Source organism: Microchirus variegatus (assembly GCF_963457635.1).
Source record: "Microchirus variegatus genome assembly, chromosome: 13".
NCBI classification, from domain to species: Eukaryota; Metazoa; Chordata; class Actinopteri; order Pleuronectiformes; family Soleidae; genus Microchirus; species Microchirus variegatus.
Window position 1 is genome coordinate 23,728,523 of NC_139814.1, and position 69,793 is coordinate 23,798,315.

General features: G+C 41.5%; 6 protein-coding genes across 10 annotated transcripts; 5 read left to right on the forward strand and 1 right to left on the reverse strand.

Annotated features, from left to right (window-relative positions):
• Window positions 1-825: 825 nt before the first annotated feature.
• On the forward strand, window positions 826-3,479 carry mrps18b (mitochondrial ribosomal protein S18B). The gene is made up of 7 exons (XM_083899921.1): window positions 826-916; window positions 1,825-1,993; window positions 2,083-2,180; window positions 2,258-2,326; window positions 2,483-2,549; window positions 2,620-2,679; window positions 3,223-3,479. The coding sequence occupies exons 1-7, from the start codon at window positions 836-838 to the stop codon at window positions 3,420-3,422; spliced, it is 744 nt and encodes a 247-aa protein (XP_083756047.1). The 5' UTR covers window positions 826-835; the 3' UTR covers window positions 3,423-3,479.
• A 10-nt stretch (window positions 3,480-3,489) lies between these two features.
• On the reverse strand, window positions 3,490-11,823 carry abcf1 (ATP-binding cassette, sub-family F (GCN20), member 1). Of its 2 annotated transcripts, none has more exons than XM_083899919.1 (25): window positions 11,619-11,823; window positions 10,867-10,916; window positions 10,692-10,766; window positions 10,032-10,149; window positions 9,895-9,929; window positions 9,721-9,804; window positions 9,578-9,616; window positions 9,399-9,467; window positions 9,227-9,322; window positions 8,932-9,054; window positions 8,705-8,805; window positions 7,838-7,923; window positions 7,597-7,736; window positions 7,320-7,468; window positions 7,144-7,227; window positions 6,867-6,991; window positions 6,077-6,189; window positions 5,795-5,966; window positions 5,623-5,697; window positions 5,382-5,452; window positions 5,230-5,262; window positions 4,742-4,910; window positions 4,113-4,177; window positions 3,955-4,027; window positions 3,490-3,879 (listed from the first exon to the last, which is right to left on the reverse strand). In XM_083899919.1, exons 1-25 carry the CDS (start codon window positions 11,680-11,682, stop codon window positions 3,713-3,715), a joined length of 2,376 nt encoding a protein of 791 aa, XP_083756045.1. In that variant the 5' UTR covers window positions 11,683-11,823; the 3' UTR covers window positions 3,490-3,712. The 2 variants fall into 2 exon arrangements, with proteins under 2 accessions (XP_083756045.1, XP_083756046.1); XM_083899920.1 differs by having other exon boundaries at window positions 9,399-9,463; window positions 9,574-9,616.
• Window positions 11,824-12,690: 867 nt separating this feature from the next.
• Window positions 12,691-19,640, forward strand: cUnh6orf136 (chromosome Un C6orf136 homolog). Of its 3 annotated transcripts, XM_083900137.1 has the most exons (8): window positions 12,718-12,854; window positions 14,213-14,483; window positions 15,340-15,987; window positions 16,863-16,951; window positions 17,073-17,273; window positions 17,779-17,848; window positions 18,285-18,473; window positions 19,336-19,640. In XM_083900137.1, the coding sequence occupies exons 2-7, from the start codon at window positions 14,385-14,387 to the stop codon at window positions 18,426-18,428; spliced, it is 1,251 nt and encodes a 416-aa protein (XP_083756263.1). In that variant the 5' UTR covers window positions 12,718-12,854; window positions 14,213-14,384; the 3' UTR covers window positions 18,429-18,473; window positions 19,336-19,640. The 3 variants fall into 3 exon arrangements, with proteins under 3 accessions (XP_083756262.1, XP_083756263.1, XP_083756261.1); XM_083900136.1 differs by lacking the exon at window positions 19,336-19,640 and having other exon boundaries at window positions 12,691-12,719; window positions 18,285-18,847; XM_083900135.1 differs by lacking the exon at window positions 19,336-19,640 and having other exon boundaries at window positions 18,285-18,847.
• An 827-nt stretch (window positions 19,641-20,467) lies between these two features.
• Window positions 20,468-25,411, forward strand: gtf2h4 (general transcription factor IIH, polypeptide 4). The gene is made up of 14 exons (XM_083899270.1): window positions 20,468-20,528; window positions 21,025-21,143; window positions 21,232-21,336; window positions 21,892-22,023; window positions 22,122-22,307; window positions 22,396-22,504; window positions 22,606-22,674; window positions 22,764-22,847; window positions 23,337-23,514; window positions 23,614-23,744; window positions 24,047-24,094; window positions 24,175-24,253; window positions 24,823-24,884; window positions 25,088-25,411. The coding sequence occupies exons 2-14, from the start codon at window positions 21,025-21,027 to the stop codon at window positions 25,196-25,198; spliced, it is 1,413 nt and encodes a 470-aa protein (XP_083755396.1). The 5' UTR covers window positions 20,468-20,528; the 3' UTR covers window positions 25,199-25,411.
• Window positions 25,412-26,455: 1,044 nt separating this feature from the next.
• sh3bp5lb (SH3-binding domain protein 5-like, b) lies at window positions 26,456-31,329 on the forward strand. Of its 2 annotated transcripts, XM_083899695.1 has the most exons (6): window positions 26,456-26,891; window positions 27,821-27,883; window positions 27,965-28,093; window positions 28,235-28,396; window positions 30,243-30,416; window positions 30,493-31,329. In XM_083899695.1, exons 1-6 carry the CDS (start codon window positions 26,649-26,651, stop codon window positions 31,114-31,116), a joined length of 1,395 nt encoding a protein of 464 aa, XP_083755821.1. In that variant the 5' UTR covers window positions 26,456-26,648; the 3' UTR covers window positions 31,117-31,329. The 2 variants fall into 2 exon arrangements, with proteins under 2 accessions (XP_083755821.1, XP_083755820.1); XM_083899694.1 differs by having other exon boundaries at window positions 27,821-28,093.
• Window positions 31,330-37,001: 5,672 nt separating this feature from the next.
• Window positions 37,002-69,676, forward strand: gabbr1b (gamma-aminobutyric acid (GABA) B receptor, 1b; the record flags this gene model as incomplete). The annotated part of the gene is made up of 18 exons (XM_083899845.1): window positions 37,002-37,154; window positions 40,779-40,913; window positions 41,564-41,734; window positions 42,659-42,760; window positions 44,151-44,216; window positions 45,924-46,115; window positions 48,821-49,066; window positions 49,195-49,258; window positions 51,342-51,419; window positions 56,250-56,400; window positions 58,317-58,449; window positions 59,859-59,975; window positions 65,779-65,886; window positions 66,012-66,105; window positions 66,492-66,619; window positions 67,874-68,002; window positions 69,168-69,311; window positions 69,386-69,676. Exons 1-18 carry the CDS (start codon window positions 37,029-37,031, stop codon window positions 69,674-69,676), a joined length of 2,475 nt encoding a protein of 824 aa, XP_083755971.1. The 5' UTR covers window positions 37,002-37,028.
• Between the last annotated feature and the right edge of the window lie 117 nt (window positions 69,677-69,793).

The window sequence follows — 69,793 nt, forward strand, 5'->3', positions numbered from 1 at the left end:
AATCAAATGTCCATTACTTGAAGAAAAAACATGAATTTGAGTTGAGTTGTTCAAAGTCCTCGACGGTTCAGTCTTCGGCAAACAAAGTCATACCTGTAAAACACATAAAAAACATGACATTTAATTTCGATTCTGACAAACTTAGTCCTTTGGTGGCTAACTGCTAAGTAAAGCTGTATGGATTTCGCATTAAAATCGAACAAAACGTTGAAGAGAAGCCGTAATGCCTTTATGACTTGACTTACCTCTGACCAAATCCAGGAATGAGCTCTGGGGGAGGGACAAAGCCTTTATACACGGTGACGCTTTTTACGTCACGGACAGCGTTTTTTCCTCGTACGTCACTAAAACAAAATGGCGTTCAACTGACCTTCATGGTACGACCAAGGACGTAATGGCGTCCACTGCGTGTTCGGTGTAGCATTTCAACAGTACACACTGGGCTTACCTTAAAAGTGGCACCTCTTGGTATTATCGACGAGATATTAACGATACGCGTCGTGTTTTGGCGACGTTGCTGGGTTTTGATGTGTATTTCACGTCTAAATTTAGTTCACAACATTTATTGAAAATGGCGACTGGTTTGTCAGCCAGGGCTGGTCACGTGAGCGTGTCAAAAAAGGAGAACGCTGTATTTCAGCAACAGTGAATAAAACGTTAAAAACAGACTGCGAGTGGTTCCGTTTTGCGTAAAAAAATCAACCACTGCGGCTTTTCCCATAATGTACGATAGCCGGCGATGTTTAAACTTTGATACAAAGAAAGTACCGTGATCGCTGCGTTTTTGCGTCACGTACCCTTTCACCTTCGCCCTCCAACCCCGTCTGACAGCAAAATGGCGGCCCCCGTGCGACACATCGCGAAGGTTCTATTCCGGCTATCGCCATCAGTTTTTCACCATCTGCGACAAAATGAGGTACTAAATTAAACTGTGTTTATATTTAACATTTAGTCGTACACTTGTTTTGACTTTCTTCTTGAGGAAATGGCTTAATATGTTAATATAAATATGTGTCATGGGCAAATTCGTCTGCCCTCTCGCTAGGAACTATTATTTTAACTCGGAGTGGCAGCGTGTTGTTTTGTTTCTTTATTATTCACACCGTGTGTTAACTTGGTACTAGCTTGACAATCCGTTGATAGTAATGCACACGACGTGGGGCTAATAATGGAGATATTACATCGCCAAATACCGAGTATGACCACCAGTAAAATGAAATGTGGTAGTGATGCACGATGTTGATTTTTTTTTTTGCCGATATGTTGATATATCGGGAGTGCTTGGGCGATACCGATATATATATAGTCTCTTCTGTAGTGAAATTGACATAATATTATAATCGCAGCCTATTTGACCTACCTTGTTGTCGTCATAAGTCTGCAGATCTTGGTGTGTTTGCCGTTATCCGATAATACACCTTTAAAGTCGATATGTGCCGATACTGATATCGTCAGTATACAACTACAGCTTGTTTAAAACACCCACAGCTGATGTGAAGACTTTGATAATAACGTACAATTGGAGGCTACAGCACTGAAACTTCATTGAAACCTCAGAGTGATTGAGATGCTAATTAACCTGATGGTGAATGATAACATTCCTTACAAAACAGTCAAGGGCTTCCACAGAATCTTGCCTTCCCCCGACCGAAACTAGCAGTGGAAAATAATCACATGGTACCTCACGATACCAATTATATCACGATGATGTTCGAAAAGAAAAAAAACAACCTAAATGTACACACGTTTTCATAAAGTCAACAAACTGCACACAGATTATGTTTTGCTGGTGTGTTGTTTAATGTTATTCTTTTATGCTTTCAGTCCTTCTTACAGAGGATACCTGGAAGACCATGCCTGGGCTCCTCCCCGTTCATAACTCCACATCACCTTTTCTGTAACGCTGCATCAGCGCAGACTAAGGACCCTTCTAAGGCTTTGGAGGCTCTCTCCCGCTACAAGGAAAGACCCTGGGATTACATGGAGAGTGAAGGTACGCTAAGGGAAAATCAACACTCTTTATTTTATTTTTTTAGGTCCCTTTTTATATTGTTTATACTGTGAATCTCTTTCCCCTGGCAGAGTACATCGACAGGTATGGGACCAATCCGGTATGGGCAGGCTACAGGAGGAACCACAAAGGAGGCATTCCCCCGCAGAAGACTCGCAAGACCTGCATCGTAAGTGTTTGTTCGTGACACGTGTCGCGTAATTGAACGTGTGTCGTTTTAATAACATGAACTCTTGTTTTCTGCAGCGAGGAGACACGATCTGTGGAAACCCCTGTCCAATTTGTCGGGATCCAAATGTTATCGTCCACCCTCAGGTCGGTTATCGCTTCAGTCATTGTTCATGGTGTTGCAACACTAAACATACACGTACTGTTGAGTTACAGTAGTATATCAGCATTATATATCTATTGATATATATATATATATATATTTCTCATGGTACATTGACTCAAATTAACCTTCTTTTGTAGAACGTGAAACTATTGCAGCAGTTCGTTAGTCCCCAGACTGGAATGGTGTACGATCCCACTCGAACCGGTAAGCACTGTTGTTGTTGTGGTGCATCTCTTTCTACTGGATACCAAGCTGTTGGTTCTTCTGTCTCCAGGCGTGTGTATGAAACAGCAAAAGCGAATCACCGAGGCCATCAACGTAGCACAAGATCAAGGTGTGTAATGCAAAATTAAACGACTAGTTGATGTTCGTGAGTGGCTTAATTTTTTTGTTTATATTTAAATGGCTGTCATAGCATCTCAAGGCAGCAAAATAAAAGATAGAAAGACAAACTACTACTGAATATTGAGGTTTTTGAAGTTCTGCCTGGCTTTTAACTGACTGAAAATGTTTCATAGTTAATGAGCAATGCTAAAGTGAGACTTAAGGGTTCAGTATCAGTTATCATGCCTGGTCTAGCCAGTGAAAACCAGGAGTGGAGCTCTCTCTTATATCGGTAAACCCTTTGTTGACAATCATGGAAATGCTAGCACGGTATTAACCCTGGTCCTGTCAATTAACTGCTTGAGATTATCACTTTTCGGAGTGCAACCACAGTGAAATATTGTCCCAGAATGATTAAAATCTTAGTCTGCCCATCCAGATTAAAAGGCTGCTGCAGTTTTCAAACTAAACTGTAGATGGCAGCATTTGTAACAAAAAAAGTAAAAAAAAGTAGTGTATTTTAAATACATTAACACTTCATGTTCTCTCTCAGGTTTACTTCCCTTCCAGATTCCACATGTGGACTTTTCAGGAGAAGACTTCTCAAACGCCCACGACGCTGTGGGTAAAACGCCACCTCCCCCGTCCTTACGCTCCGGTGACAGCTGGTTCAAATGGTACGGTGAAATAACACCCGATGAGACGGAAGTGGCTAAAGTCAAGAAGTTATACAGGCCCTACTTAAAGAAATGAAGCCTTACGGAGCTGTAACTGATCATCCCCACTGGTGTGTACATAGACAAAATAAACCACGTGATTAAAATGTTGCTTTATTGTTTGGCTTCAGTACATCTTGACCACGGGTTGACACTTTTCCTGTTTATATTTTTTAAACATTATTAGATTAACACCAGCGTGTATACATTCCCGTGTACACACGCTCCCAGCAAATCCATTTTAAGTGCGTTACTTAGAAAGACACGACGACCGCTCTCGACGTAGGAAGCGTAGGTGTAGCAGAACAGCAGGCTTGTCCTCTCCGCTCACGGGTTGACCTTGTTGACCATGGTCTCTCCCAGAGACTCCAGCACCTCGCGCTTGTATTCCTCAAAGTCTCCGTCGATCTGGCTGATGGAGCGGTCCTCCACCACCCACATGTGACACTGGGTCTCCGTGATGAGCCGAGCGTCGTGACTCACGATAATCACCGCTGTGGACAAGGAGACGGTGTTAAAACCCCCAACACTGCACTGATGTTTAAGGGTGTTCTGATGGGACGACTTACCTCCTTTGTATTCATTGATGGCCTCTGATAAGGCATCGATTGACTCGATGTCCAGATTGTTAGTGGGTTCATCCTATGTGACGAAAAGAGCATTAAGTTTGTTACAGAAAATCCATGTTGTACTATTATGAATAAAAACACTCAGGGACCGATCTTACCAAGATTAGCACATCAGGCTGACGACACGACAGTTCCGCAAACACGACTCTGGCTTTCTGACCGCCTGGAGGAGATCGAAACACAGATGGCATCAGAAAACACACACCTCCCTCTCTCTGAACAGTGATAGTACATTAAACCCCAATTTATACTTCTACGTAAAGTGCTCAACGTAGGTTACGGAGACCCCTCTACGTCTCCGTCTGCACAAAATATTTTTTAAGCGTCCGTCACTCCGTCAAGGGACAACAGAGATGCCAAGGGCTGCGATTGGTCTTCAGGACAGGCCGAGCTAACGCTGCTCTGTGCCGGCCACAGTGCGCACAGAGCGTCCAGAGGCGGAGCCGATCACAGCCGACAACGTCGCTGACAAACTATAAATACGTCGTATCTTAATACACACAGCATATGTTTCGACTCTAAATGGCTAATCTCTCGCCTCAATTATCTTAAAACTGTGTTCCAGGACACAGTAAATATTTATTTCAGGTGAGAAACAGCCACTGTTTCAATGTTATTCAGCTGCAACAACAACAGTCTTTCTCTCTCCGTGGTTACGCAGTGGGATAACACATTCGGAGTCGGAGAAGTATAATGTGTCAAGTATCTGACAGATGATATTTCGTACCAGACAGTTTGGAGATCTGAATGGTGTGGGCGTGGCTCTCCAGGCCAAAGCGTCCCAGACACTTCCTGCTGTCCTGATAGGGGAGGTTGAAGTTCCTCATCAAATACTCGGTGGCGGCCTCCTCCATGTTCAGCTGGTCGGCGTACTGCTGGTTGAAGAAGCCCACTTTCTGCAGGCAGACACAAAGTTAGTGTTAGGTTAGTAATTAATATTGTTAACACGTACGAATAAACTGTTCTAAAATGTTTATAATGTTAGCAAAAAGGCAACTTATTAAGAATCAAATGATGTCGACAGATCAAAAGTAAAGTATGCTCACGTTATGGTACAGATACATGAAGGCTCACTATTTGGCAAGATAAAAAAAAGAAAGAATCTTAATCTACTGTGTTATAATGATATCTAGTGATTTATAAATCCTTTATCAGGTAGTATGAATGTAAAGTGGTACAGATCATTTACTACAGTGTGAATTTAAAGTTACTCACCAGACGATGATTCCTCCTCATCTCACCTTTGGTCTGAGGAACAAAGAAAATAAAAAAAAGAGGTCAAATTATTGGGAGTTGTATACAGTTTGTTACCACTGTTGCGTCCAGTTATCTAATTTTTAAGAAAAGTTAAAACAACGCTCACTTACAGGGTTTAATTTCCCAGTGAGCAGCAACAGGAGGGTACTCTTCCCAACACCATTGGGTCCTACTATACAAACTAGAGGAGGGAGGACAGAGAGGAGAAGATAAATAAACAGTGTGAAGAGTGTATTTTGGATGTGAACTATAAGCTTATCTGCAGATTAAAACACAACACGTCATCTCCAAACTAAGGCGACAACATGACCCCCCGTTTTCTCTGAGAAGTTTGAGAAGAAGAACACTTACTCCTGGAGTCCATGTCGATACCAAAGTCAACGTTCTTGAATAAAGGCTTATTTACGTCATAGGCAAAGTCAACGGCTGTGAAGAGAAATGAAAATCACTTCATTAAAAAGGCACAAACACTTAAGACAAAGTGACTTGTTTGCGTTAAATAAGCATCATGTGCTGTTCTTACTGTGTAATCCCAGGATGGGAGGTGAGAGAGGAGGTGGGTTAGGGAAAGTGAACTTGACGGTGTACTCTTTAGGCCTCTTCAGCAGCTCCGTGGCCTCCTTGCTTTCCTCCTCTTGACCCTTCTTCTTGCCCTTCTGTTGCTTTCTGGTCAGGGCTTCTTTAGTCTGCTTCTCCTGAGGAAACAACGAGACGATGAGTGATTAGTGGAGTTTCTACAGCGTTACCGTGAAAGGGCTCTGATGAGAAACAAAAACACTTATTTAAAAAGGTTCTCGGTACTCACAGCCTGTTTGGTGGACTTGCCGCCAGCCTTCAGCTCTTTGAGCCTCTTCTCCTGCTTGTCGTACTGTTTCTGCAGCTCCTTCTGCTTCTGCACGTACATCTTCTTGAAGGTCACTTAAGGGAAAAGGAAGGCACAAAACATGAAGATAGATCTGCTACTGCCATCTACTAATTATAATTCAGCTCCGTAATTGCTCTGAGGCCATGAGCTAATTACAATAGACAATAGTTTCCTACTTGGATGAAATCAACTGCCAGAAAAACCAAATCCAATTAAATGAATTAGGAGAATTGAATGTAGTGTCACTTCACATTTAGATTCTCATCACAAAGTAAAACAAACCTTAATCATACTCTGCCACTTATGATAATTGTCCCAGACGAAACTGAACGAGTCGTGGAATGTTTTCATTACGCTCCTGTGAGAGGTTTCAGGCATCCAGGTGTAACCGCACACCTTCTACTCAATCTCAAGCTAGTTTATGTTGCATCATCCTGATCAGAACTCAGTCGGCTTGTTTTATTTATGCTAGTTTTGGACTGTTTTGATAAAGCTGTTGATATAATGGATTTTTAATGAAAGGACACACCGTCTTCATTCATTTAGGTTTACATTTTGGTCAGAAACTAAATGTTTTTGGGGTTTTCTTTCCATTACGGACAGTATATAATTCTCGGTGAACATTTTTGACTGAAAATGAATGCAGACCATCGTAAATCACAAAGTCTGGAGAGCATGTTCACGTTCACCAATCCCAGCTTCACTTTTAGTGAAGTACATGTATACTCACAGTAGTTCCCTCTGTAATAGTAGAGTTTCTGGTAGTCTAAGTGCATGATGTCTGTACACACTTCGTCGAGGAAACTCTGGTCGTGGGAAACGATTAGGAGAGTCTTCTTCCAGCCTTGAAGGTAGCTATAAGCACAAGAAAACTATTTTAAACGACCAGCTCAGACCCGTCCTGTAAATATAAATCAAACCACATCAATTCACGTCTCTTGTGAACATTTCTGAAGCACTTTAGGTTTGAGGGAAATACATTTGATTAAAAAAAAAGGCCTTCATACTTGTTGAGCCAGATGACAGCGTTCAGGTCCAGGTGGTTTGTGGGTTCATCCAGCATCAGGAGCGTGGGTTCCATGAACAGAGCTCTGCGAGAGCAGAAGGTCGGATAGAGTGAGTTAATTACAGGGTCATGTTGGAATGGTTCCATCCATGTGAGTTTGTATTGGGTGTGGCGTACCTGGCCAGGGAGACTCTCATCCTCCAGCCACCAGAGAATCTCTTTGTGGGTCTGTTCTGCATTTCCGATGTGAAACCCAAACCGGCCAGGATTCTCCTGGCTTTGGCCTCAGCGGCTGCAGCTCCAATCACCCTGAGCTCTTCGTAGACCTGTTGTGGCGTAAGAATAGAGACAGTCGCGTGCTTAGAAACGGTGTAATGCACAAGGGTAATTTACTCTTTCAGGCAACATCACAATCACAATCAAAATAAACGATCGTCTGTAATTCGGCCCTGACCTTCTCCAGCCTCTCCGCCACACAGTCCTCGCCCTTCTCCAGACGAGCCTGCAGCCGCTTCTCCTCTTCCAGGAGCTTCAGGCGGCGAGTGTCTGCCTTCAGCACCGCCTGCACTGCCGGCGTGTCGTCAGCTATCACCTCTGATGATATAAAAAACACGGGGGACATCGCAGAGGAGTCAGGAGCGAGAACATGTGATGAAATGATGACGAGGGCAAACTGTGGCAGACGGGTCACTTACCCTGTTCACACAGAAGCACGTCGATGTTGGGGGGAATACTCAGAGCTCTGTTGGCTATGTGTTTGAGTAACGTGGTCTTTCCTTTGCTGGAACACAAGACAACGACACAGCACTTAATCATCTATTATTATTGTTCAGTTGAACATTGGCACCTTTATAACAAGATGGAGGACTAAACCTCCAACATGCTGCTGTTAACGCAGGCCAGACAGTAGGGATGTGAATCTTTGGGTGGCTCATGATTCGATTAGATTCTGATTCTTAGGGTCACGATTCGATTCAAAATCGATTCTCGATTCAAAAATAGATACAATGCATAGTGTGTTAAGGCAAATTATGGCATCAAAACAATACAGTTTGTATAAGATAATGTGATCACACAAAGGCAAACTTAAGACAAAAGTTAACATTTATTCATTCAAAACAAATAAAAAATTACTTACTGTACAAAAAAATTACTTTCATAAATAAAAGCTCAGGCTAGCTGCCTTTTTTCTCCCAGAAGTTATAAAAATAAACTGTACACAAATAACACAAACGGGTGTTGTGTGTGTTTTTTCAAAATAGAAACTTTAAAAAAAAAATAATAATAATAAAAAATAAAAACATTTATTTTTGAAGAATTGTGGATGATTAGAATCACGATTACTTCCTGATTTCCCCCCCACCCCTACCAGATAGCATCTAAACCCACCCATGTTTATGAGTATATCACTTTATTTTCACGTATAATGCTCAGTTTCCATTAATGTGATATTTTGGTCCTTCAGTCTCATCCTGACGAATGTAACGAGGTCATGAAAACAGAAAAATATAACTCAATAGAATCTGAAAACATAAATAAAGTAAATTGAAAATTTAAATTACCCATTTGGTCCAACTAAACCGTATCTTCTTCCTGCGACAATCAGAAGATCTGCGTTGACAAAAAGCTCCTTTCCATGAGCGGAAATGCTGAACCTCTCCAGCTAAAAAAAAGAAAGGAAATAAGGTAAAAAATTCAGTATCAGTATATGCTACTAAAACAGTAATTATACTTAACATTTCAGGACATATTTCTATACGACACAGCACCACTGGAGCGAGTTTGTAACCTTAATATCGGAGGCGTTCTCCAGCATGGCCTGTCTGGACGACATCTCCGCCTGAGAGATGGAGAAATCTCCCTCCAACTCATTCTGAGCCCGAACACTGGCCACCTGACGCTCGTACTCCAGCTGTAACGAGAGAAAACACAAACGTGTGCAATAACAACAAAGCGAGGGTGCAGCAAGACCAGTCGGTTACACCCATTTAACCAGCTTGTCATGCCAGATAAGGGGGGTAACAAGACTTGAAGTCACCATCTGTATTAATCCTTTTACATAATTAAATCAACACATTCATTACCAGTTTCTTTTTCTTCTTCTTCTCCTTTTTGCTGAGATTAGCGTACGGGTCGTCCGTCTCCTGTGTGGCCTGTGCCGCGATGACGTCCTCGGCACACTGGATTGAGACAGATGTGTTAAAAAAGACTGTTCTGAGGAATAAGAGGAAGAAAGCTTCAGTCAGGCGAACGCACCATCATCGTTTCACATCCGTCACTCTCTTCGTCTTCATCCTCACTGCGCGGAGGCTCAGGTTTTCCTTTCTACGCAGACAGACGGACAGATCTTGTCACATGAACCGGCAAGACGCTGAGAAAACGATCAAACAGATGCAGTAACAGCAAAAATCACAGATCGGTAATTTGGTACTCGCCTTCTGTTGCTCTTTCTTCCCCCTCTTTGGCTTTTCGTCCTGATTTGCGGGTGACAGGATAAGAGTTTTCCCATAATTAGTCAACGCTTCGTCTAAACCCAGTTCAAAGCGTCAAAGAGACGATATTAAATACAGTACTGTACCGTTTTTTCTGGGTTATCCTCATCGTCGTCATCATTATCATCATCACTCTGGGCCTGGCCGAGAGCAGCAAAGGCGTTTCCACCCTGAAAGACGTTAGAGATGCTTTACACAGTCAGCATGGAAAGAGTCAGTGGGTTAAAGGTGAAGCCATTAAAAAAAGCAATCTTATTTACCTTTTTATTCTTGTTTCCTTTGCTGGGGACACTGACTGTGAAAAGAAGAGTCAAAACAACAGAATGAAATATGATATAAAAAATGAAAACACATGTAAGAATTTGAGTCTTTAAAACGTGACAGTTTAACAACATGCCTGGCTCGTCGTCCTCGTCCTCATCACTCGCTTGTACTGAAAGCTTTTTCAGCTTCAGCGTGACATCCTCATCACCCTCATCTGCAGCCTTCCCTTTCCGTCTATCTTTCTTCTTTTTCTAGAGTAAATGTTTTTTTATTAAATGAATGAATGAGCAACTCGAGCATGCAATAGGCTACGTGCACAACGGAACTACCGCCTTCCGCTTCCGATGGGTCATGTTGTCGTTGTGATTTCCCGGAGACGCTAGTAAAGTGCTAGGCCGTAGAGTCGGTTTTATTCGTAATAATTAGCGGATTTCGGATACAAGAGAGACGGTTATCGTATCAAAAAGTCAGAACGCCAGCCCCACATTGTTGTGTACCCCTTTGTACAAATATGTCTCGGTACAATAGTACGATAAAAGTTTTTAAACTGCTGTTTTTAAAAGTCGTACCGCTATATAAGTAATTAATAAGCGCAAGTCACAAGTATAAAGAGCAGGAACGGCACTAGCATCTCCGGGAACTCGCAACGACAACACGACCTACCGGAAGCAGCCCAGTGTACCGGACGCCGCGGTTGCTAGGCAGACGTTCCATTGAGCACGTAGCCTATTACTTTGGTAAGAATTGAAACTCTTAAACACACTGTGACCTCAAATATCAGAATGAAGCTTACCTGTTTCCCATATGGCTCTTTCACAACCTCTTCTTCCTTCTCAGGTTTGGTATCTGTGGCGAGTTCCTCGAAGAACTGGAGGAAAAACATTCACACAACAAATCCAATAAGACACAAAGCTCAGGCGTCAGGTGTGTGTGGTATCTAGATCCTTCAAAACGTATTTAATACTCACACTTTTCTTGCCCTTTTTGTCTTTCTTCCCCTTTTTCACTGTTTTTTCAGCTGGAAGATGAGAGATTTTGTTTAACAACGGACAAGACATACGACATTGTGTTGTTGCTTTTCAAATAGGGGCCACAGGGACCCCCCAAAGACAGCATCTTTCGTCGGGCCCCTACAAAGCTAGAAGCAGCCCTGGCATGGCCAGTGAGTCAAGGCTAGCGTTAGCATAACTGTGCTTTGTTGAAGTCATTGTGGAAAAACGACGCATTTTTCCCTTTTCAACGTTTGAAAGTGCACTCGACATTGTGTTGGGTTATGCTGACGCTGACACTGCATTTGTGGAGCAGATGGAGACCAGTGTTTGTGTCCTGTCTCTACACCTAACGAGCTGCAATTAACCGTAATGTCAATAGCTATTGATTGTCACTCACATTAACTCATACATATATTTATTTAACAGAGTACTAATATCCGGGAGAAACTTCTTCATGACACTTGGTAGGTTAGCAAGTAACTGACATGAATGAATGCACGTTTTAGCATGGAGCCCCTACACAACTAAATTAAACATTATGACACTCAAAGTTGAATGAACGAAGTAGTTTATGTTTAGTCGACAACGACAACAGTGCGTAATGTAGGACAGGACATTATAAACGGAGACTTTTTTTGGTTGAGCTACACTTGCACTAGTGCTAGATTCATGTTAGCTATAATGCTACACGGCTAGCTGCTAGCTCCTGAACATTGATGTTCTCTCACCAGGTGCAGCCGCGACGACTTCATCGCCCACCCACTCCGGTTCCTCTTTCGCTTTCTTGGGCATTTTCTTGCTTTTGCTGCGACTTTATGAAGACAGCGGAGCTAACTATAAAGTCCTTTTTTCCTCCTCTTCTATGCGGCTCTGTGTCTCGGCCACACACACATGTCATGCGGCCCAGCGCCGTGATGATGATGTAGCTCAGCGATGCCGGGTCACCAACAAACTTTCTTCTTCGTGGTCTCCTGGCGCGGGGGTCCGCTCTTCTTCTTCCTTCCTTTGGTACAAGAGCGGGTTACGCCGTGCAGTGCACAGCGCCACCTTTCGTTGCGGAGTGTGTTGTAGTAGTTTTGTGTATGATACAGATATATGGAGGACGAAACCTGACATAATAATAAATGAATACAGGAATAAATAAATAAATAAATTTCTGAATGAATGAATAAATAAATACATGTATGAATAAATAAATAAACAAATGCTTTACCTTTATTTCTACATTTCTTTTCACCAACATTTATGTATTTATTTATTCCTGTATGTATTTATTTATTTATTTATTATAGTATTTATTTACTTAACATGTAATCTCCAAGTTTGACTATCTATAATTAGCATTACAGATACTCCAAGATCAGGGTCACGAAAATCTCAGGGTTTGAAATCACTATTACAGTGCCATAAGGAGCCTATATTAAATTAAATATTTTAAAAAATTAATCACATGCACACAAGTCACACAACTTATTATGTGTGTACTACTTATTCTCACTGTAGTAGTAGTATTATTATTGTGTTATTTTTCTCAAACTTTATTGTCCATTTCTGCTGTCATGACATAGACAGGAATCGAAATAACATGTCCCTCCTCTATCCATCTATCTTATAAAACGTTTGCTTTTGTGAAGAATTTGACCACAACCGCTTTTTATAAGTACTGTTGTATATATTTTACACAATTATAACTAAACATAACTTGTCCAGTTGGGTCAGGGTCGTTTTTTTTTCCCACGGTCGTGAACGCAGCACCATCGCGGGCAGTCAGTGACGACGAGTGTTTGGCCGGGCGGGCAAGGACACACACGGGACTGTAATGACATTGTGTAAGTTGGCGTAAGTTACGCGTATTTACTTGTCACTGCAGTCGTTGACACACGGGGGACCGCTGTACGGGAGCCGTGCTAACGGGAGTGTTGTGTTTAGACGGTCGTCGGTGTGGGTGTTTCGCCTGGGAAAAGGTAAACCTGACGCGGTGGTGTTTCCGACAAGCCGGTGGTTAGCTTACTGCTAGCAGTTATAGTTAGCGAGCAGCGCTAGCATGTTTGGCAGGCAGTGTAGCTAAGCACATGGACTGTAGCTGTCAGTCTAAGACGTCTGTAAAACCCACATATGTCCCGGCTATTAATGGGCCAAGTCCTGACTCCGGGTGTTGATCGATAGCAGCTGTCGTTTCAATTCCTACCGACATGTATGTGAATAACCGGATCAATGTGATGAGCGGTGGCGGTGCAGTTCATTAACAACACAACAGTAGTTAGTGTGTTTTGGATTCTCATCCTAATTATTTATTTTCCCAAAAATCAGGGAATATTCAGTGGTGTCGTCTGCAGGGCTGCACAGATTAACCGATTATGAATTGAATCGGTTTTAGTGTTTTCTGGCGTGTTCGTTTCATTTTCTGGGTTCTTTGCTCCACATAAACAAACAGAACACCCTTAAAACTGTGGGCAAATATAGACATTTGAGAATGTCATCTTTTCCAGGTTTGGTAAACACCAATCAACCTTTTCTGTTATTTCACGGACAAAACAAGCACATGATTAATCGAGAAAGTAATCAACAGTTTAATGGATTGTGAAAATAATCGCTAGTTGCAGCCTTAGACTCATATGTTGTTGTTGTTGTTGTTGTTCTCAGCAATGGGACAAATAGTTGTCATGTTATTAATATGGGTAAAGTTAGTTTGAAAGACATTAAAGGAAAACATGTTCATGTTTTACCACCTGAAGATGTTCACTGAGGAGAGAATCTTCACTTGTGCTTCCTGTTGTAAGATTACAGTTTGCTGCTGCTGGGACATTATTTATTTCGTTTTTTTAGTAAGTTTGTTTCTGGTGAGTTCAGTAACCACTGTCACCATGGAGCCTGATTATTAACGTGTGGTCTGCTGCAGGTCATGTGCTCCTGGCATCAGCTTTGACAGCCTCAGTGGAACCACCGAGGTCCACCAGTGCCTTCGTTTTATTCATGATTGATACCATTGAATATCCAGTTGTTATTTCCCTGCTTTAACGCTACACATCATTATTTAACATGCATTCAATGCATGTTACTTTAAATATAAACAAATGTCAAAATCTGTTCGCGCAACGTTGCTTAATTCCATCAAATAAACACAACATTCTCGGCGTTTCTCAGTGTAGATGTGTTTAGCTCTTGGGTCGCCATGCAACATTCCTGTGTGCAGCTTGACTGTTCTAAAAACCACCAGCAATGACTGTATTATTGCTTGTTGTCCCCGCGCGCCCTGCTCTGCTGCTATACATGCACATTTTCCTGCTCCCTCTCATCGCTTCTTTATTCTCCCCCTCTGTAGTCTCAGGTTCCTCGGAACAGGGGAAACGCCTGCTGCTGTAGTTGGGGAAATCCTCCAGGCTGGTCAAATCTAAAGGAAGGAAAACAGTCCTCGTGTGTCCTTGCAGCGCTCTCTCCGTGCCGTGGGTGATGCTCTGCTGCTAACTGGGGTTGCCTCGGGGCCCCTGTAGTGAATGGCTGTGAGCAGAGGGGGTGTCGCCTTCTGGGTGGGTTGTGTCCGCAGCCGTAGCAGAAGGCAGCCCATAAAGAAGCAGAGCTGGGCTCTTGGCCAGGTAATGCGCTTGAATTTTAAACTCTTTATGTTCGCTTAACAAATGGCCACGACCGTGTGGTTAAATATGGACACGTCGGCCAGCACTGCCTGCAGCGCCGTGTTCACCCTCTGCACCAAGTAATATTTTAAGCAGAGAATGCTTGCACTCAGTGTAAAGCAGGGACACGGTGTTAACCATTAGATCTGCCATGAGACGGCCTTTGCTAAATAGAGACTGAGGTTTGTAAATTGACCAAAGTCCACTGAGGAAATGTGTTTTATCCGGCTTGCTTGGATAAATGCACTGCGTGTCTACTGCTGCCTTAGGTAAATCTGACTGAAGAAATTACACATTTGAACTTGCTGGAGGCAGCAATGGATCCTCATCTACTGTGTGTGCCTTGATGTTTGCTGATTTTTCTCTGTGGACTTGCGTGAGGTGTGAGAGTAGTTTACAAAAGCAGCACAGAACCAGTTTCCTCTCATACAATGCTGTCAAACATATTCTCAGGAAATCCTAGACTTGTGCAGGGGTAGATTTATAAGGTCAGATTAGTGTTTTACAGCCATGGAGGCATGTGTTCCTGTTCCTGCTAATGTAATCACACTTCCAAAAACCCCATTTAAAGGTGAGAACAGGATTTTGGAGGCCAACTTTATTAATACACAAAATATAACATCTCTTTTTCTCACTCTCTCCTTCAAAAACATGATTAAAAACAACCACAGAAGTATTTTACGGCACAGAAATGATCAGCGTTACCTTTGCAATTTACGAAAAGTGTACAGTTTGCTCTCCAGTGGCACAGAGCGTTGTTCTCAGTGTGGTATGTTGAAGATTACTTTACTGGCTTTCTTTTTATTTGCTCCTCCAGGCAGTGGACTTGTGGTGGATCCGTCACACGCGCCCCCTGAGCAGTGCATCATGGGCCCTGGCGCCGCCCAACAGCCTGAGGTATCAGAGCGTCAAGCAGCCGGTGCTCTCCCACCCGTTCAACAACGCCGGCCCGTGTCACAGAGCAGGCTCCTATGATGACGTCTGGGACGAGTCTCTGGGCGTGTGCGTGCTGGTGCGGCGGGGCGAGACGGACGGCCTCCGCTCCCTGCAGGACGTCCCACTGCTCGGTCACTTCAACCTCCGAGAGCTTCTGTCTCTGGAGAAGTCCTTCTCCCTGACCACGGTGGACGGCAGCAGGGAGGACGACATCCGCATGGACGACGTCAAGCGAAACGGTGTTTTTGACCGAGAACATGGCTGCTTCAGAAGTTTGTTTGAAGCAGAGCGGTGTCCCGCGCCGTTCATGAACGGTTCTCAGTTTTTTTGCTTCCATTGCCCGGGCGCGGAGCCCGTTTATGACAGTTGGCTGAAATCGACGCGGCAGGACGACAAATGTGCCCAGAGGCCTCGTCTGCATCCTGTTACTCTGTGTCTGCATGCAGAGAGCGTGGAGGGTGGCAGCGCCGAAGGAGACAGTGAAGAGCAGGAGAAAATGGCTGTGATGTACGAGCGACTGAGGATAGAGGTAAAAACAAACACTGTCCTCTAGTTCAGCCATGTTTTGCAAACTTTGTGCAAAGTATGAGTTGTTTTCTGTCTAATTATCAAGTTTAAAACCACAAGTAACTGGTTTCTTTAACGTTCACACTGGAACAAAACTCTCAAACTAATTATTTTATCACAATAATTACAGATATCAAATGATTTTAACTTTGTTTTTGGCCATATCACCCAACCCCATCCCTGGTCTTGATATGAAAATTACAATTAGCAACAAGAAATGAAAGCACAACAAAAAAATTATCAGAAAGTGTAACCTAATATACATTTTTCAATTTTCAATCAGACGACATTGCAGAGACTCTTCTGAGATAAACATAAAGTAAAGGGTGGAATAACATTTTCTTCAGATGTAGGATGTGGCCCAACGAAAAATGACTGTATTTTGGTGGTGGTTTCAGATTTAGTCACAATTTTAACCAGGAAAAGTCACATGAGGTGAAACGTTGACACTGTGTTACGTAAGACAATAATGTGCCTTAATGGCAGCATCAAACTGGTAATTCTCTTAATACCAGCGTAGCTTTATCATCTTTATCTTTATTTTACAATAAAACCTTCTCTTCTTTTCTATTTTAATTCATTAAAGTTAATGTTTGGCCCATATCTTTAACCCATTTCCCAGTTTTAGTAACAACACCAATGTTCTGTCTCGCCAATCGACATTTTTAATGTCTGCGCTGGTAATATATTCGATAAAAATAAAAGCTGTGGCAGCATTTTTGAAGTTTCTGAGAAGAAGAAAAATAGTGTTGGTTGTCATAATTGGCTGAGGTAATAAAGATTATTTAAAAAAAATTGAATATAAGCTGATTTGAGTTTCTATTTATTTTTTTGCAGCTTCCAAAACTCTTGATTGAGAACCATGATTTCTCCATGTATTCTTACGACGTGGAGTTTATCAATTCCATCCTGAATTTCAAGACCAGGTGAATCTGTTTGTTCAGTTTGTTGGATGATGATGATGATGATGATGATGATGGTGTGATTTGATATCATTGTTTCTGCTTTAACCAAATCCTCTACTCTTGTGTGTGTGTGTTGGTGCAGAGGCCTGGTGCAGTACAGAGCCGCCATCGCCCTGTGGCGCCTGCTGTGTCTTTGTTACCTAACTGAGGCTCACGTCGAGGTGCTGAAGCTCACCAAGCACGTGGAGGAAGGAACCATTCAGGCTCGCTGGAGGATCAAGGGAATTCCCTTCCATTCTTTGCTGCTTCGCTTTTATCGCAAAGACAAATCTAATCTCTACAGGTAACCGGGAAACGGCGACATTCAGGTCCTTCATTTACTGGTGTGGTCCACGCGTGAAGAGGATTTTGATAGTGCTGTCAAACGTTAAAGCGTCAACGTTAACTCACGACGCTTTCCATGACGACTGACCGGAAAAAGACCCGCCTGACGTCATGTTTACGTGACTCCGGATTGTTGAAATGAGTCTCTAAAGTGACGGTAAACTTTAAAAACAGATGCACACATATGCAGTACACAGGTACGCTGGTTATTTGTAGAATAGACTGCTCCAGTTCGACTGTAGGCGTGCTAACGGTGCTAAAAGGAGCTAACGGAGCTAACTAGTAAACGGTGCCTGGACTCCGGTGTCGCGGCACGTAAACGTGACGTCACGCGTGTCTTTTTCCGGTCAGTAGTCATGGAAACGTGTCATGCGTTAACGTGCGTTAACCTATTGCACAGCACTCATTTTTTTAATTTAAGGTGTCGATTAAGCTACACTAATGTCACATTTCTTCTGTTATAGGACGTATGATGCGTTCTCCACGTTTTACATTGGACAGGACGGACTCATTCATTGTCATAAAATTGAAAAGGTAACCGTGTTTAGTAGTGTTTCAGCACATCGCAGAACTTTAATCTCTCCATGAGATGGATTTGTTGTCAGCTGACCACACCAGAGTTCATAGAGAAAATCAACGTTTTTAGCTTGCAGGGAAACGAACGATGCTCATCGTCTCTTGCCTCATTTGCCAATTGCCAGTGTCATTAATTTAAATCTGAACACGGGATTTTCAAACTCTAACGTCATTACATGACACATTTGAACATGTTGATGGAGGCAGCAGTGGATGAACAACCCCAGTGTTCAATGATGTAAAATCGATGATTTTCTCTATGGGGTTTGGTGCAGGTTTTTTTTTTAAAATAACACAAATCTGACTTTCCAGTTGTTTAAAACTATCAAACAGCGAGATTAGTATTTTATTACCTTGTTTTTGAGTATCCATGTCATGTGTCTCTGTGTTACAGGTGATGCCGGCTCAGCCCCCCGTCCTGCCCACAGTAACCTCCCTCCTGGCCGGGGCTCTGGTGGCTCTGGGGGCCCAGGACCATCGGCCCGCCCTCAACCTGTTGCCCCTCCTCCTGTCCTCGCTGCGACACAGTAGAAACTAACTCCAGAGCGACCGCTCGAGGGATAGCGACCGGCGGAAATCGACCGTATGTTCAAGTTTCATGTGACGTATGGAAAGACGATAAAAATGAAACTCCTTCTGTTCTAAAATCTTGCATCGACTTGTATTTTAGCCGTTATCATTGGACCTGAAGTCGAGAACACGTCGGCATCTTCCTCCTGTAAACAGTGCGAGGTTATTATTGTCATATGCTTGTTTGCTTTCTCTCTATAATATAAGATGGTGGATGCCAATTTTCTGTTTGTGTGTAAGAAACCTTTTAAGTTTTATTGCTCGCCTAATTTATAAAGTGGTGCCTGTACCTCATGCTGCTGTCGTCTTTGCACTCAAAATCTCTGTTGTAGAGATTTAGGAACACGGAATCTCTCAAACATAGATGGATCCCTTACGCTTTTCAAATAAACCTTCACTTAAGACAAATTATGTCCCGTGTTTGTTCTATATTACATCGATCTGCGGGTATATTTGTGTGTATATGTGTTTGTGTCCTACCTTTTTAAATGATGTGTAAAGTCATTTTAAAGCTTAATGGGAACTTTTAAATAATTCTCCATGACTTAACTAGAACAAAAACACCAAAATAAACATAAACACAATTTCTTCAAATCTACAGGTAGACACTGCAGAGGCTGTAGTTTGCAACTTCACCCCTAGATGTCACTAAATCCCACACACTGGTCCTTATAATACATAATATTAACAAAAGAAAGTGATTTAACAGACTATAGTTACTCATATTCAATTTTATGAGTAAAATTCATTAATTATTTGACCAAATTTCACACACGAGTGTCTGATATAGTTCTTACATGTATAGATAGACAACAGTAAATTAATATGCATGTGTGAATATGTATATTTAAGCCGGTATCCTTGTGTTTCTACAGACTGACTGATGTTGTCAATCATCGTCCTCCAGTTTCACAGTCAATGGCAATCAGGCAACAACAAAGACGCGAACCTGGATTCTTGACCCGGAAATGGAATTAGTCACGACTGCACTTAAAAGACGTTTCACCTGATTCTAAATATGAGAAACGTATCCCTGTGTACGTCATTGTCGCTGAACGTCTCTTTGCTCCGAGCTTTGTGCCTGAATGACTTAAGTGCTCCGGCGTTTGTGTGCGACTTCACTCTGCAGAGATTCAACTCAACACCATTTTACTGCTTCTTCAAAGTGAGCAATAACGCATGCACTAGGCCAACAGTCGCTGTGGATTCTTCAATGTCAGTTAACTCTTACATTACTTTACATACAGTAGAAACATCCGTCACAAATATTATGGTCTCGTGCGTGAATTATGTGTATATTGATGCAACAAATCCTGGTTGTGTGAATAAACAAATCTTATGATCGACGACAGAGTTTGTCCTCTTTGGTCGTCTTTGGGTCAAATGTGGTACTTTGTGTACACAAGATGTTTCCTGTAATCCAACCAATAACAATTAAATTTGTCAACGCAATATTTATTCATAGGTGTTGACATTGGCACAGGCTGCATGGGAGTAAACTAGAAACCACTGCAGTTAAAGGTGAAGTACCGAAGATAACACCTTTATTTCATCACACACCTACTCCAATGAAATGTACAGTATTTCCCACTGACCTGAAATCACATCAACATTTGAATAATGCATTTTTAAGGACTATTTACTATTAAAACATTAGTAAATCTGTGTACGTTCATCGTTCCTGTTGTCTGTTAATGGCAAATTAAATAAACGTCAAGCAAAAATGTTTAAAACTTTAAAAAAGGCTCGTCTTTCTGTCCGTTTCTCAAACAATCTTCCCTGTGAAGCGACGTTAGCACAGCAGGTGGCAGCACTGAGCCACTCAACTCGTTCAACGACCACTTGGCTCGCCGAACAAGGTTAAGACCAATGAGGACGCTCACAACAGGTCACATGATCTGACAACCGGAAGTCGGAGCCAGTCTTCTCGTCTGCTCTGCTGCTGCAGCGCAAACATGCCGCTTTGCTCCAAAACAGATACAAAATCATAACAAATGCAGTTTATATTTTATATTATTTAATGACTTTTTCACCGGGTGTTTCCTGACACTTATTGCCCGTCTTCACGGTAAGCAACATCCTTTTCTTACTTAGGAAACTAACTTAGTTTCCGATTCTCTGTTCTCGGCAGTTGCGTTGTTGTCAATGCGATATAAGATGTTAGTTATGCTAGTTTCAGTTTATACGGTATGTTAGTTAAGATACATTCGAAAAAAGAGGTGTTAAATAAGCTGAATTTGATATAAGCTTAGTAAGAAAAGTTACATGAAGTATCTTGGCTAACATTAGGAATAAATTCGATACATTATATGTTTAAAAGGGGTCAATCCAATGTAAGTGACATAAATTAAGATTAATTCTATGTAAAATGTGTTAGTAAAGCTAACATATAAGCTATGTACATTTAACGTGTGCTGAATTCATTAAAATCAATAAAAAGGTTTGGTTATTTGAGATTATTCATGAGTTTGCCAAATTTCAATATATGTTATGTATGTATTTTGGTCCAGAGTAAAGGCTTGGATAGGGTGAATGTACTGATGTTGTTGTTTTGTTGTTGGCAGATGATGAAGCTACGCGTTCAGCTGCAGTGTCAGAATCTGCACGAGTATCTGAAAGGGCTCAGCCCGGACATTTTGGACCGACTGTACAATCATCCAGCAACATGTCTGGCTGTTTACAGGTAAGGTGGCTCATACAGTACTTCTCATCTGAACGTCGGGGACTATAATTCTTATATTATGTTATATTGTGTGTGCAATCCTCCATAGGGAACTCCCTTCTCTGGCCAAAAACTATGTGATGCGTATGCTGTTCCTGGATCAGCCCCTGCCACAGGCTGCAGTGGCACTGTGGGTGAAAAAAGACAGTCAGAAGTGAGCCACTGTCCTTACTATGTCTTCACTACACTCACTGTTTTCCTGTGGTACTGTGTGTCATTTACTGTGGGTACTTTTACTTATGTTACATTTCATTTCCACCTGAATTCGTTCTCTGTAATAATAATTATCTGGATCAGGGATGCATAGATACACTATTTTCTTCCCAACTTCCCTACCCAACTTAAAATCTGGGTTTTTACCATGTTATAGTTCTCATAATAAGACAGGTTACTCACTCCGTTATTGCTAAATGTTATGGTTTCTATCTTTTAAATGTAGTTGTTCTGCTTCTGTGTGGTGTCATAGTTTATCTTCACTGTTTTCCTGCTTCTAGTTGTCCCATTTTTAATAAACTAGATTATTTTAGTTCATATATCAGTTTCCTCTTAGAACATTTAAACGTGGATATACATTATTGACAGTACGACAGATAAAAGAGCAAAATCATCTTCCAATGCTTTGGGAGATATACTACAAGTGATACTAAGTGTCATAAAACACCAAAGAAGAAGAAGAATGATTATTGTTGTCTCTGTCTTCCACCTGCAGGAACCATGATGAATGTGTGTCAGTGTTGACTGGACTCAGCCTCTGGCACAGTCAGCAGCTGCAGGGCGGTCTGCAGGGATACATTTTAAATCCCGTGTTCAAAGCAAACCTGAGGATCGCTCTGCTCGGCGGGTACGTCTGCTCCCACAGATCTGAAATCAGCTGACATTTTGGATGAGGTGTTTCTATATAAAGGTAAAGCATAATCATTACCCGTTGTCGCTGCACAGGGGCAAAGCGTGGTCCGACGAGGGCAGCTCTCTGGGTCCTGACCGCCACGCGCGGGACATAGACAGTCTGGACCGCTACGCCATGGAGCGATGGGAGGTGATTCTGCACTTCATGGTGGGCTCTCCCAACGCCGCCGTCAGTCAGGACCTGTCGCAGCTGCTGGTTCAAGCGGGCCTCATGAAAAGGTACAACAACAAACTGAAGAGGAAATGCAAATGTTAGAGACTCAGAGGTGAATGAAGACCTCATTTCTTGTCTTCTTCTGTGAGTCAGAGAGGCAGGAGAGGCGCCCTACATCACCTCAGCCGGTTTCCAGTTCCTCCTGCTGGACACGGCTTCTCAGCTGTGGTACATCACGCTGCAGTACCTCAAAACTGCACAGGTACGTGTGTGTGTTTCACATCCCGTATCTTATGTAGTGATGAGCTAAGAAAACTGTGTCTTCTCATGTGTTTGTGTATGTCATACTTTTGTCTTTTGTAGTCCAGAGGCATGGAACTGGTGGAGATCTTGTCCTTCTTGTTCCAACTCAGTTTCTCCACTCTGGGCAGAGTGAGTGCCCTGCAGTTAAATATCTGTTTAACTTTCCTGTGTTTGCTGTAACAATATCACTCTCAATCACCTGTTGCTTTGTGCTGAAGGATTACTCGGTGGAGGGCATGAGCGAGTCGTTGCTCACCTTCCTGCAGCACCTGCGGGAGTTTGGCCTGGTCTTCCAGAGGAAGGTAAGGATGACTCTTGTACTCATGTTCTAGCTATAAAATGTTATGTTTTTGAGCTCTGTATTGGTGTACTCACTCTGTACAGCACATAATGTCAAACTCAAGGCCCGGGGGCCAGAAGTGGCCCACCACGTAATTTTATGTGGCCCGCGGGTGATTAATTGGTCTTAATCTGTGTTTAAATAGGTCTATGCTTATTTAAGGCGTGCATTGACCATAAACGACATTTCCCACAATGCACGACGATTGTGTCACCCGCAAAGTGGCGGCACTGCCACTAGATCGCAGTTTATCATTGAAAATGCATCATGCAACGAGTGAAATTGAATAAGTAATAAATACAGAAAGTTATTATTATGACAGTTACATCTGGCCCTTTGAGGGTAACCATTATGCTGATGTGGCCCTCAGTGAAAATGAGTTTGACAGCCCTGCTATACATCATCTGTCATCATATCACAATTCTGTTATTCCTCCGTGTTTTGTCACCAGAGGAAATCAAGGCGGTACTACCCCACCAGACTGGCCATCTCCCTGGCTGCAGGTGTCACTACCAGCTCCACCTCCTCCTCCTCATCTTCCTCCTCCTCGTCCTTGTCTTCCATTCCCGGTACGGGAGAAACAGGCTACATTGTGGTGGAAACAAATTATCGCATCTACGCCTACACGAGTAAGTCTGAACACTTGACAGGTCGCCGTTTTGCTAGTGTAAACACAATTCACACGCACGTTTTCCGCTTTTTTTTCCCTCTCCGGCTTTTCCTCCCAGCCTCAGAACTTCAGATTGCTCTGGTCGCTCTCTTCAGCGAAATGCTGTATCGCTTCTCTAACGTCGTGGTGGCTCATGTGACGAGGGAGTCGGTGCAGCAGGCCATCGCCAACGGCATCACCGCACAGCAGGTACTGACTGAGCAAGGAGGGAAAGGAAAGAAAAGAGCAGCTATGCTCTCTCTTGAGCAACTTAACTAAAGACTTACCAAGTAAAATCTACATCAGTTTATGTCTACAGTGTCTTAAGAACATGTTTGCGTCTTTATCTCCCTGTTAGACAGACTTATCCAACAGGAAATGGATGTTTTTAAACCTCTCACTCTCTTAAAAATGTGGATTTTCTCTCTGATCTTTGACTTACTTACTTAGATTTCATACAGTAGATGTGTTTCTCCTTAAAAAAACGTGTCTAATCCGTTTACCCTCTACAGATCATCCACTTTCTAAGGACCAGAGCTCACCCGTTCATGCTCAAACAGGTACGTCACACCGACACCATCTGCTGTGCGTCTGTATTTTGTTTTTTTTGTCTTCATTCTCTCCATCTTTCGTTCGTTAGACTCCAGTGCTGCCGCCAACCATCACAGATCAGATCCGTCTGTGGGAGCTGGAGAGAGATCGACTACAGTTCAGCGAAGGTAAGCGTGCTTCATTTGTGTGCAATAGCTTGGAGAAGAGATATTTACCTTTTTTTTCCCCCTCCCTAATTTCTCATGTTTTAAAGTTTAATGAGTCATTCTTCTTGTTTTCTGGCCAATACTCGCATTTTCAATGGACTGTGAAATTAGTATGTTAATCGTTACTGCTGGTTTGGTGGTTAAAGCTAAGCCGGAAGTAGGGCTATATTGAATAGCCACCAGGGGGCGACTCCACTGGTTGCAGAAAGAACTTGATTTATAATGCTAGTTAACATTTCTTTTGATTCCTTAAAACCTTTTAACATTTCGACAGCACTATTTCAATCTGTACAAAAACAAACTCTATTTACTTATAATTTCAGACACTTCTATCTTCTTGATTGGGTTTAATTGCTTCTGCATCATCAACAACACACTCTACTTTCTTACTTTCTTGTTCAATTATCTCAGTTTATAGAGCTGTGCTCTAACTTTAGTACAGTTTACGCACACAGTTGTACACTGAAATGATAAAATAATAAAGTTTTTATTTGTTTTTGTTTATTTTGTTTTGTCTGTGTGTCTTTCAGGAGTGCTCTATAACCAGTTCCTCTCTCAGGCTGACTTTGAGGTGCTGCGAGACCGAGCTCAGGTTTGATTTTTATTTTCCTGATGAATAAAAAGAAAAATACACCCAGGCGAGCTTATCGACTACACACAAATGACGCACATTATGTTGCAGCAACATAAGGTGGCACTTGTGAAAATCCATGGATATGCCATATGGCGTAAATGAGCGGTTCTTATTCTAATCACTGGGTGGTGTGTATGTGTATGTGTGTGTTTGTGCTCCAGGGTCTGGGCTGTCTGGTGTGGCAGGACGTGGCTCACAGGGTGCTGGTGGTGACTCCGCAGGGACACAGCGAAGTCAAGAGATTCTGGAAGCGACAGAAGTCTCACCCATAATGTTGAAAGAGATGGACACGTCCAACATTTTGTTATTCTTTGGTATAATTTGTACATAGGACAGTGATGGAGCCCTGTCTTGTATACTGCGTGTACAGAAGTTAAGACTGGGAGCTGAATGAACATAGATCTACAAATGTTGCTTTGGACTGAAAGACACATTCATTTTTGAGAAACAGAGCCTTTGGCTGTCATGGCTTGCAGAGTACATGATTCCCCTGCTGTTGTTGTCACATTTAAATGTAGTTTTTATTTAACTTTTTGTTTTTCTACCAATACCTGAGTTTGGCTGAGAAACATCAAAACCAAGAAAAACACGAATAAAATAAAATAAAAGGAAACACCAGGGCGATGGTGAACTTTGGGAGGAACTGTTCGGTGAACATTTGCAATCATGTCCTTTTTCATTTTATATGTGTTATATAACACGTACAGGCTGTGTAGAGCACCTACAGTGTATGTCCATACTATCAAAGAGCTGGTGGCACTGGTTTAATCCAGTTAATTTCCTTGACAACTGATGACACAAAATACTTAAATAAAAATGTATAAAATAAACACACAAAAGGAGGACTGAAGTCACGCTCAAGTTCCACAAACAGAGACTTCCGACTCGACTTGCAACTCAAACTCAAAAGACTTCATAATTGGAATTAGAATTAAGATCAAAGTCTTGAATCTAGGACTTATTGCGAAATACTTGTTTTGGACTTGAGCTCAAAGTCTCGAGACTGTTTGACTTTGAAAAGATAATCGATTATTTTAATGAACTTTATTGGTGAAATTCGCGTGGGGGATGGACGGACATGACTTCATAACAAATACCCCCCTCTAGTGGTAGAGAGAGGTAAGACGTCGCAGGCACTAACTAGCTCTGGGATTAAAAATCTATAAAGCAAAAGAAAATGAAATAAAACATGACGAAAGAAATACGACATTTATCATTATTCTTGTAAGAAAATACACTCGTTTTGTCTCTCTTTTTGCTGTCAATAAATATTTGAAATACTCTCTAAATTCGCTCAGGAAATCAAATTGAGAGACATGTTTTGATAAGTTTGTGTATGTGAAGTTAACCATTGACAATAAATCTGTGATATGACGGTTTATGATATAATTCTTACATGTAAATAAATAATTGTTGTTGTTTTTATATTATGTTGGTGTAGTTTCCGGTGTGGAGGAAGTGTGTGTGCGCGCGCGTGCGTGCGTGCGTCACCGCAGTGACAGCACAACTCGGCACCGCTCAGACAAAATAATATTTCCACACACTTAACGGAGCTGTTTTTCAAAAAAATAACGTTTATTTTAAGCCGAACCGCCTCTGAGTTGCAGCCCCTAAAAGCGTATTGTCCATGACGATGAAGAAACGACGCCCGTTTTTCACATTTTCACCGTTGACATATTGTATTTTAAAATGAAAATCAAATAAATCCCCGACAGGCCGCAAATGGAGCCTCGGCCCTCGCGTGACGGCGAGGGGAGCCCTGAAGTGAGCAACGTCCGGGAGGAGACCCCGGGGAAGGAGGCTACGGGGGGCGAAGGGAGCGGCGGCGGCGGCGGCGTCGTGTTGAGGCGGAGAGGAGCAGAGAAGGAGGAGGAGGAAGAAGATGCTGATGCTGAGAAACAGCAGCCGAAAACAGAGGGAGAAGATGCTGCCACGTACGAGGAGGAGCTGGACCCACGAATACAGGTATGTTTTTAACACTGTTGTTAATGATTTAGCCCCGAATTAGCTTAATAAGTACAGAGGCGGCCATCGTTGTTTTTTTTACGTAAAACCGTCACTGTGGTTAATGTTCTTAAAGCGTCAATGACATTAAAGTAAATACAATAGTAATTCAGAGTACAGTTAGTTTTGTTGGTTATTTGTTAGAATACAACATCACAATACAGGAAATAATACATTTACAGTATTAAAAGTACAGGTGGAAAGAAATATTCTACTCGAGTAAAACTACGACTATTTTGATAACATTATACTTGAGTACAAGTACTGGTTTAAAAAAGTAAAGTAAAAAAGTTTTAAATTTACTAAGTAAAAGTTAGTAGTTAGTTAGGCCTTTAGCAAAGTTGGGGTTCATTCTTGTGTCACGTGAATTGTTTGTAATTGAAGGCAAACTTTTACAAATTAAAGTGCTGACAAAATAAAATGTGTAAACATAATGTATCAATGTCAATGTTGTGAATATATAGATATCGTGATGTATCGCTATATGATTATTGGTATCGTGAACCATGTATCGAGTTTCTATCTTGAAAAACCACACAAAACACCAGTTTGTGTTATTTGTGTACAGTTTATTTGTGTAACTTCTGGGAGAAAAAGGCAGCTAGCCTAAGCTTTTATTTATGCAAGTTATTTTTTGTACAGTAAGTAAGTTTTTATATGTTTTGAATGAAATAAACTTTTGTCTTAAGTTTGCCTTTTCGTGATCACATTATCTTATACAAACTGTATTGTTGTGATGCCATAATTTGCCTTAACACACTATGCATTGTATCAATTTTTGAATCGAGAATCCCTATTGCGTATCGTATCGTATTGTGAGGTTATCCTGTGATTCCCACCTGCTATTTATCATAAACATTAAGTCTTTCCTCTGTGTGTGTGTTTTCCAGGAGGAGCTGGAGCACCTTAACCAGGCCAGTGACGAGATCAACAGACTGGAGCTGCAGCTGGATGTGAGGGGAAAAAACCTATTGGTGTCACAGTTAGTTAATGTCTGTCTCAACCCGCTGAGTTCTTACTGGTTGCCTCTTCAGGATGCCAGGTCCAGCTACAGGAGGATTCTCACCGACTCTGCCAGGAAACTCAACACTCAAGGCTCTCAGCTCGGCGCGTGCATCGAGAAAGCGAGGCCGTACTACGAGGCCAGGAGACTCGCCAAAGAGGTGCTTTAGGTGTTATAGTGACACATCTCTGACCCTCTTACATGGCCGTATAGGCTCAAGCAGGCAGCATATTACTTTTGGAACTGCCACTGATTGATGAATTCCATAAGTCCATAAGTGTTGCCGCTGTGTGTTCCTCAGGCCCAGCAGGAGACACAGAAGGCCGCCCTGAGGTATGAGAGAGCCGTGTCCATGCACTCCGCTGCCAGAGAGATGGTGTACGTGGCAGAGCAGGGCCTCCTGGCTGACAGGAACACCATGGACTCCACGTGGCAGGAGATGCTGAACCACGCCACAGCCAAGGTACACACTCCAGATTTCCCCTGGTCTCTATGGGTTTAATTAAACTAAGAGAAAGTCATGTGGTTGTGGACCGTATTGACAGTGTAAACAACATCTTCAGTGTACATGTTGCTGTGCCACTGCAGCCTGGGACCAGAACACCTGCTGTCACTGATAACATGGACAGAAGGGGAAACATTTACTTTTTAGTCACTTTAAAGGTGCATTATGTAATAAATCTAAAGCAACTGGCCATACAATCCTCCTAATATGTCACAGAGAATCATGAATAATGTTCATATAACAAACTGAACTCACCAACAACAACAGTACAGCCAGACTGCAAATCATGTTTATGTTTTGAAATCATGTTTTGGCATGTGGCGCCACCTACCACCGACTACCAATCATTGCAGTCAGTAGAGTCTCAGCTGCCGAGCAACCACGGGTTGCCAGTTACGTCAGAAAACGACACCTAAATGACCTCTGTATTTTTATTATTATTATTATTTGAATGTAGTAACCGTTTTTGGCCACATTCTTACAGATGGGACCTTTAACAGAAGGCTCATCCAGTGAATTCTTCACCCGCTTAAGTCTTACGGTCACTTTTGCTTCTTTTCCTCACAGTTTAGCCTTTTGTAAACCAAATTCCACAGTAGCTTTATTATCAGTGAGTCCAAATGAGGTCCTGTGACTTTGGCGTTTGAAATCATTCGTGCACGATTTACCTTCAGCAGCTGCTGTGTGTGTGTGTGTGTGTTTGTGTGCGCCCGGAAGATTTTCCCTATGAAACTTTTTGGAAGTGCAAGGCTGGCAAAACTTCAATATCCAGCCATGAAAAACGCTGTCGCATGGCAAACATAAGTGGCAAACACATTCCTAAGCTTCTGTGGACTTAAAGCAGACAGAGTGTGTTTTTAGGCGAGTCATCTGTTTCTGATAACTCGCTGCGAGTCCCCGGTTCCCAGGCTGCTGCACAGAAATGACTGTGTGCTTTGCACTTAGATCGACAAAAAAAAATCAGCGTGGACAGTGTGACCTGTTAAAGAGCCTGGAGCGGGGTAAATAAATTAAAAATAGGGTTCTTGTCCATGCACACTTGTCATGAAGTCTTTGGGGGTATTGTTGATGAATTGGTGTAGTTCCACTTTATACCACAAGGTGTCAGTGGTATTTTGTCATATTTCTTGAGAGGTGTCGTGGTTCATAAACAGGAAGTTGGAAAGTGAAGTTACACTACCATTCAAAACTTTGGTGTCACCTATTCATTTTTTTGTGTGTTTTCCATTAAAAGTCACACTTTAATTCATAAAATAGGTTGCAAAAGGAATATAAAATATAGTCAAGACATTGACAAGATTAGAAATAATGATTTTTATTCCAAATAATGATTTTGCCCTTTTGTCAAAGAACCAGCAAACCTGTTTTCAGCTGTGCTAACATCATTGCACAAGGGTTTTCAAGGGTTTTCTAAATATTCAATAGCCTTCTAACGCAATTAGCAAACACAATGTACCATTAGAACACTGGAAATGGGCCTCTATACACCTATGTACATATTCCATTAAAAACCAGAGGTTTGCAGCTAGAATAGTCATTTACCACATTAACAATGTATAGAGTGTATTTCTGATTGATTTATGTTGTTGATGTTATATTCATTGAACAAAAGTGTTTTTCCTTCAAAAATAAGGACATTTCTAGGTGAGCCCAAACTTTTGAATGATAGTGTACTGACAGTGTACTGACAATGTGTTGTAAAAGTTCAATGAACAAAAGAGGCCAATTGTTGTACAGTAAAATCAGAGGATATAAAGTGTGGTTTATGACATCATCGTGACATCATGTGACCTGTGCTCTTCAGGTGAACGAGGCGGAAGAGGAGCGCCTCCACAGTGAGCGCGAACACCAGCGCGTCACACAGCTCTGTCAGCAGGCGGAGGCTCGGGTTCAGACGCTCCAGAAGTCCCTGAAGAAGTTCATCCTCAAGTCCAAGCCGTACTTTGAGCTCAAGGCTCAGTTCAATCACATTTTGGAGGTGTGTATCCAAAAATGTTAACTTAAATCTCTCACCGTAGATGAGCCGTAAGTTGCTTTCAAACATTTCTCTTCAGGAACACAAGGCTAAAGTCATACAGCTGGAGGAACAGGTGGCCAAAGTCAAGACGCGTTACTCTGTCGCCCTGCGCAACCTGGAGCAGATCAGTGAGCAGATCCATGCACGGCGGGGGCAACTCAGGGCCAGCAGGGCGCATCCTGCCGTCTGTGGGGGGCGGAGCTCCCCCGTCGGCGCTGAGGCCGAGGTCAGAAGCGCCGCTGCGGTTCGCGTCGGTAGCTGCGTGGCAGTCGGCGGGATAGACGCGGACTGGGTGGACAATGAGAAAACCCGGCTGTGGGTGGAGCGGCACAGAGAGAGTGGCTGGGGTCAGAGGGAGCAGCCGGAGTCGGAGCACGCCGGATCGGACCGCATGTCCGTCATCAGCCTGCAGACCATCGCGTCCGACCTGGAGAAGTGCGACTCGGTGGAGCATCTGTGCGAACTGAGCGACGCTGGGAGCATGCTGTGTGAAGACTGGAGGCACAGTAAAAAGCCTCACACGGCGCCCGTCGGCAGGGAGGTGGCGAGGTTGAGCGTGGCGCTGCAGCAGGAGAAGGTCCAGCAGGAGAACAGGGATCAGTTCGCCAAGAAGAACCAGGAGAGCTTTGTGAAGCAGCACCAGAGAAGTGTCAGTCTATGATTGTCAGCAGGAGGAGGAGGAAAATTATGAGGATGAGGAGTACGTCGTCAAGTTACCTGCATGAATCACATCGTTGGATCTTTTTTTTCCCGTTTTATCGTAAAATCACGACCGGCAATTCCTCGCCCGAGTCTAATGCTAATGCTAAACAACATCAAACAGCCCACTCATGAATGAATGAATGAATGAATGAATGAATGAATGAATCGTTTATTTCGGGCATGACAAGTAATCAACATCTGCATACATCATCATTTATATTCATACACATGACCGAAAGGGACAGCGGGAGAAGCAAAGCTTATCTAGTCCCGCCCCCATTACCCATACAGTTTTATTACTTTTTCTTTTTTTTTTTTCTTTTTCTTTTTTTTCATGTTAACTTTCGACATTTTGGACGTCGCAGCAACAATAGCATAAGGTCCATGCACTCATAACAGTGCAATAGCCATAAACCATATATAAAAAAGACTAGTTCTCTAGTTCTCCCAAGGACGCCAATGCAGGAGTAAAAAAAAACACTTTGAATAACCACCAGGGGGCGACTCGCTGGTTGCACAAAGGAGCATCATCATTATAACAACATTTCTGACGACTTAATGGTCTCAGTTGATACGTTTGAGTTTTATTCAGTTGCACAGTATGTTAGTTTTGTAAATTATGTTCCTATTTTAGAGGAGACTAGATGATAAAGTGACGCACAGATGTTGGTATCGTCCAATAGGGGCCTGGTGTTGTCTCTGAACGTCCGTTTGCACAAGCCAAATTGTGATTCTGGTGGCTTCAGGCTGCCCAGTTTCCTCATTCACGTCCTGCTCCGCCTCCTTCCTCAAAAAACTACTGTCCACGATATGTGAAATAACTTTGAGGACGTTGTCAGAATCTCAGCGTGACTTCATCGTTGGTATATGCTCGATTTGCATCACCTGCTGTGACTCTGGCTAAACTGGCATCTCCTCGACGTCGGCTGTTTGTGGCTCAGTGTCAATGTATGAGATCCTGAGTTAGAAGATAGAAAATACTGGAGAAGCTGATTGAGACCGATTTATTTTACTTTATTTTTATTTATTTTTTTCAAATAGCACTTTTGAGGAAAACTGCAAACCTTTTTTTTTTTTGAAGAAGAAGAAGAAACTTGAAGTCATGTTGCTCCTTAGCTTCTTATGTTGTATCTTAATATATTTAGCATATCTCTGAAGATCAAGCAAGTCAAATATGTTATTTGAACAAACTCTAGTGATATAAAAAGACACTTTTACATCTAAAACAATACGAGTAGAGTCTCAGTCGTACTAAAGTTGATGTTCCTAGAAGCTAAAACTAATGCGGTGTCCTCAATAATTCCCTTCACAGTTACAAAATGTGCATATATATGAAGAAGTACTAATAAAAGTCCAAATATGATATGAAGAGTGTAGAGAAGACACACATGGAGAGATGCATGAATGTTTACAGCATGTATGCAAGAGAAAAGCTTATAGAGTTCACGCAAAATCATAATAATCCAGGAAAACTGTACACTGATGACGATTATTTAATTTGTGCATATATGATAAATAAGATTAATTTATTTTCCTACCCAAATAGCAAGCGTCTTATGTAATTAAACTGAAAATAACGGCGCTAAAGTCACAGTTGGAGATGCGTAATATTTTAACAATGAATAGTTTGTCGTCTTAATTCCTTATTTTCCTCTTTTCCCTTTTGTATTTATATTTTTTTCCTCCCTCTTTTATGGCCAGGAGACCGTTTTGATATAAAAGCGCAGCAGTGCCTCCTGTTGGACAGAACAAGTAATAACTCAGTGGACAGGCACATTTCTCTGTTTAGTTATAACACTGTGTGTGTGTTTATCGCTTGAATTCGTTGACTTTAGCTGTTGTGGCGTGGTGCTCATCGACACGGTGAATAAGCTAATCGTCCGCCATGACTCAGCAGTTTTTCGGAACCTGCTGCCAAACATGATTTACTTACTGTGCGCGGTTGTTTGACGATGTCACGGCTGAACGAGACTGTGATTTGCAGGGTGTATTTGTTGCGCTGCGTTAGGCAAACTGTAATTTATTATTTCTGCTTACGTTTGTGTTCATGTACAGACAACACACACACACACACACACACACACTCGGTATATACTGTATACTGTGTACACCCACTCCCTACGTTAAATAAACAGTCTGATTCAATAACCTGAGTCATTGTCGACCACTGTGATTTAATACTACGGTTTGTAATAACGCCCACACATTGATAAAACATACAGAAAACTCTCTTCACCATATAATTATCAGGTGTTTCATGGAGCCCTTCGCAATTTGAAGCCCTGTGAAAATAATAATTATATGTGATGGAGCGTTCAACTAATTGGAACTAATTGTAATGTAGTTATTGTTCTATATTTGTTCATTTACACACACACACATACTGTACATACTGTATATTCATACACTTACTCCAAAAGCTAAATAAAAAATGTCTTTTCTCTGGTGCCTGATTCTCTGGTCAGAGTCAAATTACAGTAGTCTGATTGCCTGTCTTAGTCAGACTAAGGCCTTAGCTCGATTGGACTGCATGTAAATGTACTGACGTTTGGTGCACTGTGGAATATTTCCTAATCTAATCTCCGTTCGCAGATACATGGAGGGAATGAATATCCGAAGTGGATCCTTGACTGCGTCCGCGCTTTAAAATGAGGTCGATACAGGCGGCGGCACCGCTGTTATCAGATTTAACATTGCTCAATCTCTAATGACAGGTAATCCATTTATTACATATAGCACCTTTAACCCTTAGTTTAATAATAGTCACACTTGAAGCACTAAGCACAAAAATGTCCCCCTTTAAAAGAAAGCTATAAATATATACATGTTTATATATTATACTTTAAAAAAAAAAAAGGTTTAAACCCTTTAAATGCCAGGTTTTGTTGTCATGATACCACCATGTTTTTAGATAAAAAAAAAATACTATTACTATTTTTTTGGTGCATTTTAATAGAATACAATTAAATAAAAAAATAAAAATAAATAAGTAATAAATAATAAGTAAGGCAGTTATCCAAATGTGCCACAAGACGTCGCTGTTGTACTGTCTGTGTGGCAGGAGTTAAACAAAACATTCCCCCAGGACACCGTAGTTTTACAGCCTCGTCCGTGCCGGGCGCCATTTTGGCTCAAATTTGACTTTCCCTTATTGCGCAAGGTAAGCAATGTGAGCAGTGTCCCGTATTTTGGTTATTAATATGCGTTTAAACCACCTAATATTGTCTTTTTTATGATCCTTAGAGTTAACCAATAGTTCAGGCGATTTGTTGACATGCTTTTATGACATGTATCTTTACTCTTTTACTGTTTTGTGTTGTTAAAACTAAAACAGGTTAAAACTAGTTATCGAGTAATATTATTCACTGGGGGTGGGGGGGAATTCAGCACGAGCGGGAGAGGAAGTGTGAAAATAAAATATCCGGTTTACTTTTTCAGAGTAAAAGCTCCCGTGTTGACACGACATTGTATTTCACTTTACAACATCACAGAACGTGTCCTGGCAAGCTCAGTGCGCTCCTGTTTATTAGGTTGGTAGAAAAACTACTGCGTTTGTTGTGTTTACAACATTTACAGAGTATTTCTGTGCAAGAAGAACCCTCCGAAAAACATTGTCTCGCGACTCCAGCTGCGCAGCTGATTTTCTGATTGGCTAATCGGTCGCTAATTCAAGCTAATTCCTTCCCATTGGGCTGAGTCAGCTTCAAAATCCGAGTGCAGTTCCTCTTTAATGACTGTGGCTAGCATGCTGTTAGCATGGTTAGAGTGTTGTTTTGTGGTATAAACTGTAAGTAAGAGCAAACAGTGCAAAACATATCAGAATCTTGTCTAAAACATTAACTTATTTATTTGAAATGTATTTGATATGTAATTTCACTTTTATGAGAGGTGTTTGTTACGGAAGCGTATTGCTCAGTATTACCGTACAATGAGAAACTTTTTTTTTTTTATCTCGAAATAACGTGATTGTTTCTCGTTATAACATAACAGTTTCTAGAAATAATGGGATAGTTTCTCGTTATATCGAGAAAACATCTTATCTCGAAATAACGCGACAGTTATTCTCGTTATAACGAGAAAACGTCTTATCTCGAAATAACGTGATAGTTTCTTGTTATAACGATATAGTTTCTAGAAATCAGGTAATAGTTTCTCGTTATATCGTAATAGTTTCTCGAAAAAATGCAAGTGTTTCTTGTTATAGCGACAAAACATCTTACCTCTAAGTAACATGATAGTTTCTCACTATAACAAGAAAACATCTTATCTCGAAATAACGTGATAGTTTCTTGTTATAACGAGAAAACATCTTATCTCGAAATAACGTGATTTTTCGTAAGAGTTTCGTAATCATGAGCACCCCATTTCTTTTTTGTATATGTGGCAGCAAAACGCTTCCGTAGTTTTTTGTTTGATTTGATCAAAGTCTTAATTTTGGATACTGATTACACTTGAAGATGTGTTTTTTTAGTGTAGAGGGACTGGTATCGGACCTGTTAATATGACGCATTAATCTACTATTGTTAACATTAATATTATGTTTTCCCGGGGCCCTTAATTGGCAGTTTGTGGGCCCCTGGCGGTTTGGGGGCCCCCCCCCCTACCATCCCTTCCCTACGTTAAGTCCGCCTATGCGCTGCACATGCCTCCTCCTCCTCCTCCTCCTCTCTCCTCCTCCTCTGCTGCAGCCCACCACAGTGTCAGGTCTGCGTGAACACACAACACCGCCTCCGTCATTTCTTCTCTTCCCCACGGAGGAGCGAGACACATTCCGGCAGCAGCAGCAGCGCATTCTCCTCCATCTCCATCATCGTGGTGGACTCGACCTTTTTTTTTTTTTTGTTTCCTCCTCGTCACTGCGTGGACCAACAAGGAGACATTTATCTGTGTTTTTTTTAAAATATATACCTATCTATCTATTTGTTCTGGTCCAAATCAAACATGTGCGTGGACGGCGGAGCGCAGAGCGGACAGAGTCGCAGGAACGGGACGGATGAAGGGCAGAGAGACGACAGGTGGATCCGGACAGAGACGCGATCTCCGCGGCTCTCCTCGTGAGCTCGGCGTGGGGGGGACGTGAATATTTCATGGACGCGCGGCGTGTGTTTATACTTTAGGGTAAAACTGATCTGTTTGAAACGGCCTCAGGCTGGAGATGAATCTGCTCCTCCAATCATTTCACAACCAGTCTCCATTTATATGATTTATATTTATATTTATTTATGATCGGACTGTTGCACGACTTTTCAAGTAAAGTCTAATGTTTACCATTATTTTTCATTAACTTCCGGGCTTTTTTTTTTGCAGGAAACTAAATGACTTTCCTTAAATATTGCTGCAGCAGCTAATGGAGCGTGCATAATAGCTGAATTAATTGCTATTTTAATGGTCAATTAACCAGTGTGGGTTACAAACAATTTGAATAGAGTAAATAAGAGCCTATTTTTCTGTATTAATGGGACAAAAAAAAACCCTGAATATGTTTGGTTAAAAGGCACAAGGATGCTGTTGTTTTTGAGATTCAGGTAAATAACACTTGACAACTCGTTGATGAATCGCGTGAACACGTGATTCATCGCTCAAAAGTGATAGGAACTGTCCAAGGGGCTGATGGGAATTGATTTGTGGTTGACCTGTGCAAAGAGCGTCCTGCAGACTCACGGCTGAACAGCACCAGAGGGACAAAGCAGAACACCAGTCTGTCTCCCGGGACTTCCCAAGAATTCACCAGCTATGTCTCGGCTCTTCTCTCTGACCCCCATGACCCTCTCCGTCCTCCTCCTCCACCTCCTCCTCCTCCTCCTCTCCTGCTGCTGCGTCCCCGCTGTGGGCATGAAGAAGAAGAAGCTCTACATCGGAGCCCTGTTCCCAATGAGCGGAGGCTGGCCCGGGGGACAAGCCTGCCTCCCCGCTGCCCAGATGGCCCTCAGTCTGGTGAATGAACGGGCCGACATCCTGCCGGGCTACGAGCTGGAGCTCATATACTACGACAGTAGGGTGAGTATGATGCATACGTGTGTGTGTGTGTGTGTGTGTGTGTGTGTGTGTGTGTGTGTGTGTGTGTGTGTGTGTGTGTGTGTGTGTGTGCATCATTCACACGTTCACACCTTCCACTGCAGGGAACAACTTCACATCACACAGGATGTGAAAAGTGGTGCAGCCGAGCAGGAATTCACCTCTCAAAAACACACATGAATGCAAAGTGTATTTTTTTTTTTTTATTTCCCCCTCATTTGCATGCACGGCTGCATGAATTAGAGGAATAAATATGTTTTGTAGCCTGAGGCCCCCCCACCTCCCCCCCTGAGAATACACAGCTCATGTCACAGCATGGTTAGAAAAGACCCCTAGAAAGGCCTTAATCCTACGAGCCAAGGACCTCACAAAAGTCTCTTTACGCGCCTCCTTTGGGTTTCACTGGCATTAATACACAGTCTCGCTGTATTATTCCTTTATGAATGTGTAAGCATATAAAAGCTGCAACTGCAGACTCATTAGTTAAAAGCCACCTCTGTTGATGAGATATAATCATTATTATTAAGGCTTTTCTGTGACAGAAAAGATAAGAAACAGCAGGTTTTTTACGCATTAGGGGATCATATCAAACGGTTATTTGTCTGGCAGATATTGCAATTTGCATTATTATTTGCATTATTTGCATTATTTTGCATCATCCCTGGTTGCAAAATGTGTGTGAGAATATAATTTTTCTTCTTTGTTTCTCGCAGATCTGCACAAATATCACACACGGGAATCCTTTTAAAAATGTGTTTTTTGGAATGAAAATGAGAACACAAAAATCACCATTCCCTCTCATATCACTGTCAAAATGATCGCAAATTAGATATTTTATTCAAAAAATTGTTCAGCCCTAATCCCTGGCGCGTGCTCTATGTTCCTCCTAAAGCCTGAAAGAAAAATGAAAGTATACTGAATGGTGACTCTTCCCGGTAGAAAAAAGAACTCTATAAAGTCCTTTGGGAAAGTGGACGTACTTGATTTATAAGACGATAAACTGTTTCCTGTGAGCATTAGTTTCCAAAATGTGGGACAAATTTTTTCGATTCTTGAAGCCTCAAAATGGGAGTTCACGTTCTCCTTAGCGGCGTCACAACTGGTCACCACTTGACCTTTGACACTGTACTGTATTGTGTATTTTATATATATATATATATATATATGTACAATGTAGTTTTTAAGTGCTTCATTTGGTTGATTTGGTCCCAGTTTACCATAATGCTGCTGTGTATGTGTGTGCTTCATTGCACAAGCCTGTCAGGACTAACGTTGAGGTGACCTTGATACGTGCTTCACCTCGTCTCAGGCGGCTGCCTCAGCTCTGTGTGTGTGTGTGTGTGTGTGTGCTTACATGTAGCATGTACTCGCGGTGAATGAATGAACCCGGGGTCAACACATCACTCGCTTTAAAGACCCCGCGTTTAATATCTGCTCACGTCTTCTCCTGACTCTTAACCCGCTCTCTCATGACCGCCATGAGCATCAGGGCCGCCTGGAGTTATTTCGATTTTATGGCTTTAGTAGAGTAGAGTGCTTCTGCCCCCTTTCCCCCGCCCCCTCCCAATGATAACTTTCACTTTCGATATCTGACAGTTGTTCAACCGTTTAGGTCATTTACGGTTACGGAAAAGTTCTCATCCGTGATTGGGCGGTTCTTCCATTGAAGTCTTACGCTCTTAGAAATAAAAGTGCTCAGTAGAACCATATAAGGTTCTTTGGCTTGTCCTCATAGGAGAACCCTTTATTCAGGAAAGTGGTTTAAAAGGATTTTTCGGAAAGAAAATGGTTCCAGGTAGAACCTCAGTCCATGTAGAAGGACCCTTTTGGAACCCTTATTTCTAAGAGTGTAAGGGCTAACATCGTATACCGTTTCTGCTTTCCGGTATCCAACCATCCATCTTCTACTACACATGAGGGTCGTCACACCCTCAACCGATCAGCAGTCCATCGTTTTTGAATGTTCTAGATATCACAAATGGTCTACGAGTTGCGGTACTGAGAAGTAAAAGCTTGGTCCATGTTCCTTGTTTCACAGTGTTATGGTAAACTGAAGAACCCAGAGCCGGATGTTCAGAAAACTTTCTGCGTCATTGCGATTTTCGTGTGACTCTGAATGCAGTGAGCGACGAAACACCGAACACCCGGGTCTGGCAGAAGCAGCATAAATCTCACGTTCTTGTCAAACGTCTCCTTGAGTTCTTTCGCGACGCCCTTCGCCACCGACTTGTACAAAGCGAGCGGCGGAACACACGCGTCGTTGCCGCCGCTGCCGCCGAGGGCGAGCTTTGGGAACGTCAGGTCCAGCAGACGTTTCAGGTGCGTGGCCGCCGAGAGGTCGTCGAGCAGCTCCAGTAAGCCGGTGTTCTTAAAGACGCGGTGGATCGTGAGGACGAGGAACATGCGCGTGCGATCCTCCCGAGTTTCTGGAGAGAGAGGCGTCCTCCGTTCTGTCCACCGTTGACTCCACGGACTCTTCGCCGACCACTGTGCTGTCCATTTTGTTCTGGAAAAGTGACGAATCCGTGTCATGTGAACAGTTTGTGTGTCACAATGGAGGCGCCATGCCTTTATAGTGACTTGACACAGTTGTGTTTTCATGATGTCATCAAATGCCTTTGATGTATTGATGTATGACCTCACACGCGATAGATGACGGATTGTGATTGGGAGCTTTTGATGCTGGATTAAACTTCCTAAAACTCTTCTACCTTCTGAAGTGGTAGAAGATGAATGGCAGAGAAATAGTGCGCCCTATATACTTGTCATTACGGTAGAACCTCAGGACTTCCTGTGGATGGACCGTCCAATCCCAGACGAGATTCACCAGCACGTCAGACGTTTGTGACGCCAGGTTCTCAGTACCGTCATTACCTAATCAGCCAGATTTCGAAGGTTTAACAGCCAAAAAATAAAAATAAAAGCGATAGTTCAGGTTCCTTTGGCTTCTTCTCTGTTTTTTGATGTATCGTTACAGCGCCACTTACAGTCCTGGCATATGTACTACAGTGGTTTTGAGTCGTTTCAGGTGGGATTTGTAAAATTGTGGACATTTTCTAAGTTGGAAACGTTCCATGGGAATTAATGGGGAATCAAATCTGGTTCCAACCAACTTTGAAAATTTCCATTTTATTAGCATAAATTCCCAATAATTCCAATAAATTCCCAATAATTCCAATAAATTCCCAATAATCCCCATACATTCCTGTTAATTCCCATAATTCCTGTGGAAAGTTTCCAATTTGGAATATTTCCAAAATTCCCAAAACTAAAGTTTCCATGTTAAGTTTCTTGAAAAATTTCCCACCTCTTTGCAACCCTAGTTCCATGTGGACGATGTTTCCTGATACAACACCGTCTTAACGGGGAATCTGTTGAAAACGGCAAAGAAAAAGATTGTATTTGTGTGGACGTGGCCTTAAGTGCTTTATTTTATTCACCAGAGGGGAACTTTAATAATATTCAAATTTATTCGAGGTGTCAGTTTAAGTGTTCTTTTATTTGCAAACCCTGCACCAGAGGGTTTGTCGCTGTTTTCCCAACACTGTCATGGTCACGATGTGTTTGTTTCAGTGCTGTGTTTCTGTGTTTTTTTCGTGCCCACAGTGTGATCCAGGTGAAGCCACAAAGCTCCTCTACGACCTCCTCTACACGGAGCCCATTAAAATCGTGCTGATGCCCGGTTGCAGCTCCGTGTCCACGCTGGTGGCCGAGGCGGCTCGAATGTGGAACCTGATTGTGGTAAGAACATTGTTAAATTGTGTCCTACCTGAGGGAGGGGAAGGCTTTTAAATTGGTACACTATCATGTTAGCGGGGGGGGGGGGGTGGTGGACCTTCAAATGTCAGTGGCGCTTGTTTTTACCTTTGCGACGACACCAGTTCAGCCTCTCGCTGTTTCCTCATTGTTAGTGAGATTTCACGGTCGCGCAGTCACACGGCCGAGGTGAATGTAAAAAAAACTCACGGTTTGCAGTTGTGATCGTCAGTGAGTCATGCGGCCGCTCATGCATGAAGACCATTTTCAGTATTAATATCCGCAGCAGCGGAGCCTGTTATTGTCCTCTGCTGTTTGTCCGCCGTCCACCTCAAGGTTGGAGGCGTTGTTTATTTTGCTCGGTGCTGGGGTCACTTAAATCACCACAGTCTGTCTGTCTGCTTCAGTGCTTCACCTCTCTCTGTGTGTGTGTGTGTCGATAACTGGATGTTTTTCTATTTGTTTCTTGCAAAATTGTTGAGAGAATGTGGGTTAAAATCTCCTCAGGCCAAACAGACGGCACCAACAGTGATGTTTGAATGGTAGTAGGGTTGCTTTTGTGTTCGTTCCTTCCTCCTCCATCCTCTCGCAAAAGTTAACGGATAATAATAATAATCCGTTTATCTGTGTTCCAGTTGTCGTACGGCTCCAGTTCCCCGGCGCTGTCCAACCGCCAGCGGTTCCCCACCTTCTTCCGCACTCATCCGTCCGCCACGCTGCACAACCCCACTCGAGTGCAGCTCTTCCAGAAGTGGAAATGGACAAAGATCGCCACCATTCAGCAGACGACCGAAGTCTTCACCTCAGTAAGTCCTGTATTTAGGTTTAAGAACAATTAAAAAACATTTTTGTAATTGCTAAATGGGGGTTTAGCTATGAAAAAAATCCTGTAAAGATATTTTAATTTCAAAGTCATTGTTAGAGTGTCTTGACACCTCTAGACTCTTAGAAATAAGGGTTCCTAAAGTGTTCTTCTACAAGGGCTGAGATTCTACCTGGAACCATTTGCTTCTGCAAAACTCTTTCCCAAAGAAAGGGTTTTTCAAGGGTTCTCGGTAACACTAATGGTTCCAGTAAGAACTATTTTGAGCCAGAGAACCCCTTTCCTGAGTAAAGGGTTCTTGTAACTCTAAGGGTTCCAAATGGACCTTTATATATGGTTCTACTTAGCACTTTTATTCCTAAGAGTGTACCACTGAGCGACCGTTGCCCCTGGCTAACCTTGACTGTGGTCAAGACATTTTTGAGCGAGGTTCTGGGGCTTTTTAAGATTCGGTATCTTTTAATACTCCCATTGTTTAGCAGCTAGCTTCTCTCTGCTCGCTCTGCTGGTTAAACCATGTGTTGTCAGTGTTATTTTATAAGCTGTTTTATCGAGTGGGTGGTCAACAACCTAACCTAACCAAAACATAAATAAACAGAGTTTTCTGCCTGCAAAATAACATGTTTTTAATTGTAAATATACTGGCTACACCATTGTATTTAAATTTAACACATTTCCTCAATTTCCCGATGACACATCCGTGTCATTTTATGTCTAAATATAGTCAATTCTTTAACGTTCTCTGTGCTGTTTTTGTTCTTTGTTGCACCAAAAGTGAAAAAGCAGCTGTTTTATCTGTTTGTTGCTGTCGACACCCACACATCGTCTTTCTGAGGCACCAACTCACCTCCCTCTTACCCTGCTGCCAGATATTACTCTTTAAATATTGTGTGTGTGTGTGTTGCAGACTCTGGATGATCTGGAGGAGCGGGTGAAGGAGGCAGGGATTGAAATCAGCGTTCGTCAGAGTTTCCTCACAGATCCCGCCGTGGCTGTCAAGAATCTCAAGGTGCCGTGTTATCCTCCCCGTTACCTTCATCTGCCTGCTTCTCTGACATGTGACAGGAAGTTTAAAAAAAAAAAAAAAAAAACACACCCAAAAAACAGTCATCGTTATGCAAGACCCCGCGTTGGCAGCTCTCTTAGCATTTACAGCATCTGAGGTTAATCTGAAGTAGAAACCTAAACCTCATCATCTGCAGTTAACGCCACCCAACGCCTGATTTGAAAATGCCAAGAAGTGGGCTGAGCCCTGAGTGAGGGGGAGGAGGGAGTGGTTAGGGGGCGTGGTCTGGTCGTGAAATCTGACACTGAGTTTAAGGTGTTACTCACACAATATGGTGGAGGGAGCATTAGTTTTAAATATTTGTTTTAAAGGGGGAGGAGTCTGGGACAACGAGCCTTGCTCTGATTGGACAAGAAAGTGATGTAAGAGTGGACTCAAGTAGCTAATGACAAAATGTGAAGGCATTTGATCAGAGAGGCAGTAGATATGATTATTTTTATCACAATTATGTATAAATTCAAAGATTACACCTAGATTAACAACAACAACAGCAGTTGTATGTGTGTTCGCTCTCTGTCACTTTAAACTTTGAGGAGCTTCCTAACATGAACCTTCTTAAAAAAGTTAACTATTGTATCATAGATGCCTTTATTTAAACGACCTGAAGCAGAAACCTGTGTTTGAATTATAGGGAATACAAACAAATGATAAACTGCTTCTCTTCTAATTTGCTTTTAATGGAAAAAAAAATCATTGAACCGTCGCATTTGAATTTATGACGGGCATTAGATGTGCCGCCCATGGCCACTTTATATTTAGGGAGTTGCACTAATAATAATAATAAGAGAATAAAGAGTATTTTTCTTTGTCGGCTTCAGGCAAAAGCAGCTCATTTCCCAAATGCTTCTTCTTTGCACACTCGAATTCATACGATGCTGTAGAACAGAACGTATACACAATTTAACATTTCCCCACAGACCGGAACGCAAGTTTAGATTTATTTATTTTACACAGCAGCAACAAAAACCCACACATGAAAAACCCCCAGGGTCTTATTAGAGCGGAATCTCTCCTCATTATCAGATATTAGCAAACACAGATTCATATATCATCTTTCAAAAGATAATCAACACGAGTGCAACCGGTGAGGTTTAAAACTTCCTCTGCACGAGTCTTAACTCACCTCCTGCAAACACAGATTATAATGACCTCGGCTTTGTACATCAGCCCAGATTTGGTGTGTGAGATTAATTGGCCACAGCAGAAGAAACCATGGTAACAGCGTGTGAATGTAGCCTAATGAGGAGGAAATGTAACGCTGTATACGGCCTTTAACTTATATCTCAATCTGTTTTGTTTTTCTTCTTCTTCTTCATTCCTTTTCCTTTCCCAGCGCCAAGACGCCAGAATTATTGTTGGCCTCTTCTACGAGACCGAAGCCAGGAAGGTTTTTTGTGAGGTAATATATTTTCCCTGCTCACATTTATTCAGGATAGACTCGGCTGACCTGAATCTTAAGTATGAAAGGGAGCCTAGTTTTCTGTGTCTCCTTTTAATAATAAAGTCGTGTAGATTCCAACATCTGGTCATTCACCTTTTTTTTTCCTGCTATGTTTCGCTGTGTATTTGAAACACATTATGCGTGTTGAAATCAAGGTAGCAAGGGAAGCTGTGTCAGTATGCGTGTCGCATGTGATTTCCATATTCCCGTAGCAGCCTCCGCATCAAAACCACTTGGTAGTGGCAGTGTTTCCTCAATCCTGGTCCTTATGGGACCCACTGACCTGCATGTTTTAGAGGTTTCAGCTGCTCCAACCAGGTCGTTACCGGGCTTTTGCAGAACTCGTTGATGAGCTCTAGTGTTTGAAGACCAGAAGTGAGAAACACTGCTCTATATGGGACGATGCAGAACAGGCTTTTAGGTCGACAAATGTGTCACTTCCACGGAAGCTCAGCTTCTCTGGGAGTCAGTGGAGCGGCAGTGGGTGGGGCACAGACCTGTCCCGTGTGGATTTTGCGAGGGAAGTCTGTCGACATATAGCTGGTCGCCGTGTGTTATTTGTTCTGCGATATAGAATATTTTAGCGATATAAACACTGTTATTGCGTTTCAGTTTTACATAATTATCGCGTTTCCTTGTACTCGTTGTTCGTTTGCAGAATTTATGTATAAATAACTGGGCCTGAAATGAGCTCAACCTGTTTCAAAGACCAGCCACCGCCACCGGTTTAAATGCTAGCATTCTAATCCAATCCAACTTTATTTATAACGCACATTTAAAACAACCACGTTGCACCAAAGTGCTGTAAAGTCTATAATCTGTACGTGCATAGTACGCGCATAAAAAATAGTGCTGGGCATGTTAACGCGTTAACGGCGGTTAAAGGCGTTAGCGGGGTTAACGCACATTAAAGCTAGGTTTAGCTTCTTAGACGTCATATCCTGTGTCGGACAGGGCGCGTGAATGCATAACGTGTTTCCATGACGACTGGCCGGAAGCGTGACGTCATGTTTACGTGCCGCGACACCGGAGTCCAGGCAACAGTTAGCTCTGTTAGCTGTGTTAGCTGCGTTAGCGCCGTAAGTGCGCCTACAGTCAAACTGGAGTTGTCTGTTTATTAAATGAAAATAATTAAATATAAATACAAGGTGCGGCCAGTGTATTCACAATTCAAAAAAAAATTGTTTTGCAAACATAAAACTCTGTTTTGGTTTGGTTTTTCTAGTCTGTTGCGCCACCCACTGACCTCCCACTGCCTCTATTTAGCGTTACTTTAGAGACTCATTTTAACAATCGGGAGTCACGTAAACATGACGTCATGCAAGTGTTTTTCCGGTCAGTCGTCATGGAAACGCGCCATGCGTTCATGTGCGTTAACGTAGGCGCCGCTAACGTGCCCCAGTCTTGATAAAAACATACAATAAAACAACAGAAACATGAGAAACACCCACAAATGTAGCTAGTAAAAACAACTGTGTCTTTAAAAGAGACTTAAAAACAAGAATCCGTGAAAGAAAGTAAAGAAAGTCTGTGCCTTTCCCTCCAAACCCTCCATCTTTTCTCTTTCTCCTCAAAGCTAAGAAACAGAAATCTGTGTCACGCTGTAATTCTCCCCCGTCAGATTACCTTTGACCTCGGTCTATTTCGTCTATTCTCCTCCTGCAGGTGTACAAGGAGAGGCTGTTTGGTAAGAAGTACGTGTGGTTCCTCATTGGCTGGTACGCGGACAACTGGTTCAAGATCAAGGACCCGTCCATCAACTGCACCGTGGAGCAGATGACGGAGGCCGTCGAGGGCCACGTGACCACGGAGATCGTCATGCTCAACCCGGAGACCGTGCGTGGCGCCTCCAACCTGGTGAGGAACGACCGTCTGTGAAACTCTGTCAGGTTTTAAACATCAGAACGAGGCGTTGATGATCATTTGCTTCAGTGAATGTGAAACACGTTTCCTTTCAATCGCCGTCTGCAGTTTTTTATTTGAATATATCGAGCGTCTGACACAGCTTGAAGAAAGTAATATTGCTCCATCAGTGAATGGTAAATGGACTGCGGTTACATCAGGGGCAGAGGAAGTTAATTCACTAAAATGAATGGACGCCGTTCAAATGAAGTCATTTCGTTTGCTTTCTGCTTTTCTCAGATGAAATGGAAAGGAAGTCACGGCATCGATCGCAGGCAATTTACCGCTTTGTAAAGGTTGAGCCAAATCAACAAAGATTTCTCAGAAACCTCTCTTTTTCTCTCTTTTTTTCAAATGAATTAATCCAGTATTAAAATCCACTTTCAAGGATTTATCGGAGATCAAAACACACGACTTTGACGTGTCACTAATTCCTTCTCCCATCCATCATCTAGACTGCAATCTCAGTATAATTACATCTCACCAGGTAACGGCGCTGCGTTATTGACGTCCGCAGCGGATGATTTGTCACGAGACCGAGGAAGGATGTCATCCTTTTTAACCCTTTAACACCGAGCCTATCACAGACTGTAATTACGCGGCGGTTTGCGCCATCGGAAAAGTTCCAACTGTTTCTGAAAGCTGAGAAATCGCACGTCAGAGCCAACGTGTGGTTATGACGGTAATTTCACTCGCGCTGTTGGAGGAAGCCGGCAAATCAGCGTCTTTGTCACCAGGGAGGAGAGAGTTGGAAAAACGCCTGTACATAAGTTTTATACATTAAGATTTGTTTGGCCTGTTTTGCACATTGAGCCAAAAACTCAAACAAATGTTACTTTAAATATGTTTTAGACTGTTCAAATTTGAAATTTAGCGCGCAAAACCTGGTGTTCGTGTACAACTACAGTGTTTTTTCTTCATTTTAAATTGTTCATACATGCAGTAAATTATCAATAACTGCCAGATATGGAAAGTTGTACTGAAAAAATGGGCAAAAGAACTTACTTACAGGACATTTTCTGGTCCTTTTATGGTTAAAATAAGCAAAAAAAAAGACCAGACAGACATTATAAGGCTTAGTTTAGCCTTATAATGTGTGATTTGTGGTTATATCAGCCTTAAACTCATATAGCCACAAATCCCCTTTTATTATTATTATTATTATTATATTATAAATTATTAATAAAAATTTTGACATCATATCTTAGATATAAAATCACATATTAGAGGTAAGTTTTAATCTGCCATTCGTTCCGTCCTCTGTGAGCGATGACGCTGCCCGTGCAGACAGAAAATCCATGTGTGCAGGTGAGTATTCCGCGATACATTGTGGGATCCATGAGTTTATTTTTAACCTACGCACCAGCTGACAAGGCGGGAGAGAGAGAGAGAGTGTGAGAGAGTGTGAGAGAGAGAGAGAGAAAAACACACAGCTGGGTAAAATAAAGAGCAAACAGCTTAGAAATGACCCAAAACTCAGAGTCGGAGACCTTTCATGTTTGGTCAAAGCTTTTTCGCGTCATTAAGAAACAACAGTGGGCTGGAAATCACTGAGGTTTACAAAAGCCTCACACTGGCTATGAATTACCCCCCCCCCCCCCCCCCCCCCGCTAAATGAAACTGTCTGCTTCTTCAAGCAAAAACAGGAAGAGCACACAGCTGAGACATAAATGATGTCAGGACGAGAATGGGCCTTTTTTTTTCAGGTTAAAGAAATCAGGTGGTAACTTAACTTAACGTTTAAACGTATGAGATTCTCACGAGAAATCAGAATTCACACATTTTAGTAGCATTTGTTGACTATGGAGCACAACGATCCCTTTTAAAATTAAAATTCTATGGTTTCCGTAGCCTTAGAAAACGCCTTTTTTTACGTGCACTCTTGGCAAGAGGCTCGCTTTACAGAGGCTGTCGTCTTCCGCCGCTTACAAGCTTACAAATGGCACTACAACGAGTGAAGAGAGTTGCGAAGGTCGTAGTTCAGTGACCAAAAAAGGCGACTTGAGTGGAGAAGTCCTCCCTCCATTCGTTGCAATCTGCAGTCTCACCATTAGATGTCGCTAATTCTTACTAGCTGGACAAATTGGATTCGGTGGCAAAAAACATGGCTTTGGAACATAGAAAATGGACTTAGAGTGTTCCTGTGTGCAATGAAGGAAACAAAAACACGACATTTTTGAGATAATCACAAGCACTAATTAGATTAGATAACTAAGTAACTAAACTAAACTACTTAAAACTAGTTAAATTATGTAATAAATCTAAAGCAACTGACCATAAAATCTGAAAATAAAATATGTCACAGAGACTCAGGAATAATGTTCATATAACAAACTGAACTCACCAACAACAACAGTACAGACAAAATATTTTTGGCATGTGGCGCCACCTACCGCAGTCTACCAATCATTGCAGTCAGTAGAGTCTCAGCTGCCGAGCAACCACGGGTTGCCAGTTACGTCAGAAAACGAATTTTGAATTTGAATGTAGTAACCGTTTTTGGCCACATTCTTACATATGGCACCTTTAATTTACATGGGATCATAAATGAATTAAAACAGAATTTCGAATATCCTGTAACAGGTAACTCTTCTGCATATGTTACACATGGTTCCTATGACGACTCGTTGTGTGATCCGTCGCGTTTCCTTCGTCCGCAGACCTCTCAGGATTTCCTCACCAAGCTCATGTCTAAACTCGGCGGGAAGAACCCAGAAGAGACGGGCGGTTTCCAGGAGGCCCCGTTGGCCTACGACGCCGTGTGGGCTCTGGCGTTGGCCCTCAACAAGACGGTGGCGCCCCTGAAGGCCAAGGGCTACAGACTGGAGGACTTCAACTACAACAACCGGGACATCACGGCCGAGATCTACAAAGCGATGAACACCAGCTCCTTTGAGGGAGTTTCGGTGAGTTCTTTGGGGAATTTGATGATAAATTACAGAAGAAGACACTGGTGTCGAATCACGTTTCTGCAGGGATTCATAATGGACTTTCTGGTTCTAACGGGTAATGTTGTGCATTTTTTTCCTCTCAGGGTCATGTTGTATTTGATGCCCAAGGTTCCCGAATGGCCTGGACTCTCATTGAACAGCTTCAAGGTACGCTATAGACATCTGTAAAGTCATTATAAGCTTCTGAGTTCTTATACTTGCACCAAGTACTGCTAATTCTGCACTGCTTAACCCTCCTAATTGACATACACAGTCTGGTTTGACTGTTATTTCAAGCATAATGCAGTATAATTTGTCCATAAATTCATCTTTCAAGCCATTACCACAAACCATTTCCCCCCCTTTGTTTTGGTATTTTGAGCTAAAATAAAGTAAAACAATGAATAATTACATAATCACACCAGTTGTCCTCTGGGGGTCAAAAATGACCTCGTGTGGTTTGACTTTTTAAAAAAAAAAAAGGCATAAAGTATGAATTATTCAACATTTTAGTCGGCTTTATTCCAACTCATTACCTGACACATAAAACATGCTGTCAACATTCATTTCCAGACCATTTAACCCTCCTGTTATCTTCAAATTGACTAACACCTTCAACTGACCCCAAGAAAACGTATTATTATTATAATCAAAATTATTTCCCAGGTTTATGTGTCTGGAATTTTAAGTGTCTTTTTTTTTTTTTTTACTGTCTATTTAGCACTTTAAATAAAATATAAACTGAGAATGTGCAGTATAACTGGACGGCATATATATTGACAATTGGTGAATGTACTTTAACCTGGTAATTGAAGAAATTAAATGTAGTAATAGAAATACTCTATGGAAATGCTTTGTGCTGCATTGTATTTGTCAGTGTGTTTCAGCCGTCTACAGTCACAGTAAAAAAGAAAAAAAACAAAAACGCCTGTCCTCTATAATAATCAAATTATGACTCTCGCATGGCTGAGCTGTAGTTGACGGATGAGGCTGAGTGTTTTCATATTAATGATAGTGCTTTTCTTTGTGTGTGTGCGCCTCTGATTTGCTGCCTGCTCTTTGCCTTTGATCACTGAGTCTGTGAGAATGTTGGCTTCTGGTAGCTGAATGTTATATAATATAATATAATATAATATAATCTGTCAGTTTACGACATCGCAAACATCTCAAAGGCTACTTCAACTGGGATTAAAATGGATTGTTTGGCCAAGAACTAGATTTTCCTCCCTTACATTTTCTAAAACTCAACCCAAAAAAAACCGCTATGTCCTTAAATCCACCCTCATACCGCGACTGATTATTTGGAAGTGGACCAAACAATTATAATGAGAGACTCTATAGTTGGATTTAAATTAGTATGCGTACATTTATTTAAATTTGCCTTGAGAGCAGAGTTGTATTTATTTAAGGGAGCCAGAGCTGTAGAAAGTATTTTAGGGTGGGCATTAAGACAGAATTTAGCACGACATGCTTTAAGGATTTGTTCATAAGTCAATATCATCATTGCAGTTTATGCAAATGTATTGCATATCACACATTTGTCTTTATATACTGAGTAGGTAGCATCAGCGTCAACACCTCTGAAGACGCTTTCCTTCATTTTCTTTACCGCTTTCTCTGTGTGTGTACTTTATATACTTTATATTTAAAGGTGCATTATGTAATAAATCTAAAGCAACTGGCCATAAAATCCTCCTAATATGTCACAGAGACTCAGGAATAATGTTCATATAACAAACTTAACTCACCAACAACAACAGTACAGACAAAATATTTGCATTAAAAAAAGTATTTTGCAGACTGCAAATCACGTTTATGTTTTGAAATCATGTTTTGGCATGTGGCGCCACCTACCGCCGTCTACCAGTCATTCCAGGCAGCAGAGTCTCAGCTGCCGAGCAACCACGGGTTGCCAGTTACGTCAGAAAACGAAACCTAAAAGTGCTCGGTATTTTGAATTTGAATGCAGTAACCTTTTTTGGCCACATTCTTACATATGGCGCCTTTAAACCTATCATTGTGGGAACATAATTGTTTTGTCTTTAAAGGGTTTTTTCAGGGTTAACAAAATGTAATAAAACATGCTTAAATTGTTTATATAACTAATGCGTGCTAAGAACAGGGCTGGATTCAAGCTAGACTAAGCTAGCTAGCCAACTAGCTAGTTCCTAGCTGGGGGGAGCAATGGCGACATGATGATACGGGGTTTCCTGTCAAACTTCGACTGAACGCGTTTTTCTTTCTCACACAGGAGGAAGTTATAAGAAGATCGGATACTACGACAGCACTAAAGGCAACCTGTCGTGGTACGGGAATGACCAGTGGATCGGTGAGACACACAGACATGTCTTCATTGTCCTAAATCGCTGTCTCTTCACTGAAATCTGCTCCTCTTCCTCTTCTCTCTGTCTCCCTGCCTCTTTCTGTTTTTGAAAAATTGGCTGCAAATGCTCGTCAATCAGTCACTTTGGTTTTATTTAGCGAGTGGGAATAGCAACACGTCTGCTAACTTTTTCACGGCTCTCCGCAAAAGTGACTCAGCTGAAAATAGAAGCACAGTCGAATCAGTCTGTTTTTGACTTCAGAAGCACTTTAAAGCAAAAAATACTGACACAAAGCTGCTCCTGAGGGACCGTGGGTAAGATTATTCCTGCATTAATCCTTTTTTTCTTAATGCCAGTGAATGAGCGGATCATAATGTGACTTAAGGAGAAGACCTTTGGCAAACTCGAATTATTAGCCTAAAATGGCTAATTCGCTAATTTAGATGAATCTGAGTCAGGTTATCTGTGAAAAATATGTGACAAAAGTACATTTTTGGTGGAAAAGGGTGACTTTAACTCAAAAATGTATCACAATATTCCATAACTTGAATGTAGTAACCGTTTTTGGCGAGTGGACTGGACCGGTCTAAGGGAAAAAATAACACGATTTTTCAGTATCAGGTGGTCAATATGAGCTTAAAATGAAAACAATATTTCATCATCATGTCACATTTAAGATATTCATGTTGCTGTATTTGCCCGTCGCTAGCGCTATGACGACCGCGCCCGTGTTTAGGAGGTCATTTGATGGAAAACAACCAAACCGAGTCGAGCCGAGTTGTGCTAGAACTGTATGATTTTGTTTCTTTGGCATCTGAATAATTAAATCAAAAGTATAATGTTTATTTTTTATTTTATTACTAAATGTGACAGCTTTTATTTTGTGGTAGTGATTTACGCAGCAGCCCAAAATGGATCTCCTCGGGGGGGGGCAATAAAGTGTATCATGTTATTTTTATTATTGCACAGATGTCATTGCTCAGACGAGGACTGGAGGAAGTGTCCGCCTCTGCTCGAAGCTGTCTGTGTTTACACCCTTTTTAATGTGGTTTTCCAGCACTCTCGTTCTGAAACAGAACTTTGTTTTTAAGATGAAATAAGACAATACTTATGTCTGCGTGCACAGACGATTGTCTTGACAGAACTCGGAGCCAAAAATTCTGCTCCGAGTTCATTAAAATTCAAAATATAAGTCCCTTAAAAATGTTAAAATAACTCGTCTGTAGCTTCACGTCAGTTCATATTAGTCATCTTCTCAAAATCCCGCTCTCTTCCCGGCGCATTACAGCGTTCCTCTGTCTCTGCTTCCCCCCTTCATCCTTAATCTCTTCTTTAACTTCTCATTCCTGCGCTGCATGTGTCACATTTGTCTCCCAGTATCTATTTCACAGTCTCATCTCCTCTTGCTTGCTTATTCCTTTCGCCGTCTCCATGGCAACCGCTGCTGCATCGCGCCGCTATGCTCCCTTTTATTTCCCTGGCAACCGTAATGAGGCCAGTTGGCAGTTGCCATGGTAACATACTGTCCTGATTCCACCATCAAGGCCAGAGAGAGGTTCTAGTGTCAAACAACACAAACACACACACACACCCACACACACACAGGTTTGTGCAGCTATAGTTTTAATGACGCCGCATTGACTTCCATTCATTTAAATAGACTCAACAAAGCGTTATGCTTCACTTAAAGTCAATACCTCACCCTTAGATCTTTGCCCTAAAGTTTGGCAATTTCACAGAAATGAGGTTCTGCCTCATTAGGACCAGGTTCTGGTCTCCATGAGGGACTCCTAGTCCTTAAAAAGATCAGTATTTATGTCAGAAAAAAGTCCTAAATATGGAACAAATACACAGGAACATTGTGTATGAATGCACAGTGTTTCATTTTTTAGCATAAAGTAGTGACAATGTTCTAAAATCAAATGATAGCGTCATCTAAAAGTCACTGTGGTAGTGAGGCATGGGGTTAGGGTGTAAAAAAATGTAAACTTAATTCACCTTTTCATACCCGAAAGCATAATCACGCAAAGCGTTCAACCACTTAAAGTAAAGTAATTTACCATAATTTGACGTCTTAATCAAGAAATAACAACTATTTGTCAGTTTTCTTGTCAAGCAGTACATTTGAAAATTCATGGATAACACTAATAATGCTTATATTTTAGCATTAAGAATATCATGTTGGTTAAATTGGTGTATTGACCATTACAGAAAAAATATTTTGATAATTGTGGCATAAATACATTTATGTGATTTTTTTCCACTTAAGAAACACAATAAAAAAAACTCCTTATAGTCTATATAGATTATATTTAGTCATATTTACACTTTGCAGTTGAGTAACGATCAATATATAGTAAGTAATAGGTTACATTATCTTTTATGACAGAACTACAAATGTTCAACATCCAACTTATTATTAATATTTAATAGAGATAATCACAAGCACTAATTAGATTAGATAACTTAGTAACTAAAATACTAAACTGAACTACTTAAAACTAGTTAAATGTAACATAATGTAACAGAGACTCATGAATAATGTTCATATAACAAACTGAACTCACCAACAACAACAGTACAGCCAAAATATTTGTTTTTGAAATCATGTTTTGGCATGTGGCGCCACCTACCGCCGTCTACCAATCATTGCAGTCAGTAGAGTCTCAACTGCCGAGCAACCACGGGTTGCCAGTTACGTCAGAAAACAAAACCTAAAAGTGCTCAGTATTTTGAATTTGAATGAAGTAACCGTTTTTGGCCACATTCTTAAATATGGCACCTTTAAATTGGTGTATTGACCTTTACAGAAAATTTATTTTGATAATTGTGGCATAAATACATTTATATTGTGATTTTATCCACTTAAGAAACACAATAAAAAAAAACTCCTTATAGTCCTATATTTATTCATTTTTACCTTTGTATTTGAGTAACGATCAATATATAGTAAGTAATAGGTTACATTATCTTTTATGACAGTCTGTGAAACTACAAACGTTTATTAAGTTATTTGGAGATAATCACAAGCACTAATTAGACTAGATAGTGAACTAAAATACTAAACTAGTAAATAAAACAGTTGACTAAATTATCACTAATAAAAAAGTCACTCACTGCAGCCTAAATTTGACCTGGCATGGAGAAAGATCCAGGGACATTTTGTTCCTTGTGTTATAATAGGTCGTATAATGTGATCTAGACTTATCTACAATGGTCTTCTTGTCTTCTGGAGTTTCTCAATCCTGGTCTCGTGGACCTACTGTCCTGCATGTTTTTCACATGCACACCTGATTCAAATACACAGGTCGTTATCCGGCTTCTGCAGAGCTCGTTGATGAGCTGACTGTTTGTTTGAATCAGGTGTGTTGGAGCAGGTGCAACATGGAGGGTGTTGTGGGTCCACTGGACCAGGATTGGGTTGATTCTGGTTTACAGCCCTTTGCTCTGTGCCGTCTACTCCTCTTGTCCTGTCAGTTTAAAGATGAAAATGCCCTCTATTATTATTATTATTATAAATTAAAAAAAAGATTTCCTGCCATTTGCCTCACAGTGTTTTGTCTCTAAAATATGACAAGAATCAAAAATAGCTTATGTGTGAAGAAGAGGAAAAGAGGGAGATGTTTTGAAGCACAATCATCATCATCATCATCATCATCTGTTTCAGCTGCAGCTTCTGTGGAAACACATGTTTCCAGGTCTCTTTGTCGACGATACAGTACAGCTATTACACATGCTCTCTCGCTCTCGCGCTCACGCTGAGGCCCGTGTTATGAACGGCAAGTAAATCATTAATGAAGTCATTTATGGTTTATTTAGTGATGAATACGCTATCATAGCATCTGTGGCTACACGGCCCTGAGGGCATTTATGAAAATACTACAACAGATGTGAGGCTAGAAGACGAGATTCAGGTCAGACCGTCATCTTAAAAAAACCACATCTTATAACTTTTGTGTCTCTTGTTTTGGTGACTGTTGATGTGATGGGGTGATAAACGATATCATCACCGTAAAAGGCACTTATTTTATAATCTGTCTATAAACCTTTTTGTACGGTGGCCTGGAAGTGCAAACCATTCATTACAAAATGAGAAACAAGGAAATATGCCATAAACAAAACAAACACATCCATGTTTTAATACAGAACAACTCGTTAATAGAATAGAACAGAAGGTACACAGTGAAATGACTGTGCTTCTCCTGCCGGTGCAGCAGTAAAAGAACAATATTAATATACGGTGTGTATATATACACACACACACACACACATTACTGTCAGATCCACACTCTGTCTTTGTGTTCAAAGTTGTTATAGCTCAGGGTAAGAAGCTGTTTTTTTAGGCTTTTAGTGTTAACATTTTTATCAGTGACATGAAAAACAACTTTGGAGAAGCAGCGTTTCATATCTCTGGTCCTTGACTGCTCGAGGACGAGAGGACACCATATGTTTTCGCAAACCTGCCTTTTAAACTGAGCATTTTATCATCTTTGTTTCATTTAAAGCTACTTTTATATATATATATATATATATATATATATAATTCTGTTGTCTTTCACAACCACTGCCTTTTGTATTGTGTGATTTTTTTCTTTCACTTGGTCTCGCAGTCGAGCGCCAAAGGTGTGATTAAAAATAACATTTTGATTGATGAGGTGGTGGAAGCAGCTCACGAGGAAGCCGCCTCGCTGCCATCTTATCTCTGACATGAGCTCCTTCACGTTTGTTGCTGCGTCTGTGTCTGTCAAATCCCTGCCCTGCTTGTACACGTATCATCATATACTGTTTTCATGGCGTCCTTAATCACGTAATCGTGTTAAATGTGTGTTTTCTAGGCTCTGGACCTCCTGCAGACCAGACCATGGTGATTGAGGAGTTTCGTTACCTGTCGCAGAAGCTCTTTGTGACTGTGTCCGTCTTTGCTGGATTGGGAATTCTGCTGGGAATCATCTGTCTCACCTTCAACATCTACAACAGCAATGTCAGGTACAAAAAGTGCATCTTTATTAAGATTGTTGATCTATAATTTATCTGAAATATGTTAATAGTTTATAACACTTAGTAGATGAAATGTTAAGTGTCTCTACCTATCTACCTACCTACCGAGTTAGCTATCTACCTACTTAGCTAACTTGCTACCTACCTACCGATCAGCCGACCGAGCTAGCTATCTACCTACTTAGCTAGCTTGCTACCTACCGACTGGCCGACCGAGCTAGCTATCTACCTACTTAGCTAGCTTGCTTCCTACAGACCGGACGACCAAGCTAGCTATCTACCTACTTAGCCAGCTTGCTACCTACCTACCGTCCGACTGGCCGACCGAGCTAGCTCTCTACCTACTTAGCCAGCTTGCTACCTACCTACCGACCAACTGGTCGACCGAGCTAGCTATCTACCTACTTAGCTAGCTTGCTTCCTACAGACCGGCCGAACGAGCTAGCTATCTACCTACTTAGCCAGCTTGCTACCTACCTACCGACCGACTGGCTGACCGAGCTAGCTATCTACCTACTTAGCGAGCTGGCTACTTCCCTACCATGGATGTATTATAAAATCTTGATAGATCACCGCCCCCTCTGCCTTGAAGACAATGTTGTCATGGTGGCCACACTGTGTACTGCAACAAAAAATACTCATTGGGCCCAAAAGCAATTTTCCCATTGACCACAATAGTAAAAGAGACGCCTGTAAAACTGTCCACAGGACACATTGAGACATGGACAGGCTTTAAAAGATATATTTTGTATATTTTTTAAATTCATGGTTCATTAATAATTCATTATTTATTTATGGCTCATTAGCATTTATTTTCAAACGTATTATCGATGTATTAACGAATCATTGAGGAGCGGAGACTGACTGAATGCTGCACTTTATCACTGTGTTCAGTCCCGGACATCGTGACACTGACGACGGTGTGGACTGTGGAGCTGTGCCCGTGTGATGCACTGAGACCTGCGGTCATTTCACCACTGATTTCCGGGGAGGCTGTTTGTCTTATCGTCACTATCGGTTCATAAAGTTACTGTTAAATGTGATGAACACTTTTGTCCTCCAGCTGGTCTTTTAACACGTTGTTATTGTTCCTAATAATATGGTCATGTATTTTATGATCATTATATTAACCATAATTATAACAATAAGTTAGGTTTATTTGTAAACCACCTCTACGAAAACAGTTACAAATTTGATCTTTGAAATTAAAACCAAAATACAAAGCATAGCAATGAGACCAAAACAATCATATTCATGGTTAATATTTAATGGAAAAATTCTGTGACAGCAAAAATTGTGGACAATGAAACTGTTGGGGAATTATTAAACATGTTAACCTGGTACCTATATGTTTGAGGTCAAATAAAGACCCAATAAATGTAAATATGTTCCACATTGTACCTATAGTGTCTTTTTTGTAGGTTTTTGCACAGTTTACACTGAGGCAATTTTAGATTTTACAACATTTTTGATTATTAGTCATCATTATACTACATTTCAGCTTACTGTATTCACTATCGTCAGTTTTGCCATTTATTTACAAATCCATGGATTAAAGCCGAAGCTAGCGTGACGTTGGTATTCGTGAAATCCGCTAGCGCACGTCATTAGCATGCCTTTCACTGTTCGTCGATGAGCCGCGTCCATAGGAATGAACAGAGCCAAAGGGGGCAGTGCTCAACCCAGATTTTATAATACATCCATGCTACCTACCTACCTACCGAGCTAGCTATCTACCTGCTTAGCTAGCTCACGACCTACCTACCTACTTATCTATCTAACTACCTAGCTAGCTGCCTATCTACCTATCTAACTGCCTAGCTAGCTAGTCTACCTACCGATCTACCAATCTGAGCGACCTTCTGTGTTTTCATGAATGATTGCATTTCCACACGTGTCTCCAGGTACATTCAGAACTCTCAGCCGTACCTGAACAACATGACCGCCCTGGGCTGTATGATGGCTCTGGCTGCCATCTTCCCTCTGGGCATCGACGGTCTTCACGTCCACAGGAGACAGTTCCCCGTCGTCTGCCAGGTACATGTTGAAAACCCTTATCGGTTTGTTGGGTTAGAAATAAGATGTATCTTGTTGTTATCAGTGGAAAAAAGCGGACTGCTGTCTTTCTTAGTCAGTCAAACTGAAGTCTTAGACTGAGATAACGTCTGTCTGGAGGTTTGGGGCCAAGGGTTTTTCAAGGACTTTGGACAGATAGGCTGTGTGTGTGTGTGGGACACTGTCTGTCAACCCGTCCACGACGGTCCCTTCAGGACCTGCTGTCGACGCAGGGCTTCTTTCTCAGAGAGAAGAGGTGACTGTGAGGTGACGGCAAGAAAAACACAGTCACACCGCACTGACAGCCTGCTGTCACCGACTATCGCTCTCTTAATCTCAAAATGTTTGCGTCAGTGAGGGGTATTTTTGGCATGTTTTGTTTATTTACCCTACCATAACCATAAGTGGTGCTGATTCCTGAGTCCCTGTACTTGGAGTAAATGAAAAACGCTGTACCTGGAAGACAGGAGACATTTGCCTGCAGTCCGAACACGTCTTTCCACCAATTTACTCGATTTATGTCCGAAAACAGACCGAATATAAAGTCCTGTGGTGAAACCTCCGCAGCTCAGTATGGAGCGATACCAGGGTTTTCCTGAGCAGAATGTTTGGAGGTGGTGTGTGCAGAGCAGGGGCTTGACCGCTGTTGGATTTCTGCTGCACGACTGTTTCAGCACACCACCTTCCCCCCCCCCCATCCTGTCTGTTTTCTGCTATAAAACAAGTCAATTGGTGTTTAAAATGTCTTCCGGGTACAGCGTCATAACGATAGTTTCCTGGTCACAACAAAACAAGCTATGCAAAGTCGGAAAAACTGCTTTCCACAGTCATTCCCGACTGATCCGACTGTTGTTTTCTCAACTCAATGATTGTCGATTTCCCCATTTGTAAATAAAAATCGGTAAGCGGCTCGTTTTCCGATTTCTTAAAACCAAAATCCGTTGGCCATCACGTACATGGACCTTCATAGATGCAGCAAGAGCTGTATTGGAAATAAATTGTAACTTTAAGAAGGTTTGATTCGTCATTCATTATTTCATAAAGCCACCACTTTGTAAATTGGTCGGGAAAAATAAATAAATATATAAAAATGTCTGTTACTCAGGGATAATTACTAGTATAATGCTTAGTTAACGTCCTGCTGCTGTTCTCATTTAACTGTTGGTGTTCATTATACACTGATTGCTGGTTGTAGTTACAGTTGACGTTGTAAAAGAACGTCAGCAAATCAAAATAGAATTGTTTCTATGAAGTGCTTTTGTTGGCGTCTCAGCTGTTCTTTTGTTCCCTGTGACATTCTACAATTTACTACATTCATTTTAGCTCCGTCAGTATCATTATCGTCTTGTTTTGTACATTTGTCTCCTGATGTTTTATTTCTTCTCTGCCAGTTTCGCCTCTGGCTCCTCGGCCTGGGCTTCAGCCTGGCGTACGGCAGCATGTTCACCAAGATCTGGTGGGTCCACACTGTGTTCACCAAGAAGGACGAGAAGAAGGACAGGAGGAAGGTAAATGCGACGGGAATCAGAGGGTTAATAGACGGAGAGGAGGGAACAATTAAGTCCACCCCATGAGGAGAGAGTTGGCAGTGTGACATTTTCTCTGTGCGCTGCATCTGTGGTCACAGTGGGACATTTTACCCACTGCTTTCATTTGATGCTTTGTAAAGCATCCATTTGTCCTCCAGCTGGTCTCATTCATGGACGGTATAGAAAAATGGGTTTGCGAAAAGAACTCTGGGGGACAAATACCAGCTGTCAATCACACCGATGTCCACTCATTATGTGCCATACTTTTACAAAAGGGATTAGCATTCTCTTTTGAGAACATTAACTCCTTTACAGATGTTATTAATCAAGTGAGAATTAGGTTCATAGACTTTCAAATTCAAATTGAACCAGCTGAGTCGCCCCCTGGTGGCTTCTGGGCTTCACTTATCAAAAGCAGAATACTGCATTCAATCTTATATAAACCAGTAAGAGGTGGAAAGAGTACTGCTATATTCTACTCAAGTAAAAGTACCATTATTTGTGATAACATTTTACTAAAGTACAAGTAAAGTTTAGTACAAGTAAGTTTGAAAATTTACTCAGAGTAAAAGTTACTTGACCTGCCCTCGTCTTTCACCTGTCCTCATTTACCTGTACCTGTCTACATTTACCTGTCCTCATCATTCACCTTTCCTTATCATTCACCTCATCATTCACCTGTCATCATTTACCTTTACCTGACTACATTTACCTGCCCTCATTTACCTTTACCTGTCCTCATCATTCACCTGTCCTCATTTACCTTTACCTGTCTACATTTACATGTTCTCATTACTCACCTGTCCTCATCACTCACCTGTCCTCATCATTCACCTGTCCTCATCATTCACCTGTCCTTATCATTCACCTCATCATTCACCTGTCATCATTTACCTTTACCTGACTACATTTACCTGTCCTCATTTACCTTTACCTGTCCTCATCAGTCACCTGTCCTCATTTACCTTTACCTGTCCTCATTCACCTGTCTACATTTACCTGTCCTCATCATTCACATGTCCTCATTTACCTTTACCTGTCTTCATCATTCACCTGTCCTCATCACTCACCTGTCCTCATCATTAAACTGTCCTCATTATTCACCTGTCCTCATCCTTCACCTGTCCTCATTTACCTGTCCTCATTCACCTCATCATTCACATGTCCTCATTTACCTTTACCTGTTCTCATTAACCTGTCCTCCTCATTCACCGTCCTCATTTACCAGTCCTCATTTACCTTTACCTGTCTTCATCATTCACCTGTCCTCATCACTCACCTGTCCTCATCATTAAACTGTCCTCATTAATCACCTGTCCTCACCTGTTTTTTAAAAATGACTTAACTATAAACTAAAAGTACACAAAAACCTACTCAATGACACTATTGCCAGTAAATGTAATTCATTACTCTCCACCTCTGTGAAACAGTCTGTGTTCTTCTCTGGTAGAAGACGCCGTTCTCTCGCTCTCTCTCTATTATCTAACTCTGTCTCTGCCTCTTCTGTTATGTGGATATTTAAAAAGAAAGAAAAAAAAAAAAACAAGACATCAGACAAGATGTCCTAGAGCGGACGCTCCCGCTGCAAGGCTTGTGTCGACATTGATTAAGTTCACTTTAATTTCCTTAATGAATATGCTGGAACTACTGAAGCCCGTCTCCCTGAAGGGAGAAGACAGTCTGCGTCCACAGTGAATGTCTGACGAAAAACACCTTCCCTGCTAAACCTTGTCCTCACTTCACTCGCTTCTGTTTTGATTACGTGATCACAGTCGCCAATTTGTCTCTGATTCAGTATTGAGGTAAAGCAAATTAGCGAAGCACCTTATTTACTTAAATGACACAATTGTTGTGCAAAGTATAATTAAAGCACATCATTGTTGCAGACCCAAAAGAGCCATAATTGCACTAAACGCAGCCTCCTTTAAAGGGACTGTGCGGTGAAAAGCAGCAGAGTACGTGTTTGTCTTCTGTTTCTATTCCATTCCAACATCAATCAGGGTAATCTGACACTGAAACCTTTTTTTCCCTGGTGATCTTTGGTGGCTCAGCATCTTTCTTCAGGAGTGTTTTAAAGCCTCTGCACACCCACACAGGGTTTTTTTTTTTCATTTCTGAAGAAAGAGAGAAAAAAGGAGGCAATAATGCCACGTGAAGGATGATAACAGCGGTAACAACTGACAGCGCTAGGAAACAGACGATTTTTCAACATATGTGGGAGTATTCTGGGAATGAATGATGTCACAAAGGCGTCGATAAGAATTCTCAAGAACCATCTGATCATAAGACAATCACAAGGTGTCTTATGATTTAAGTGGGAACAGGCTAATTGACGCAGCAGTGATAAAGAAGTCTACATTAACAGTCACGCGCACCCAACACCCAAACATCCCACGTCTAATCATCTGCTTGAAGACACACTGTCTTCCCCAAAGTGATGCAATTTCCTTGAGATAAATTGCAATATTTTGGAGAAACTCATTAGTTCATTCAGTATTTCTCCCACTATGAGACAGAGGCTCTTGTGTTTTTTGCATGATAACTTATATTTAGGTCTCAACCTTAGGTCCTTTATTCCCTCTGCGATATCCATATCCACACAGCTTATTTTTTCACACACCACGCATGATTTTATCTGTTATTGTTGCTCTTTTAACCGTGTTCCCTATTTTACCGTTTTTTAATTTTGTGAGTGTGAAAGTGTCTTGGGGTTTTGAATGTGTTCTACCTACCTACCTAGCTACTGACCGACAGTATCTCGGAATGACTTGAAATTCACCATCATAATAGTCGGCATCACCCTGAACAAGGATCCTTTGAAAATATTTGCAAAGCTCTTAAGGAATAATTTTAATGAATTTTTTGAAAATCAGGAAATGATCCATTTTCCCTCATGCACTTTGACAGTGAGCTGAGTTTCTTCATAAAAAAAAAAAAAGTATCTCTGAATGACTTGAAATTTGTCATCATAATAGTCGGCATCGCCCTGAACAAGGATGCGTTGAAAATATTTGCAAAGCTCTTAAGGAATAATTTTTATGAATTTTTGAAAATCACGAAATGATGCATTTGCCCTGATGCACTTTGACAGTGAGCTGAGTTTCTTCATAAAAACAAAAAATATCTCGGAATGACTTGAAATTTACCATCATAATAGTCGGCATCGCCCTGAACAAGGATCCTTTGAAAATATTTGCAAAGCTCTAAAGGAATAATTTTAATGAATTTTTGAAAATCACGAAATGATGCATTTGCCCTGATGCACTTTGACAGTGAGCTGAGTTTCTTCATAAAAACAAAAAATATCTCGGAATGACTTGAAATTTACCATCATAATAGTCGGCATCGCCCTGAACAAGGATCCTTTGAAAATATTTGCAAAGCTCTAAAGGAATAATTTTAATGAATTTTTGAAAATCACGAAATGATGCATTTGCCCTGATGCACTTTGACAGTGAGCTGAGTTTCTTCATAAAAACAAAAAATATCTCGGAATGACTTGAAATTTACCATCATAATAGTCGGCATCGCCCTGATCAAGGATCCGTTGAAAATATTTGCAAAGCTCTTAAGGAATAATTTTAATGAATTTTTTGAAAATCAGGAAATGATCCATTTTCCCTGATGCACTTTGACAGTGAGCGGAGTTTCTTCATAAAAACAAAAAGTATCTCGGAATGACTTGAAATTTACCATCATAATAGTCGGCATCGCCCTGAACAAGGATCCGTTGAAAATATTTGCAAACCTCTTAAGGAATAATTTTAATGAATTTTTTGAAAATCAGGAAATGATCCATTTTCCCTGATGCACTTTGACAGTGAGCTGAGTTTCTTCATAAAAACAAAAAGTATCTCGGAATGACTTGAAATTTGTCATCATAATAGTCGGCATCGCCCTGAACAAGGATGCGTTGAAAATATTTGCAAAGCTCTTAAGGAATAATTTTTATGATTTTTTGAAAATCAGGAAATGATCCATTTTCCCTGAAGCACTTTTACAGTGAGCTGAGTTTCTTCTCGAAAACAAAAAGTATCTCGGAATGACTTGAAATTTACCATCATAATAGTCGGCATCGCCCTGAACAAGGATGCGTTGAAAATATTTGCAAAGCTCTTAAGGAATAATTTTAAGGAATTTTTGAAAATCAGGAAATGATCCATTTGCCCTGATGCACTTTGACATTGAGCTGACTTTCTTCTCGAAAACAAAAAGTATCTCGGAATGACTTGAAATTTACCATCATAATAGTCGGCATCGCCCTGATCAAGGATCCGTTGAAAATATTTGAGAAGCTCTTAAGGAATAATTTTTATGAATTTTTTGAAAATCAGGAAATGATCCATTTGCCCTGATGCACTTTGACAGTGAGCTGAGTTTCTTCAAAAACCTAAAAGTATCTCGGAATGACTTGAAATTTACCATCATAATAGTCTGCATCGCCCTGAACAAGGATCTGTTGAAAATATTTTCAAAGATCTTAAGGAATAATTTAAATGAATTTTTGAAATTCAGGAAATGATCCATTTTCCCTGATGCACTTTGACAGTGAGGAGTTTCTTCATAAAAACAAAAAGTATCTCGGAATGACTTGAAATTTACCATCATAATAGTCGGCATCACCCTGAACAAGGATCCGTTGAAAATTTTTGCAAAGCTCTTACGGAATAATTTTAATGAATTTTTGAAAATCAGCAAATGATCCATTTGCCCTGATGCACTTTGACAGTGAGCTGAGTTTCTTCAAAAAAACAAAAAGTATGTTGGACTGACTTGAAATTTACCATGATAATAGTCGGCATCGCCCTGAACAAGGATGCGTTGAAAATATTTGCAGAGCTCTTAAGGAATAATCTTTGAGAATTTTTGAAATTCAGAAAATATCAATTTTCCCTGATGCACTTTGACAGTGAGCTGACTTTCTTCAAAAAAATAGTATCTCGGAATGACTCGGAATTTACCATTGTAATAGTCGGCATTGCTCTGAACAAGGATGTGTTGAACATATTTGCAAATTTCTTAAGGAATACATTTTATGAATTTCTGAAATTCAGAAAATACATTCCAAATTTGCCTAGCTAGCTAACTAACTAGCTAACTAACTACCTCCAGTGCTTTGTAAACATTGAAAAACTGGAAAATGAATACAGATTAAAGGTGCATTGCCTTTTATATTCATATAAGTGGCTCTACAGATATTTTTTACAATAGTCCATAATGGACAAACTAAGCTTACCTAAGAGTTTTGATGCTAAATAAAGACGACTAAATAAAGATGATATGTTCTTCACACTTGGAAGGGAGAGGTGAGGTGATATTCAGCTGCATACATTTCACAAACTGTGCCTTTGAATGTGACAGAAATGTTTCCAGTCAATAAGAACAAATGTTGTATTTATAGATCGCAGGATGCTCAACTGTTGCCAAGTTACGTAGAGAAAGGGGTGTGGCTTTGTGTGTTTAGCTGTGTACGTATGGATCTAATCCCACCTCTACCTTTGTGTGTGTTAACCTTTAAAGCTGATTAACCAAGGAACCCCTTTGTTTCATGACGACATACGTGTGCACTCTCATCACTGTAGTATCTCTGGCAGATTAGACTGTGCTCAGTTTAGCGCTGGGTTATTGTTTTGGGGTTTTTTTTCTCGTGCAGCTTAGGTTTGTCTATTTCTGCTCTCATAAATCCGCCCTCCTCGTAAAAAAAAATCCTAAAAAGGATTTTCCTGATCCCCCCGCTGTACTTTCGCTGCCTCAGTGACTGTCACTCTCTTTTCTCCGGCAGCACCTGAAACCATGGAAACTCTACGCTACTGTCGGCGTTCTGCTCAGCATCGACATCCTGTCGCTCCTCATCTGGCAGATTGTGGATCCGCTGCACATCACAGTCGAGGTGAGACGTCCATTTCACTTATTACTGTCGACACAACGCACAGCACTTATTACACGCTCTTTCGGGGTTGCAAAGACGACGGAAAAATGTCCGGTAAATCTCCAGAAACTTTGTTGTGTCCACAGAAATTCACCAAAGAAGCCCCTAAAGGAGACCTGGATGTTTTGATTCAGCCTCTACTGGAGCACTGCAGTTCCATAAAGATGAACACTTGGCTGGGTGAGAACCAACCACATCATGTCAATTGTCTATTTAGCCACAAGAATAACAATAATGAATACTTTCATCACGGCTGCCCGGCCGTTGGATTTCATTACGAGCGAAAATGAGAGCGATCAACTCAGTTTAATTCGCTTCAGTTCAATTAAAAGTGCTGTTCTCGTCCCCGCGGGGACAATTCAAAAGCCTTGTAGAGCGAGTCGTAAATAATAACCGTTCACAAGCAATTAATAAACAAGCGGCTAACGATGAAACTCCCTGGAAGAAGAGGTCTTGTATCTCAATGAGACACTTCCTTCCTGGCTAAATAATGGATAGATAAATAAATAAATAGAACAGAAGTGAGTGAAATGAGCTGCTGTGTGTGTTTTTGTCCCCATGTGCAGGTGTGGTCTATGGATATAAAGGTCTGCTGCTACTGCTCGGCATCTTCCTGGCCTATGAGACCAAATCCATCTCCACAGAGAAGATCAACGACCACCGAGCTGTGGGCATGGCCATCTATAATGTTGCTGTGAGTTCACTGTGTGTGTGTGTGTGTGTGTGTGTATGTGTATGTGTGTGTGTGTGTGTGTGTGTGTGTGTGTGTGTGTGTGTGTGTGTGTGTGTGTGTGTGTATGTGTGTGTTGTTGTCTTCGCTAATACCAGCCAAAGCCAAAGGGTGGCACCATGGGACTGCAGATATCATTTATAATCCATTAGATTATGCAGCATGTGTTTCAGACTGCAAACTAAAGCCTTGCCAGTGTCTATGATACGAAAGAACACCAATAAAAAAAAAAACTATAAAATATGAATTAAACAATATCTTACTAATATAAGCACACTAAAGTACCACTAAGCTTTAACTCATTAACACTTAAGCCTTAAAATGTGTGCCTGGAACTTTCTTCTTATTTTAAAGCTGCATTATGTAATAAATCTAAATCAACTGGCCATAAAATCCTCCTAATATGTCACAGAGACTCAGGAATAATGTTGATATAACAAACTGAACTCACAAACAACAACAGTACAGACAAAATATTTGCATTAAAATAAATATTTTGCAGACTGCAAATCATGTTTATGTTTTGAAATCATGTTTCGGCATGTGGCGCCACCTACCGCCGTCTACCAATCATTGCAGTCAGTAGAGTCTCAGTTGCCGAGCAACCACGGGTTGCCAGTTACGTCAGAAAACGAATCCTAAAAGACCTCGGTATTTTGAATTTGAATGTAGTAACCGTTTTTGGCCACATTCTTACATATGGCGCCTTTAACCATAAAAGGGCCAGAAAATGTCCTGTAAGTCAGTGATTTTGTCCATTTTTCCATAATAACTTTCAGTGTCTTACAGTTATTTACAATTTACTGCATGTTAAAATAGTTTTTTCACAATTTAAAATGAAGAAATAATTTAGTTGCACATAAACACCAGATTTAACAGTATTTATAACAAATATAAAGTAAGATTTGTAAGAGTTTTTGTCTCAATGTGCAAAAACAGGCGCAAAAGTTCCAGCAATAGCGCAAGTAAAATAACCATAATAACCACACATTAGCTTTAACATGCGACTTCTCAGCTTTCAGAAGCAGTTGGAATGTTTCCAATAGCACAAACTGTCGCGTAGCTACGGTAATGCAGAATGCGCTAGCATAAACGCGTCATAACGTAAGGTTACGACTGTAAAAGCCACTTTCCAACTAAAGCAGAGTGGATCTGTGCGTACATTCTCTCCCTGTGATGAAATAACGTCGTTGTTGTTGGTCTTGTTTTTCCTCTCAGGTGCTGTGCATGATCACAGCTCCCGTCACCATGATCCTGTCCTCGCAGCAGGACGCCTGCTTCGCCTTCGCCTCCCTGGCCATCGTCTTCTCCGTGTACATCACGCTGGTCGTTCTGTTTGTTCCCAAGGTAATCCACAGCGTCTTCTGTATCATGTATCGCACTCGTAGATCTGAGACTCTGTCAACATTAATCCCTGCTCACGTCTGCAGTGTTTTGTCTGAAACAGAGAAAAAAAGCGTAATAGTTCCATTCTGCCTGTAATAAGAAGCTTTTACCGTCTTTCTCTTTAGTTCTATTAATATTCAAGTCCAGGTTTTCTGAAACTTTTAGTATTAAAAGAGCCATTTTTTTCGCTTCTCTACACAAATGAATGAAATCTGGAGCGGCAAAAAAAAATCTGTGATCCATAAAATGAAGTTTTATATATAGACATACTATATGAAAAAATAATTAATTAATTGTCAACTATTGTGATTATCGTTTGAAGCGTTTTTCATGATTTAAACGAGATTTCTGGTTGTTTCAGCTTCTTAAATGTGAATATTTTCTTTGTTTCTTTGCTTCATAAAAACAAAGTGATCATGAAAAACTGAATTATTTTGGTTTTTGGACAAAAACAAAATTATTACCCAGGTTTGACAAACACTAATCGAATTTTTTTTAACATTTTATGACATTTTATGGACCAGGAAATGGTCGGTTATAAAAATAATTTAGCTCTAAAAGAAAGAAAATGAAGATACAAAGCTACAGGTGATAAAAATAGACAAAGATACAAAACCCTTACCTCAACCTTAACCACTTAACTTCTGCCGGCCGACAAGGTTTTATTTTCTTTGCAAGGAAAAGGTCAATCTTCACACGAGTGATCCTAGCTGGAGAAAGACCCGGAGCGTAGTGAGCCCTCCACATTTATACCTGAGCAACTCCACTTTCGCATCCTCCGATAGACAAAAGAGTCTGCCTTTCCAGGGCGTGTTTTCACTTCTCTTTGTCTATTGCAGGTATCGGGGAGCCGACTCCCTGCAGATGTTGTAGGAAAGTGCAAGTTTCAGGCTAGACATCCTAATTACACAATATACAATACACAAAACACAAAAGGGTGACGGGCAGCTGTAGCTGTTAGCCCTGAAAAACACCTTAAAAGTTAATTTACCTGAACTGTGGAGCTTCATTACTGCTAATGACAGTTCTACTTTAAATGCCATAATAATAATAAAAGTAGTACAGAATGAAATCAAGTCCATACATGAGGGTGCGGTCAGTCCTCAGATGTGTATGTGACCTACAGATGCGGCGTCTGATCACGCGCGGCGAGTGGCAGTCTGACGCCCAGGAGGCCATGAAGACCGGCTCGTCCACCAACAACAACGACGAGGAGAAGTCCAGACAGTTGGAGAGGGAAAACAAGGAGCTGGAGAAGATCATCCAGGAGGTGAGTTACAGCTCCACGGACAATTTAGAGCGTCCCAGATCTGCCAAAAAAACCGTCATCCTTCGCTTCCACAGAAAGAAGAGCGCGTGTCAGAGCTGAGGAACCAACTCTGCGAGCGCCAGGCCACGCAGTCCCGGAGGCGACCGTCCACCGTCGCCAACCAGCACCACAGCCCGCCGCTCACCATCCACCACAGCGACCACCCCAGGGCCTTGGCCCCTCCTCCAGGTTACTCGGCGCCGACCTCCGACGCGCACCCGGTCCCTTTGTCCACCTTCGCCAACTCGTCCAGCCTCTACCAGGCGGACGGCAAGATCGGGCGAAATAACTGCCACGCCAACCGACTCCAGATGCTCTACAAGTGAGGTAAAGAGCGAGCGGAGCTGAGGCAGCGAGGACAGCCGTGACGGTAACGTCTTCGTACAGACGCAGGAAAACTGACGAAAAACGCTGCTGTGGGTGAGAATTCAGTGTCTGCCAAT

Coding starts and splice junctions, on each gene's coding strand:
- mrps18b (XM_083899921.1), top strand. CDS start 836: ATGGCGGCCCCCGTGCGACACATCGCGAAGGTTCTATTCCGGCTATCG. Junction 2,181..2,257: donor AGACTCGCAAGACCTGCATC/GTAAGTGTTTGT, acceptor TGTTTTCTGCAG/CGAGGAGACACGATCTGTGG. Junction 2,550..2,619: donor GTACGATCCCACTCGAACCG/GTAAGCACTGTT, acceptor TTCTGTCTCCAG/GCGTGTGTATGAAACAGCAA.
- sh3bp5lb (XM_083899694.1), top strand. CDS start 26,649: ATGGAGCCTCGGCCCTCGCGTGACGGCGAGGGGAGCCCTGAAGTGAGC. Junction 26,892..27,820: donor AGCTGGACCCACGAATACAG/GTATGTTTTTAA, acceptor TGTGTTTTCCAG/GAGGAGCTGGAGCACCTTAA. Junction 28,094..28,234: donor CCAGGAGACTCGCCAAAGAG/GTGCTTTAGGTG, acceptor TGTGTTCCTCAG/GCCCAGCAGGAGACACAGAA.
- abcf1 (XM_083899919.1), bottom strand. CDS start 11,682: ATGCCCAAGAAAGCGAAAGAGGAACCGGAGTGGGTGGGCGATGAAGTC. Junction 10,150..10,691: donor AAGAGCCATATGGGAAACAG/GTAAGCTTCATT, acceptor CATTTACTCTAG/AAAAAGAAGAAAGATAGACG. Junction 5,967..6,076: donor GCAAGTCCACCAAACAGGCT/GTGAGTACCGAG, acceptor TTGTTTCCTCAG/GAGAAGCAGACTAAAGAAGC.
- gtf2h4 (XM_083899270.1), top strand. CDS start 21,025: ATGATGAAGCTACGCGTTCAGCTGCAGTGTCAGAATCTGCACGAGTAT. Junction 21,144..21,231: donor ACATGTCTGGCTGTTTACAG/GTAAGGTGGCTC, acceptor AATCCTCCATAG/GGAACTCCCTTCTCTGGCCA. Junction 24,095..24,174: donor ACCCGTTCATGCTCAAACAG/GTACGTCACACC, acceptor TTCGTTCGTTAG/ACTCCAGTGCTGCCGCCAAC.
- cUnh6orf136 (XM_083900136.1), top strand. CDS start 14,385: ATGGCTGTGAGCAGAGGGGGTGTCGCCTTCTGGGTGGGTTGTGTCCGC. Junction 16,952..17,072: donor ATCCTGAATTTCAAGACCAG/GTGAATCTGTTT, acceptor GTGTTGGTGCAG/AGGCCTGGTGCAGTACAGAG. Junction 17,849..18,284: donor ATTGTCATAAAATTGAAAAG/GTAACCGTGTTT, acceptor TCTGTGTTACAG/GTGATGCCGGCTCAGCCCCC.